At 37.1% G+C, this 72,089-nt stretch overlaps 1 protein-coding gene across 1 annotated transcript; it reads left to right on the plus strand.

Annotated features, from left to right (window-relative positions):
- The first annotated feature begins 15,121 nt into the window (after positions 1-15,121).
- Positions 15,122-38,183, plus strand: TENT5D (terminal nucleotidyltransferase 5D). The gene is given in 3 exon segments (NM_001194232.1): positions 15,122-15,242; positions 33,102-33,221; positions 36,996-38,183. A coding segment is annotated over 1 exon segment (1,170 nt). The 5' UTR covers positions 15,122-15,242; positions 33,102-33,221; positions 36,996-37,013.
- Positions 38,184-72,089: the final 33,906 nt, after the last annotated feature.

Below are 72,089 nucleotides of genomic sequence, written 5' to 3' on the forward strand. Positions count from 1 at the left end.
AGGCCATTTTACACAATAAAATTGCAATTCAGTGATTCTCTGCTTTCACAGCACCAATAATGATTAGCTTTTAAACTTTTTTTTTTTCACCATTAAGTAGCCTTATACACTTATTACAGCCTTTTTGTGAGGAAACAATTTCACAGATCTCTTCCATTGTGTTGTAGGGAATACAGTAAGAAGAAATTATATTTGACTTCCCAAACACCAAATCTGTATTAGTCAGGGCTCTCCAGAGAGACAGAAGCAATAAGATATGCATATAGATATTTGGGAGGGAATATATTAGGGGAATTGGCTCAGATGATTAAGGTGGCCAAGGTATCCCATGACAGGCCTTCTGCAAGCTGGACATCCTGGGATGCAGGTAATATGACTCAGTCCAAGTCTGAAGGCTCCAGAACCAGGGAAGCTAGCTGCTGGTGTAACTCTCAGTCCAGAGCCAAAAACCTCAGGACCCAGAGGGATATTACTGTTAAGTCCTGTACTCCAAAGGCCAGTGAAGCTAGAGTTCTGATGTCCAAGGCAGCAGAAGAAAAGTCTCAGCTATCAAAGAGAGACCAATTTGCCTTCTGAATGTGTTCTTTATGGGTCTCTGGCCTATTGAATTGTGCCCACCAACACTGAGGACAGATCTTCACTAAGGACAGACTCACATCCTAATTTCCTATGGAAACACCCTCATGGGTACACCCAAAATAACGCTTTACTGGGTTTCCAGGGATTTCTTAATCCAGTCAAGTTTACACCTAAAATGAAGCCCACAAATTCATCTCTTGTCAACTTGGCATCCACACACATCTCCTTCAACAATACTTAATTTCCAAATAATGACAGTAACCGGGTTATAGTTCTGCCTAACACGATGCAGTGAATATGATGCGAATACCCTATAGGAGACTGAAAACGCACTAATCTGTTCTCCCGAATTTGACTTTCAGGATTTCAGCATTCAGAATTTTAATGTTTTGTGATTGTGATTTTCTGGATTTGATGTTAGAGATTTTTAGACTCTAGGGATTTAGACTTTAGGGATTATCATTTTTCATGGTTTCAGTTCAGGATTTCGACATTCGGGATTATGGCATTCGGAATTGTGTCTTTCAGAATTATGATAGGCACCTTGTAGTATAGTTTGAAATCAAGTAGTATGATGTCTCCATCTTTGTTCCTTTTGCTCACGATTGCCTTGGCTATTTGGGTTTTATGTTTTGGTGCTCCATATTAATTTTTGGATTATTTTTTCTATATGTTTGAAAAGTGACATTGGAATTTTTATAGTGATTGCATTGAATCTGTAGATCACTTTGAATAGTATGGACATTATAACAATATTATGTTTTTAAATCCACGAATGTAGGCTATCTTTCCATTTATTTGTGTCTTCTTCAGTCTCTTTTGATAACACTTTATAGTTTTCATTATAAAAGTCTTTCACATTTTTGGTTAAATTTATTTTTAACTATATATATTTTTGTAGCTATCATAAACAGGATTATTCTTGATATCTTTTTTGGAAAGTATGTTGTTAATGTAGAGAAATGCTACCAATTTTTGCATATTAACTTTGCATTCTGTAACTTTACTGAATTCATTTATCAGTTTTAACAGATTTCTGCTAAGGTGTTTAGGGTATTCTATATATAAGATCGTGTCATCAGCAAACAGCAAAAGTTTCACCTCTTTTCCTGTTTAGATGCCTTTTATTTCTTTCTTTTGCCTTGTTGTTCTGGCAAGGATGTGCACTACTATGTTGAATAGATGTGGTAAAGTAGGTATCCTTATCTTGTTCATGATCTTAAAGAAAAAGGTTCTACTTTTTTACCTTTAAGTATAATGTTAGTAGTGGGCCTATTATTTGTGACTTTTTTGTGTTGAAGTACATTCTTCCTATACCTACTTTTTTAGTGTGTTTACTATAAAAGGATGGTGAATTTTGTCATTTTTTTCTGCATTTAATGAGATGATCATATGGTTTATGTCTTTCATTCTGTTAATGTGATGTCTCACATTTATTAATGTGTGAATGTTGAACTATCTTTGCATCTAGGGATAAATCCACTTGATCATGGTGAATGATCCTTCTAATATGTTGTTGAATTTAGCTTGCTCGTATTTTGTTGAGGATTTTTAAACTATGTTAATCAAGAATACTGGCCTGTAGGTTTCTTTTCTTGTGACATTCTTGGTCTGGCTTTGGTATCAGGATAATTCTGGCCTCATATAACGAGTTTGGAAGTATTCTCTCTGAAATGTTTTGATAAAGTTTGTGGAGAATTGGTATTAGCTCTTCTTTAAATGTTTAGTAAAATTCAACAGTGAAACCATCAGCACTTGGGCTTTTCTTTGATGAGAGACTTTCTGTTACTGATTCAGTCTTCTCACTTGTTATTGATCTGTTAAGATTTTCTGTATTTTTCAGGATTCAATCTTGGTAGGGGTTGTATGTGTCTAGAAATTTATCTGTTTTTTTCCTAGGTTATCTAATTTTTGGCATATAATTGTTGATAGTAGTCTGCTAGGATCCATTGTATTTCTGTGGTGTCAGTTGTAATGTCTCTTATTTTATTTCTGATTTTATTTATTTGAGTTCCTTCTCTTTTGTTCTTGGTTAGACTAGTTAAGGGTTTGCCAATTTTGTTTGTCTTTTCAATAAACTAACTCAGTTTTGTAGATTTCTTGTACTGTTTTTCTAGTTGTGGTTCCATTTATTTCTTCTCTGATATTTATTATTTTTTCCTTCTGCTAACTTTGGTCTTAGTTTGTTATTTTTTCTATTTCATTAACAGCACATTAACTTGTTTATCTGCAGTCTTCTTTTTTGTTATAAGTATTTATTGCTAAAGACTTTCCTTTTAGAACTGCTTTTGCTGCAGCCCATAAATTTGATATATTGTATTTCTGTTTCCATTTGTCTCCAGAAATATTTAAGTCTCCCTTTTCTTAATTGGCCCATTGTTTTTTTCAGGAGTGTATTTACTATAAAAGGATGGTGAATTTTGTCATTTTTTTCTGCATTTAATGAGATGATCATATGATTTATGTCTTTCATTCTGTTAGACATGTTTAATTTTCATGTATTTGTGAATTTTATATAATTTCTCCTGTTACTCATTTTTGGTCTCATACTATTGTGGCTGGAAAAGTTACTTGATATAATATCAGTGTTCTTAAACTTTCTAAGACTTGTCTCATAGGCTAACATGATCCATTCTGTAGAATGTTGTGTGTGTACTTAAGAAAATGTGTATTCTGTTGCCATTAGATAGAATGTTCAGTATATGGCTGTTAGGTCCATTTGGCCTAAAGTATTTTTGCATCCATGTTTGCTTATTAATTTTATGTCTGGATGATCTTTCCATTATTGAAAGTGGGGTGCTGAAGCCCCCTACTATTATTGCATTGCAATCTATCTCTCCCTATGGTGTAAAATTATTTATTTTTAATGTCCATATGATGCATGCACAGTGAGAGCAAAGTGCTCCAGAGAGTGGTTCTTCAAATGTTGGTGCTGGTAGGATTAAAGGTAATTTGTTTTGCTCATATTTGTATTTTTTACTGTTGCTCAAATATTTTCAAGTGAACATGTATCAATGATATTAAAATACACTCTTATAAACAAATGCATTTCAAGTAAAAATTAAAAATAGTCTGATTTTTTCTTAAAGTTTAAAAAATTGAATCTTACACAAAAATTAGCCCAATGACAAGGTAAAATACCCTTAAGACATTGTTATTTACCTGATAACATGCTATTATTTTCTCTTCTTAAACCAGCATTTTCTCGCAGTTTTTACAAAATGATACCTGATGGTTTTAGAGACCTTGGCATCTTTTACTAGCAATACATCTCATCGAATCTGAGTATATATCAGTGTTTTCTAATAACACTGGGTTTCTCAACCTCAGCACTGTTGACATTTAGGCTAGATAATTCTTTCTTGTGGCAAGCTTCCCTGTGCTTTATAAGATGTTTAGAGTATCCCTAGCTTCTATCCACTAGATGGCCAGTAGCAGTCCTCTTGCCCCTAGTGGTGCCAACCACAAATGCCTCCAGACATTGCCAGATATCTGCTTGGGTGGAATTTGTAGATTACTTTGGGCGGTTTGACCCTTGTAACAATTGTGAGCCCCAAATATCTGAGACATGTCTCAGTCAATTTAGAAAGTTTATTTTGCCAAGGTTAAGAACACACCCCTGAGGAAGTCCTGAGACATGTACCCAAGGTGGTCAGGAGTACAGTTTGCTTTTATACATTTTAGCAAGACATGAGACATCAATCAATATATGTGTGATGTACATTGGTTTGGTCCGGTAAGGTGGGACAACTTGAAGTAGGGGCTTGCAGGTTAGAAATAGATAAGAGACAAAAAGACTGCATTCGTTTGAGTTCTTGACCAGCCTTCCACTGAATACACAATTTAGTCTGGTTCAGTTAATCTGCATTTAATAACATTAATAAAATAACATTTATAAAAAGTTTAAAACCATATCATCAGAATAGGATCACGGGTCATTGTAAAATAAGTCATTCATTTAGCCAAAGTGATAACTCAGAGATTTCAAAAAAAAGACACCTTTATTCTTTGAGAGAGGAGACTTAATTTCTGAAACAATATGACTTAATAAAGATAGCACAAGACCAGTTAAATCTGTCTCTCAAAATCTTGTAAACAATCTATAAAATTTTAAGAATCTTGACCATAAGATATAATTTCCATAAACTTGCTTGTAACCTTTATAATTTTGTATTAAGGAGTGTGTTAATGCTCCGAGAAAACCTTGTTTATCTGACACAGGGGCCCACATACTGGTTTTGTATCAGTGTGCCTTTGATATTAATGGTTAATTTCTATAGAAACTGAACTAATATTATCTCTTAAAATCAGCCCTTACAATCTCATGCACTCACCTCTTCCACAATACTTTCTGGGCCTTGAGGAGTAAATAAAACAATAAAAAACAGTAAAAAAAAAAAAAAAAAAAAAAAAAAAAAACAATAAAAACTATTGTTTTAATTTCTAGCCCTGTGTTTCACAAATGCAGTTTATTTTTACTGGCATCTTCTACCAGGCCTGAAGATGTGGCTTTAATTGCTGTCAGTGTTTAAAATTTAGCAGGACCTGGTGTCCTTTTTAGACACAGGAGTCAAAGCCCTGTAACTCAATGGCACAAGGACTTCTAAAGCACATAAGAAAGTTACATGGATGTAATAACCTTAATTTAAAGAATTTTTATAATCCCGAGTTTTTTTTCTAAGCAAACCAAAACTTAATAATACTGAAATAGGAATTATTTCAATAAAACATAAATCTGTTAGGCCAGGAAAAGGCAAAAGAAAAGACCTTCTGTGGTACACAGAATATTATGTTGGAAGGAAACACTTCCTTTAGACCTTTAAGAAAACATCTTTAGCATCAGGCCACAAGAAACAGAACCCGAGGGGGAAGAAAATTATATGAACTGAAAATGAGTTGCAGGAGAGCGTTATTATTTTGCACCCTTTAAAAGAGGAGAGAAAACTGAAAACAGTGAGACACAATAAAAGTTGAACTTCGAGTTTATAAAGAATTAAAATCTCTTATAATTTATTAAGAGTAAATCAATCCGTTAAGAAAATTTCAGTGTTCTAATCAAGACTTTAGTGTATAAGTGGTTTTCTTAACGTCAAAACCCAATCTCTAGAAAGACTATTGTAATTTCTCTTTAATTATAGACAAATTGATACAAATCATTTACTACATGCTTGAACTTCCTGTTTTATCCTAGACATTCCTCTTTCTTAACCAGTCATTTTATTCTGGGACAAAAATTTACTGTACAAGATTTTTTCTCATATAAAATTATTTTTCTTTTAACCTTTCTTGCCAAAAATTCCTCTTTATGTTTATAACTTTCTTTACATTGTTCTTGTTTACTGACGACATTTACATCATTTTTAAAATAACTTTTAAATAACTTTTGAATTAGATAAAAAGTGTTTTTTAATAAGAGCACGTTTATTTTTTTCAGAAAAAAATGTTTTCTTGTAATAAAAAAATTGGAAATGATCCAGACATTTAATAACTATCTATTATTTAGCTTAATATGACTTTAGATTTTAAATTATATGACAAGACTATCCACAAGCATTTATTTCATTACATTTAGCTAATTAATTATTAATTTACTTTGAGAGTCTATGGCTTTTCGAGGCACACAGTGCAAACTGCCAGGGGATCTACCATTCTGGGATCTGGAGGATGGTGGCCATCTTCTCACAGCTCCACTAGGCAGTGCCCTAGTAAGGACTCTGTGTGGGTGCTCCAACCCCACATTTCCCTTCCACACTGCCCTAACAGAGGGGCCCCAGCCCTGCAGCAAACTTTTGCCTGGGCATCCAGGCATTTCCGTACATATTCTAAAATCTAGGCAGAGGTTCCCAAACCTCAATTCTTGACTTCTGTGCACCTGCAGGCTCAATGCCACATGGAAGCTGCCAAGAATTGGGGCTTCCACCTTCTGGAGTCACAACTCGAGCTGTATGTTGGCCCCTTTCAGCCATAGTTGGAGTGGCTGGGACACAGGACACCAAGTCCCTAAGCTGCACACAGCAGGAGGACCCTGGACCTGGCCTACGAAACCACATTTTCCTCCTGGGCCCCAGGGCCTGTGACAGGAGAGGCTGCCATGAAGGTCTCTGACATGGCCTGGAGACATTTTCCCCATGGTCTTGGGGATTAACATTAGGCTCCTTGCTACTTATGCAAATTTCTGCAGCTGGCTTGAATTTCTCTTCAAAAAATTTGTTTTTCTTTTCCACTGCATTGTCAAGCTGCATGTTTTCTGAACTTTTTGCTCTGTTTTCCTTTTAAAATGGAATGCTTTTAACAGCACACAAGTCACCTTTTGAATGCTTTGCTGCTTAGCAATTTCTTCTGCCAGATACGCTAAATCATCTCTCTCAAGTTCAAAGTTCCACAAATCTCTGGGGCAGGGGCAAAATGCTGCCAGTCACTTTGCTAAAACATAATAAGAATCACCTTTGCTCTAGTTCCTAACAAGTTCCTCATCTCCGTCTGAGACCACCTCAGCCTAGACCTTATTGTTCATGTCACTATCAGCATTTTTGTCATAATTAATTATCATTTTTTAATAGTTTACCCAGATTACTTATGAAAACTATGATAGTTATTTAAAGTTTAAAGTTTTCTTGTTAAACATTTTTATAACCTATGGATTCCAGGTTTTCCTAAGTAAGAACATTATGATTAGATAAATGTGAGTTTTTTGTTTTGATGTTATTTGTTTTGTTTGTTTGTTTGCCAATAAGTCAAGATTTAGTTGTTTTCATTAACCAACCAATATTAAATGCCTTATTTATTACATTTTATGTAAACAAAGATAATTCTTTTGAGCCGCATTTACGGATTTGTAACCCTCATACCAAATTTTGACATCTAGCAGACATAAATAATGTATGTTGACAATTTTGAAGCCATTTCTAATTCTTTTTCACCAAATTTTAAAAACCAGATTATTTATTAAAGATTTAGTTAAGCCATGTGAACTTGAAAAAGCATTTGTCTTAAAGTCTGTATTTTTCTGGTTAAGTATTTGATTTAAGCACCTTTTTAAAAAGCCGATTAGAGTACTTTTATGCATTTTTAATAGTGAAACATCATATACTTGATGCATAAATACATAGACGTATTCGACATGTAGTTAGGAGCAGACCTTATAGATTCATAAGACATGGTTTTGAAATGTGAGGAGATGAGATTTGGAGAGGCCAGGGGCGAAATAATATGGTTTGGTTTTGTCCCCACCCAAATCTCAACTTGAATTGTGTCTCCCAGAATTCCTATATTTTGGGGCAGGGACCCAATGAGAGGTAATTGAATCATGGGGGCTGGTCTTTCCCATGCTATTCTTGTGATAGTGAATAAGTCTTCCAAGATCCGATGGGTTTATCAGGGTTTTCTGCTTGTGCTTCTTCCTCATTTTTCTCTTGCCTCCACCACATCAGAAGTGCTTTTCACCCCCATCATGATTCTGAGACCTCCTCAGCCATGTGAAACTGTAAGGCCAATTAAACCTCATTTTGTTCCCAGTTTCAGGTATGTCTTTATCAGCAGCATGAAAATGAAGTAATACACACATAATATGGAGCTTTCCTTTGGATTTGATCAAATCAGATAGAGTTGGTCAAACCCAATGGGAAAAAGACCAAAACAACAACAAAAACAGAAACAAGCAAACAACAAAAAAATAGTTAAGCAACGCAAACAATTGCACAATTTATGTGATTACTGAGCACTCCAGTGGTAAGGAGAAATGAAGACCAGCTGGTTCTTAATCTTAACTTTAGTGAAAACAAAATCCCAATTTAGGTATTTACCTAGGGATGGGTCTGAAGCTGTTCTCTGTCATCCTAGAAATAGGAAAAAGCTCAAACTCTCCTTCCCTTTTGGAAGCAGACTCAAACTCCAGGAAGGAGTTACCTGCCTTCCATCATGAAAGCAGGAAGACTTGCCTTTGTTGTTGGAAGCAAGTAAAACATCAAAAACAAGGAGTTGTACAGTGAAATAAACTTTAGATCTTGACTAAAGCTTGGGAGGTCAGGGATTCTCTGGAGGGGGAGCTTCCAGGCCTCAGAAAATTGTCCTATTGGTTTGAACCATAAAGATAGCTCAAGCTGGTACCTATAAGAGATTTGTCAAAGATCAGGGGCACCTCCACTCAGAATCCCTTCATGGCCACCAGAATGTGAACCCCAAATACCTGCCACAGGTCTCAGTCAATTTAGGTTTATTTTGCCAAGGTTAAGGACCTGCCCACAACAGCCTCAGGAAGCCCTGAGACATCTGCCCAAGGTGGTCAGAGGTACAGTTTGTTTTTATGCACTTTATGGAGACATAAGACAGGTCTTACAGTCAGTATGTGTAAGACTTACATTGGTTCAGTCTTGTAAGGTGGGACAACTCAAAGTAGGTATTTCCAAATTAGAAGTAGGTAAGAGACAAAAGGTTGCATTACTGTGAGTCCTTGATCAGCCTTCTCCTGAATACATAATTTAATCTGACTCAGTGAATCTGCATTTTTACATAAGGAATAGGGGAGAGGAAGCAATGAGATATGGATTTGTCTCAAGTGAGCCTCAGAGGGATGACTTTGAATAGTATAGGAAGCAGGTTTGCCTTAAGCTGTTCCCAGCTTGACTTTTCCCTTTAACTTAGTGATTTGGGGGTCCCAAGATTTATTTTCCTTTCTCACAATATTGATTTTTCCTATATATAAGCATGAAATGCTTTTCCTTTTTTTGTATTATCTGTGATATTTTTATCAGTGTTTTGTAATTCTCATTGTAGCAATCTTTTACCTCCCTGCTTAGATGTATTCCCAGGTATTTTATCCCTTTTGTGGCTATTTTGAATGGTATTGCATTCTTCATTTGGCTCTCAGCTTAGATGTTGTTGGTGTAGAGAAATTCTACTGATTTTCATACATTAGTTTATCCTGATTTGACGAAGTTGTTTATCAGATAAAGGATCTTTTGGGCAGAGCCTATAGGGTTTTCTAGGTATAGAATATTATAATCTACAATCAGTGATAGTTTGACTTCCTGTCTTCCTATTTGGATACCCTGTATTTATTTTTTTGTTTGTTTGGTTGTTTTACCTGATTTTTCTAGCTAGGACTGCCAGTACTATGTTGAATAGGAGTCTTGAGAATGGGCATACCTGTCTTGTTATGGTTTTCAAGGGAAATGCTTCCAGCTTTTGCCCATTAAGTATGATGTTTCGCTTTGGGTTTGACATATATGGCTGTTACTATTTTGAGATATGTTCCTTCAATACCTAGTTTATTAAGATTTTTTAACATAAATGGATGTTAAATTTTATCAAAAGGCTTTTCTGCATCTATTGAGATGATCATGTTGTTGTTGTTTTTAGTTCTGTTTATGTGAACATTTAATGATTTGCATATGTTGAACCAACCTTACATCCCAAGGATAAAGCCTACTTGATCATGATGGATTCGCTTTGTAATGTGTTGCTTGATACGGTTTGCTGATGTTTTCATGAGGATTTTTGCATCCATGTTTATTAAGGATATTGGCCTGAAGTTTTCTTTTTTGTTTTGACTCTGCCATTTTGTGGTTATCAAGATGTTGCTGGCCTCATAGAATGAGTCAGGGAAGAGTACCTCCTTCTCAGTTTTTGGGACTGGTTTCAATAGGAATGGCACCAGCTCTTCCTTATACATTTGATAAAATTCAGTGTGAATCTGTCTGGTCTTGGTACTTTCTGATTTTTAGGCTTTTTATTACTGATTTGATTTTAGAACTCATTATTGGTTTGTTCAGGGATTGAGTTTATTCCTGATTCAATCTTGGTTGGTTGTATGTTTACAGGAATTTATCCACTTATTCTAGGTTTTCTAGTTTGTGTGCATAGAGGTACTCAGGTTTTGTTTTTTTACTTTTGGGTCAGTGGTAATGTCCCTGTAGTCATTTCTGATTTTGTTTATTTGGATATTCTCTCTTTTTTCTTTACTAATCTAGGTAGTTGTTTTTTTTATTATTATTATACTTTAAGTTCTAGGATACATGTGCACAACGTGCAGGTTTGTTACATATGTATACATGTGACATCTTGGTATGCTGCACCCATTAACTCGTCATTTACATTACGTATATCTCCTAATGCTATCCCTTCCCCCTCCCCCCTCCCTCCTCACCACAATAGGCCCCAGTGTGTGATGTTCCCCTTCATGTGTCCAAGTGATCTCATTGGTCAGTTCCCACCTATGAGTGAGAACATGCGGTGTTTGGTTTTCTGTTCTTGCGATAGTTTGCTGAGAATGATGGTTTCCAGCTGCATCCATGTCCCTACAAAGGACATGAACTCATCCTTTTTTATGGCTGCATAGTATTCCATTCTGTATATTTATTCTTTCAAAGAACCAACTCCTGCCTTCATTGATATTTTGAATGGTGTTTTTTGTTTTTGTTTTTTTTTCATCTGAATTTCCTTCAGTTCAGCTGTGATTATGGTATTATCTTCTGCTGATTTGGAGGCTTATTTGCTCTTATTTTTCCTCTATAATGTTAGTTTGTTAATTTGAGATCTTGCTAATGTTTTGATGTCATCATTTAGTGCTATAAACTTCCCTTTTAACACTGCTTTAGCTGTGTCCCAGGGATTCTGGTATGTTGTCCCTTTTTCTTATTAATTTCAAAGAATGTCTTGATTTCTGCCTTAATTTCCTTGTTGACCCCAAAGTCATCCAGGCACAGGTTGTTGAATTTCATGTAACTGTATGGTTTTGAGCAATTTTCTTAGCATTGATGTCTGTTTGGGGTGGGGAAGTGGGGCTGTGGTCTGAACATGTGGTTGGTATGATTTTTTTTCTTTCTTTCTTTCTGGAATTTGCTGAGGATTGTTTTTTGGCTGATTGTGTGGTCAGTTTTAAAGTATGTGCCATGTGCAGCTGTGAATTTATATCCTCTTGTTTTTCAGAGGAGAGTTCTGTAGATGTCTATTAGGTCAATTTGGTCAGGTGTTGAATTCAGCTCCTGAATACCTTTGTTAGTTTTCTGCCTCAGTGATTTTTCTTATACTGTGAGTGGGGGGTTAAAGTCTCCTGCTATTATTGTGTGGTCATCTAAGTATCTTTATAGGTTTTTAAGAACTTGTCTTATGAATCTGGGTGCTCCTGTGTTGGGTGCATATATATTTAGAATAGTTAGGTCTTCTTGTTGAATTGAACCCTTTACCACTGTATCATTTCCTGATTTCTCCTTTTTGACTTTTGTTGCTTTAAAATCTGTTCTGTCTGTAATTAGTATAGCAATCCCTGCTTTTTTTCTATTTTCCATTTGTATGAAAGATTTTTCTTCATCCCTTTTCTTTGAGTCTGAGTGTCATTATATGTGAAATTGGTCTCTTGAGGACAGCATACCATTGGATCTTGTTTCTTTATCCAACTTTCCAATTTGTACCTTGTAATTGAGGCATTTAAACCTTTATGTTCAAGGTGAGTATTGATATGTGCAGATTTCATTCTGTCATCATGTTATAAGCTACTCATTATGCAGATTTGTTTGTGTGGTTGCTTTATTGTATCAGTCATCTGTGTGCTTAAGTATGTATTTGTGGTGGCTGGTAATAGTTTGTTGTTGTTGTAGTTGTTGTTGTTGTTTTTCCACTTTTAGCCCTATCTTCAGGACCTCTTATAAGGCAGGTGTGGTGGTAATAAATTCCTTTAGCATTAGCTTTTCTGAAAAGAATCTTATTTTTCCTTTGCTTATGAAGCTTAGTTTGACTGGCTATGAAATTCTTACTTTGAATTTCTTTACTTTAAGTATGCTGAATACAAGCCCCTAATGTCTTTTGGCTTTTAGGGTTTCTGCGGAAAGGTCTATTATCAGCCTAATGGAATTCCCTTTGTAGGTGACCTGCTCCATTTTCTCTAGCTTCCTTTAACATTTTTTCTTTCATTTCAACCTTGGAAAATCTGATGACTTTGTGTCTTGGGTATGGTCATCATGTATATTATCTTGCACGGATTCTCTGCATTTCCTGAATTTAGATGTTAGTCTTCTTAGTGAGGTTGGGAAATGTTCACGAACAATATCCTGAAATAGGTTTTCCAAGTTGTTTGCTTTCAGCGGTGCCAATCAGATGTAGTCTTGGTCGCTTTATGTAATCCTATATTTCTTGGAGGTTTTATTCATTCTTCTTTAATCTTTTTTAAATTTTTTTTCTGACTGAGTTATTTCAGAGAACCAGTCTTTGAGCTCTGAGAGTATTTCTGCATTTTTGCCCTAAAATGCCACAATTCACTCAGTAACATAAAAATCATTCTTACTTGAAAAGGGATCTTTAATGATTTTTTTTTTTTTTTTTAGTCAGATTCACACTCTGTTGCCCAGGCTGGAGTGCAATGGGGCAGTCATGGCTCACTGCAGACTCAAACTCCTGAGCTCAAGCGATAATCCTACCTCAGCCTCCCAAATAGATAGGATTACTGGTGCATGCCACCATGCCCAACTAATATTTTTAATTTTTTTTTCAAAGACAGGGTCTCGCTATGTTGCCCACACTGGTCTCAGACTCCTGGCCTCAACAGATCCTCTTGCCTCAGCCTCCCAAAACTCTGGTTGATTTAAAAAGTATATATATCCAAAATGAGTCAAAAGAGAATGACACTATTGGTCAAATTGGGAATTATGGCCTTTGGAATGAATGGGGATGAAACCAGAATATTTGGATTGCTAAACAGCTATTTAGCAGTAGTTGTCTTTTGACTTCTGTTTCGTCTTCTTCTTCTCCCAAAACTCCTTCTTCCCATCTTCTTTCTCACTGATACTTATACTATCTTTGTTATTATATTGTTTTGACTTTTTATCTTGGTAAAAGACATATTTTTAAATCTTTATAAAAAGATAATTGAGAATTTGACCTATATCTGATATATGTATTTTATTTTAAACATGTAGTACTTTACAGAATTCATTATTGCTGATTAATGAAACTGCCTTATGACATTTTCAGATTTCTTTCCAATACCCCTTGGTTGTATATTAAATGGCACCCTACAAAATATCTGATTGCTTATTCTACTTAAAACCCCTCCTCCAACCCCTGCCTAGCTAGCTAGCTCTTTGTACATCATGTCCATTTTATCTGTTACTCTTTTCATTAATTTCTTTGCATAATTTATTTTTTTTCAACAGAATCATAGACCCTTCCACTATACTTTGCATTCTTTTGAATGAGAATTGAGTTAATTAAAGCACTTAATACCTGACACATTATAAGCATCATATAATTTTTAGTTATTGTTGCCATTTAATTATGTTTAAAAATTCTACACTCAAAAGTGTAAAATTAAAAATGTATATTCAGTATTATATATAATGTAATGTAATTTTCATGTTTTTAAGAAACTGTACACATATATTTTTCTTTAAAATTAAACTCCAATGTAACATTCTTTATATACAAGGATTATAGTTTTAAATGTTACTAAAATTATGTATTTATTTGTCATATATTATAATGCCAGGAAAACATTGAGCAGGTATCTTGTTTTACCTTTGGCCCCTCCAAAATGTATTTAGTCTTTTCTATGTTTTACTGGAAAATGCTATAAATTATCTATCATAAAAATATCACATGGATCACTGACTTAGCCAAATAATTTTTTCCTATATCTACCTACTTGCCTATCTTTGTAATTTTGATATTCTTATTAAAACAGTTATGTGTTAGTTTCTATAAATTGGACATACTCTAACAAAACATTATGTTGGGAAGAACTCTGTCTTTTAAGTGTTCTTTTTGGAAATTAGTTATTGGCACTCAAAACAATAATACTTATCAACCATAATACTTTTTTAACTGTTTCTTTTTGAGACAAAGCCTTGCTCTGTTTCTCAGGCTGGAGTGCAGTGGCGTGATCATGGCTTACTTCAGCCTTGACCTTCTGGGCTCAAACAATCTTCCTACCTCAGCCTCTTGAGTAGCTGGGACAACAGATATGCATCCCCACACCGAGCTAATTGCTTTTTAAATTTTTTATAGAGTCAGAGTCTCTCTATATTGCCCAGGCTGGTCTTGAACTCCTGGGCTCAAAGTAATCTTCCAGCCTCAGCCTTCCAAATTGCTTGGGATTACAGGCATGAGCCCCCATGACTAGCCTCTTTTTAATTGTTTAAGGATTTAAAAAAAAAAAAAGTACGTTCCCTTGGGGGTAAGAATTAAATAGAAAATATTTCCCCAAATTCTGTATTTCAGAAATTGCAACTTAATTTTGAAGTCACATGTAGGCAGTTACAATACTTACAAAACAAAAACGTTTGCCTATCTATGCGAATCTACATGGTTTAACTGGTTATTTTCACTATTTTTTTTCTCCTTCTTCCCTCTTCATTATTTTTAACTTAAGTTCAAGTATCTTGAGGAACTTGTTTTTAATCTTTAATATATCCAATATAACATTGTCCTTTTTGAGATTTGGGACTCAGAATTGCCCCATTTAAATTTTTTTTTGAAAATTCCCCCATCTATAAGAGCATTAATGATGCGATAATAATATTCCTTGTCTCTTGGCAACAGTAACCCTGGTATTGCAGCAAGTGAGGTATAGAGAATGTGGGGAGATCAGGTGATGCAGAACTCTGGAAAAGGACGTTAGTCTTCAAAGTAGGACTGTTTGTTAAATTCGGCAAAGTCTGCTATCAGAAGACACGGTGAGAAATCTTGTAGAAAGGGAGTTTTTCTTTTAGTTTTAACTCTGAGCACACATCAAAATTGATGTTCATATTTTGTCCAGAAACTTACTTGATTCAACTAAAATATCTTTGAAAATTATCTCTTTCATTAATAACTGTGCCTAAAATCATGGCTGTGGTAAAATTGAACTCAGTTAATATGTTTAAAAGGGCATCAATAATTGTTTTAATATTTTATTTTCTGAACTAGCTCAAGAGTAAGAGATAAAAGACATAATATAACTGATATATTGATATAGTATTAAGAATTACTATGTTTTTTTGGAACTCCAGAGTAAGAGAGTTACAAAACTCCCTACATCCTACATTGATTGACACATTGACATCTCAATAAATAGCCTGATGGTGGATTATTTTCAAAATTTAATTTGTTTCTGAAGTGAAGTATTTAAAGTAAAAGACTACACCTAATTCTTTTTTAGATATCAAATGTTTTTAATTACTACAGTAATTAGTTCCAGTTATTATCAGGTAACCAAGCATGTTTACATATCTGTGTATTTTTTTATATAGTCCTGAACTTCCTTTTCAGATTATTTTTTTTCCTTTAAAGCACTCATGACTTATCTCATTTGTATAGTTTTTGTTTGTTTGTTTGTTTGTTTGTTTAGATGGAGTCTTGCTCTGTCGCCAGGCTGGAGTGCAGTGGCATGATCTTGGCTCATTGCAATCTCTGCCTCCCAGGTTCAAGCGATTCTCCTGCCTCGGCCTCCCGAGTAACTGGGACTATAGGCATGCACCACCATGCCTGGCTAATATTTTTGTATTTTAGTAGAGACGGGGTTTCACCATGTTGGTCAGGATGGCCTTTATCTCCTGACCTCATTACAGGCATGAGCCACTGCACCTGACCTCACTTGTATAGCTTTTAAGCACTTTAAGAGTGAAGTTACCTTATTTTCCTCTAGTAGAACAATTTAATGCAAGTAAAGTTTAGAAAAATAATCAAATTAATCATAAACTTAGTGGATTTTATTAAGCCAATTGTATTGTAAAATATCAAAGACTGCATTTTGAAATTGTTTCTTTAAAGAATGTCATTATCATTCACGCTTTTTCTCCTATGAAAATTAACTGCAGATGCGAGAGGAAACATGAGGACTTAAATTTTATCTGTAGCCAAACCAAGAGCAGAAGGTGTTGAAATGAGGGAGGGGACTTCCCCATGATAAGGAGAATTAACAAAAAAACTGAGTAGAAAAAAATGCCACTTCTTTCAGCAAAACTGCCTTCTGAGCATGAACTTAAATTTGTATTTGTGTTGGAAATACTTGAAGAAATGTGAGGAGAAGGAGGAGTTATTTGTGTGTTGGGGAATGGGAGAAAAAGTGGAGGTTACAGAGTCGGAAGTTGGAAATTCATTATTTATAAGAAAAAAAGGGAAAGGCATTATTTATAAGAAAAAAATGGAAAATAGTTTTTGGTGTAGGAAAGGAGAAAGGTCGTATTATCCCACAGGAGAAAGTTCAGCAATGAAGGAGAATGGAAGGTAATAAGAGATCACCCCACCTGGGGTAGGTAGACTCCATATGATTTACTTCTTTCTTTATTTCTCTCCCTTTAAAAAATGCATTTCATGGCTGGACGCGGTGGCTCATGCCTGTAATCCCAGCACTTTGGGGGGCCAAGGTGGGTGGATCACGAGGTCAGGAGTTCAAGACCATCCTGGTCAACATGGTGAAACCCCGTCTCTACCAAGAATACAAAAATTAGCTAGGCATGGCAGTGCATGCCTGTAATCTCAGCTACTCAGGAGACTGAGGCAGGAGAATCGCTTGAACCTGGTAGGCAGACATTGCAGTGAGCTGAGATCGCGCCACTGCACTCCAGCCTGGTGACAGAGCTAGACTCCATCTCAAAAAAAAAAAAAAAATGCATTTCATTTTATCTTTCTTTAATGGCCCCTTCTTTTGCTTGCTTACTAGCAGGCTCCCTCCTGAGCCTCATGCTAGCACCACACCCCTGTAGTTTCTCCTTGATGGGATGGGTTTGAGGAGAGCAGCAGTTGGTGAGGTAAGTTTTAATGTCTGAGAGGGTGTGGTGAGTAGACAGAGAGCTGTGAACAGAATTTTTTTTTTTTAAAAAAAAGCTTTTTCTAGAAACATTGCAGTGAGTTGCTACTTTCCTCCTTCCTCAGACAGTGTTCAAGAGGGATGTGAAAGTTGTATATGGTGTTGGCTATAATTCTGGAGTCCCCTTCAGTGTTGACAGGGTTATCCACAGAGGGGTTAGTGATTTGGAATGATATGGAAAAAGCTTATGAGGTTACTGGGTTTACTGTGAGTGTCATGGTGAGTTGCACAGCATCCAGTGCAGAGAGAATGGCATTTTGGTCTCACTAGGTGGCTGTAGCTCCCAGCTTGCTTGAAAGCCCATTGTACTCTAGAGTATTATCAGCCAGTCCCTTCAAAAGGGGCTGGAGATTTCTCTGGCCAGCTTGCTTCTCTGAAATTGGTGGCAGTTTGGAGAGGCAGCAACTCTGCGTCATGTACATCAGAAGCAAGAGAAGCTCACTTGGTGGCTGTTGAATTCACATAGCTATAAATCTCTACCAGCTACAGCCACTGGAAGGGGTAGAGGAACAGTAGCAAGGGGAGGTAGTGCTACAGTTGTAGTTTTCCCAATGCAGCAAAATATGTAACAGTATTTTGTTGTTTGAGATAGTATCCAGAGTTTTTTTGTTTTATATTTAAGAGAATTAAGGAGCGTGGACACAAGGGTGAGTTTCAAGTGAAAGTTTAATAAAAAAGAGAAGAAAGCTTTCTGCAGCAGAGTGGGGCCCAAATGGGTTCCCCACTGTGAGGCTGGGGTTCGGGGTTTTTATGGACTGGTAAGGGAAGGAATGTGCATAGTTTGCAGGCTGTTTTGGAGAAAGTGTGATTTAGCTTGGTCTGGGACCAATCAGCAGCTGAAGTGATGATTTATAGGGGCTACCTAGCTTGGTCCAGGACCTAGTAGAAGCTGAAGTGAAAGCTTGGCCAAAGATCTTGGCCCTGGGATGAATTAGAAGCTGAAGCAATGATTTATAGAGGCCAAGATTATGGTTTAAAGCATGTTTAGAAAAGGGAAAAAAAAGTGCCCACCAGAACCTACTGGAACACCCCATGTATATGCCCACAAAAGGAGAAGAGATTATTTCCTGGAAGCCTGCTGCTGCTTATACAAAGGACAAAGACATTTCTATGCAGAGTCTTGTTCTCTTATTACAGTGGCTGCAGGCATGTCTTAGGCACAAAGAACAAAGGTGTTTCTATGTTGGATCTTGTTTCTTTATCTGAGTGGGCCAGAGGTTTGTACAAGTTTTCTTATCTGTGCCTGCAGCCTGATATTTCAGGCTGTTTCTCTGATTTCAGGAGTTTTACCAAGAACCCACCCTAACTGCCTACCGTTTCTCTCTTATTCTCCCCATCATGAGTGGAGACCCTAACTGCTGTTAGGGAGATTAGGCGCTGATTTTTTTAGCTACTTTTTGCTGGAGAGGGGTGTTGTGTGGGGAACAGCAACTAGAGTTTCTTTTGTGGCTGGCTTAAGGGTCCTTGGAAGAAAGGCATGTTTATGCATGGTTCCTTTTGCATTGCCATTTGTAGCTTGATAGCCTTTAGATGAGAAGAAACAATGTGGTTTATTAGAGTACATGTATTACAATGAAACAAGGGTGGAGGTAAAGACGGCTTAAAAATTCCAAGGCTAAGTGATGGCTAGTTATGACTGTTAAGATTTGGATTCAAGGGGCTGGGCTTCGGTTAGCTTTCTTGGTTTTACTTTTTAAACAAAGAAACTTGTGACTTATAGGCACTTTATTTACTTTTATTACCTGGCAGGACTTGTGGGATAATTCTCCAGAACTAGAATATTGTTTTTGATTTCTACATTACCCATTCCCTTTTGTTTCCTTTGAGCAGTAGCTGGAGATTGCTGGTCGATTTACAGGAATAGGGTTAGTTTAAAATGTAGGTAGGCAAAAACTTGAAAACAACTACTGAGACTAGAAATTAATGACAGCTGTATAAGTTTTGAAACAATTTTTTTCTCCAGTCCTCATTTTTGTTAAAAACAAATTATGATAAGACTGTGTTGTTTGTAAAATTGACTTCAGTCTCATACTTGGACTGATTATTTCATAAACTGCAGCAAGAATAATTACCTTTACATAGACCTTTTAGATGGGCTTTGATGGAACTTTGTTTTACAAGGAATCTTAGATAGGACTTTTTAAAGCTGAGCCCAGCCATGGGTTTGCACCCTTAAATGCCTATGAGTTGGGTAAACTCCTTTTTTCCTGAGATTTCAAGAGCATGGTGTTCTGGGCCTGTTAGAAAGTGACTTTTTTACTCACCACAGATTAGGAACCCTGTACAGGGACTGTGTAGACAAAATATGAGGCCAATTTTTCCAAGGGGCTTTTATTGGCTTTTCAAGTTAAGCTGGACTTCTTACAGGGAAACACATTCTTTTAGTTAAACCCTTGGCAAAACACCAGTTTTTAAATTGTTCTGTTGCAAAAGAAAATGCATTCTTATTGCACTGATGCAAACAATATATTGTTAGAAGTTAAGAATGCTTACAACTAGTGTCTGAATTTTAGAGGAACCAGGCAGAGAGAAACAAACATGTTTTACATTTTGTTTACAGAAGTATACCTTACTTAATTGTTAAAGGCTGTATCTAGTTTAAAATAAGTTTTATTGACTGAAAAACAAAACAAGGATTAGCAATATCTTGAGCAAAAGTTAAAAAGATTATTTTAGCTTTTTATTAGTTCAGTCCATTCAGTTAACTCTTGTTCTGCTTGATATTTATAAACATTTCAGCTTTTTATTAATCCTGTATGCTTTTCCATTATTAGAAACCTGCATTTCAGAGCACCTGTTAAAGTTTTACAGCTGAGTATAAACCTTTTATGAAGAGGATTAAAGCAGACAATTGTCTTAAATGACAAAATGATCAGGGTGTTTACAATTAGAAACACGATTGTCAAAGAAATTTGGTTATTTTTGTGGTTTACAACAGTTTAAGATAATTTCAATTATAATTGATAGCATATATTTAAACATTAGAACCTTAGACATCCCATATGGTTTTATAACATATGTTAATAATATTTACTGAAGGCTGGGTGTGGTGACTCATGCCTGTAATCCCAGTACTTTGGGAAGCTGAGGTGGGTAGATCTTGAGGTCAGGAGTCTGAGAACAGCCTGGCCAATATGATGAAACCCCATCTCTACTAAAAATACAAAAATTAGCTCGGTGTGGTGGCGGGCACCTGTAATTCCAGCTACTCAGGAGGCTGAGGCAGGAGAATTGCTTGAATCCGGGAGGTGGAGGTTGCAGTGAACCGAGATTGCGCCACTGCACTCCAGCCTTGGCAACAGAGTGAGACTATTTCTCAAAATAAATTAATTAATTAATAATAATAATATTTACTGAAATATGACCTGAAGAAGATTAAACATTACTTTGGCAATTCCATGTATTTAAACATGTTAAATAATTCTGTTTACCTGTTTTCTGGACATTCCAGAGACCCTCTGTAGCATCCGAAAGCTAGATGTCAGGAAAGACAATTGATTTTGGGAAGCCTGTTAAATATGTTATTGATCTAAAACACTTGATGTTATGAATGGAGTTTTAGATTACCATAAGTTATTTGTTTTTCTAAAATGATGACTTAAAAATTTGAAAACTCAAAAACCTTTTATTAGCCTTTAGTATTACATGAAAATCCTGTTCAAGAGAAAGAACCAAATTTTACCCTTGCATTAGTTAACTATTAATGTTAACCCCAATTTTAATGAAACCTTATGGACAATTATATTTAATTTTAACCAGTTTGATCATGATGTGAGACTTTTACAAACATTTTATAACCCTTTACACATTTTGCTGAAAAGAGTACCTTGTTGTGCTTTTATTTTAATGCTGAACTTAAAGAAAAATATATGTAATACTCTTTTGAATTTAGTTAATATGTGTGTACAGAGTTTTCATGGTAAGATTAATTCATACAGTTTTTTTCCATAGTTTGCTTAAATCTTCTGCTTTATTTGAGAAAATTCTTTATCCCTAGGCAAAATGTACATTTCCATGCCTTCTTACAATTTTTTTAGTAAAAACACATTTTACTTTTTTCACACACTTTGCATGTAAATCCATTTGCAGTAGTTGATATGGTTTGGCTTTGTCCCCACCCAAATTTCAACTTTAATTGTATCTCCAAGAATTCCCACATGTTGTGAGAGTGACCCAGGGAGAGAGAACTGAATCCTGGGGATTGGTCTTTCCTGTGCTATTCTCATGATAGTGAATGAGTCTCACGAGATCTGATGGGTTTATCAGGGCTTTCCACTTTTGCTTCTCCCTCATTTTCTCTTGCTGCCACCATATAAGAAGTGCCTTTCACCTTCCACCATGATCCTCAGGCCTCCCTAGCCAAGTGGAACTGTAAGTCCAATTAAACCTCTTTTTTTTTCTCAGTCTCAGGTATGCCTTTATCAGAAGCATGAAAATAGACTAATACAGTAGACTTAATTACATGTTATAATGGTAACTCTTAGCAATTTTTAACTTTAATGTAAAACTTGGTAAGTTGTTTTAATTATATAGTAGGTGCAGATAAAGTTTGACTTTTTTCAGCATTATTAGGGGCATGGTTACTTTCGTATGTCCCCAGACCTTACCCATTGTGAAACAGGCAAGTTGAACAGTTTTTAAACGCCAAAGAAGCAGTTTAAAACGTTAAAATATTTAGCAAAACTAGTATGTGACTTGCATAATTTAGACTACCTATTTATATTTTGAAGATATTTGCATTTTACCAGTAATCTTTAAGGCTGTTTTTAGTTTTTAAAGATTAAAGTCATATGAACTGAAAGGTACCAGAGCTTTTATTTTTCCCTTTAAAAAATATTTGATCCAAGTGCTTATCCTTTTTTTTTTTTTTTTTTTTTTATTATACTTTAAGTTCTAGGGTACATGTGCATAACGTGCAGGTTTGTTACATAGTATACTTGTGCCATGTTGGTGTGCTGCACCCATCAACTTGTCAGCACCCATCAACTCATCATTTACATCAGGTATAACTCCCAGTGCAATCCCTCCCCCCTCCCCCCTCCCCGTGATAGGCCCCGGTGTGTGATGTTCCTTTTTCAAGTTAATTAAATAGAGCTCTTTTTAAATAGACATTACACGCGCAACACATGTATAACTACACAGCCAGGCAGAAGAAAATCCAGCAGCTTAGGGTGGAACCATTTAAGAATAGGGCTCAGAAAGTATGTAGTTTCTGCGGCCTGATAAACAGGTATACCTGGAAGGTGAAAACAGATTTTGAGAGGTATTTATTTGCCTCTAATTTCAGGGGTTTAATGAGGAAAACAGATATTTTTCCCAAGATGGGATTTGTGGTGACTTTTCTGTTTTCTCAAGGAGTCCTGGGTTACCAGAAGTTATCCTAGGGCCTTTTATGCATGCACCAAGAGTGGCAATACAGAGTGGAGAAAAATAAATCAGTTGACTGAGAAAAAGCTTTTTCCAGAAAAACAACATTTATGAAGAGGAAAAAACATAAAGGCCTTTAAAAATATACCTATAACTTAGATATCCACTTTTAATTAAGCTGAGAACTTTTTAAGAAAATTATTTTTATTAAAACTACAGAGAATATAAACAGTGATTTTTATTATTTCTTTTATCGGTTTATACCACTATCTGTTCACAGTAATGTTTAGGTTTTCTAGTTTTCTCTGGAAGAAAGTGACTGCATTCAGACAAGGGGGGGGGGGGGTTAGGTTGACTGCAGATCACTCTAGCAGCAAAGCTTGATATTTGAGGAGGTAATTGTCTGTTAGCCAGAGACATTCCCTAGAGGACAGCAGTCCTGCTATATTGTGTGGGGTATAAACAGTTAAGTTATTCCCCATGGTTAACCTGTTGGCTTCTGGCACCTGCAAAACCACCACTGCAACTTCTTAGAGGCAGGCTGGCTATCCTTTAGCCATTAAGTTAAATTCCTTGCTTAGATAGCCCACTGATTGTTGAGCTGCATCTTGAGCCTTAGTTAAAATTTCCAGGGTTATCACCTTCCTTTCTGATACATAGAGATTAAATGCCTTCCCTATGGGAAGACTGAAGAAGGCTGCTGCTTTCAAGCAAGGCTTGCTTTAACTGGTTAAAAGCTTTTGAGTTTTATATTCTTAAGTTAAGGAGTGAGTTTTATCTGCTCGAGTTTCTTTCATGAGGTGGTATATGAGCTATTCCACTGTACCCAGGTACCCACAGTCTGCAAAATTCATTAATGCCTAAGAATCCTCTTTAACTGTTAAAGGAAATGGGCTTAATCCTTTTCTCACCTGGTGCTCTCATCCCTTTTGATAAGGCTGACCCACGTACTTTACTGAAGTCTGACAGAGCTGAGCTTTAGATTTTGAGGCCCTATATTCCCTTTTAGCTAAGAAATTATGAAGAGCTTTTAGTGCAAAGCCCTTCACGATTGTGCAATAGGAGGAAGGGAGGCCTGGATTAGGGAGGAGAACAGAAAGACCAGCTTCGGTGTTTAGAAGGAAGTTTACCTTCCTCCCTTTTACCTCCAGAATTACCCAGGGTCCCTGTGTCATAATGGCAGTCTGAGTTGATGGAGCCAGGGTGTTGAGCCTCAGGACCCATTAGTCCTACTGGATCATTTGTGAGACAGGCCCTGGACCTGGTGACTTGCACCTCTGGGGACAGTCTGCCTTCTAGTGGTCCCTACCACAAGCTGGACAGAGTTGAGGTAGCTTTTTTATTGCCTGGGCACTCCCTTTTGAAGTGTTCTGGTTTGCCATACTGATAGCAATTAGCAGGTGCACCAGGGGACTCTGGATTTTTTGTTGTTGTTGTTTGTTTTTTGAGACAGAATCTTGCTCTGTTGCCCAGGCTGAAATGCAGTGGCACACTGAAACCTCCACGTCCTGAGTTCAAGCAGTTCTCCTGTCTCAGCCTCCCAAGTAGCTGGGATTACAGGTCCCCACCACCACACCCAGCTAATTTTTGTATTTTTTTTTTTTTCACCATGTTGGTCAGACTGGTCTCGAACTCCTGACCTCAAGTGATCTTCCCGCCTCGGCCTCCCAAAATGCTGGGATTACAGGCATGAGCCACTGCACCTAGCCAGGACTCTGGATTTTATAGACCTGTGAAGTGGCCACTACTGCTTCTGTTCTTTTCTTGTGTTTCCCCTCTTTTTCCTGGGCCTCCTCCTGGTTTCTGTTGTAAAAGACCGAGGAGGCTGCCTTCAGGAGGTTTTTATAAGGTACTCTTTGGTCCCATAGCCTGCTTTTGTAGTTTCCTTTTGATATCAGGGGCTTCCTGGGTAATAAATTTGTCTTTTAAGATTATCTGTCCCTCAATTGAATTATGAGATAGGGAGGTGTGTTTCACTAAAGTTTCTCTCAGCCATCTGGTTTTTTATTTAACAAAGACAGTTTACAGTAATTAAGATGTTTGGTTCTGGTTCTCTGCATTCTATTGGGAATGAGGATCCTGCTTTTTTTTTTTTTTTTCCTTCTTCACCGTCTTTTCCCTTTTGACTGGATTTCTCTGTTGACTGGCTATAGGAGACATGGTGTTTGTCTCTGAATCTCTCTGCTGCCTGTAGGGCTGCCTGTTTTTTGGCAGCCATTAGGGTTTGGCTAGGAGTAACAAAACATTTCCCCATGCAAGATTAAACACTTGGGTTAGATTTTGGAAGGCCTTTATATACTTATTGGGGTCATTAGAAAACTTGCCTAGGACCCCCTTTGTTTGTTTAAGGTTCTGCAATGAGAAGGGAACTTGAACCCCAATAGTACCATGTCCATTGGTCATTTCCTGCAGAAACAGCAGCGAAATTGGGGGTTTCTTGGGTGTTACAGCCAGAGGAGCTGATGATATGACTGCTGGGGGCCCTGGATAAGGGGGAAAGGTAGGGCATTTAAAAGTTGCATTTGAGAGTTACCCAGGGGTTTGTTTTTCTGACTTTGGGGAGTTATTTTTTGTAGGCTTGGCTGATATGACTGCCAAGAGGGCAGGATTAATTTTACAGTGCTTACAAAGATCTGGGTTATCTTGCAAGGCAAAGAAAGCTTGTATGTAGGGAACCTCAGACCATTTGCCCTACGGTCTGCAGAAAAGATTTAGTCGTTGGATAGTGTTGAAATTAACACTTCCCTGAGGAGGCCAGGCCTTCTCTCCCTCCTGCAGTTGGTAAGACGGCCACGTGCTTGTACAATAGAATATATGCCGTTTTTGTTTCTTTAAAGTCCTAGGGTCAAAGGAGTTTCCTAGAGTCCTAGGGTCAAAGGAGTTTTAGAATGCACTCAAGAGGAGTACAGACTGCAGATGGTTTGTTACCCAACTAGAAAAGAGGAGGGGGGAAGGTGTCTCCTTTCTCTTTTCTGAGTGACCCAGAGTGACCCTAGCCCTCCATCTTGCTGGTTTCCTAGACCCACTTGGCCCATGAGGCTCCCAAGGTACCCTAGTGGCCTGAGAGAGATTATGTAGTAGTTGGATTTGGGCAAGACTCTTTAACGGAGGGATTGTTTTAATACTAGCTCTGGTTTCCCTTCCTATGGCCCCAGTGAAACATTAGAATTCCAGAGAATGGCACCAATTGACTTCCAAACATAAAATCCCATTTTTGTTTAAATGCCAGTGTAGTTATATGCACAGCATGTGCCTTAAAAGAACACAAAGACTGAATGGCTGTTTTGCCTTTGATGGGGGCAGCATCAAGGCTGGAATCTGTCTTACCAGGATGGCTTCCTCCTGGCTATTGAAAGTGGAGTTTTTCTGACTACAAATAGGGTACAGGGCCTGATGACTGATAGAGGGATGTAAGAGAGAGAAAAATTGGGGAACTAGAAATTTGGGGCAAAGAGCTGACAAGGCTCCCTAAGGAGAAAAATTCCATCCCACTAGATGGTGCTGTAAGGTCTGAATTGTTAGATAAAAACTTTGACAAAAGAGAGTTTTAGGGCTTGATAGGCTGTCTTAAAGTATGTCTCCCAGCAGAAGAAAATTAACTTGTGTATTAGTCCGTTTTCATGCTGCTGATAAAGACATACCTGAGACTGGACAGTTTACAAAAGAAAGAGATTTAATTGGACTTACAGTTCCACATGTCTGGGTATGCCTGACCATCATGTTGGAAGGCAAAGAGGAGCAAGTCACGTCTTACATGGATGGCAGCAGGCAAAGAGAGAGAACTTGTGCAGGGAAACACTCTTTTTAAAACCATCAGATCTCATGAGACTCACTATCATGAGGACAGCACAGGAAAGACTTCCCCCATGAATCAATTACCTCCCACCATGTCCCTCCCACAACCCATGGGAATTCAAGATGAAGTCTGAGTGGAGACATAGCCAAACCATATCAACTTGTTTCATAGAAAAGTATTTTAGTTCTGCTGGGCAGTGCTGGCTTCTCACATGGGAAAAGGAACAGCTTAAATGAAGTGGGGGGATAGTTGCTTGGGGAGAAATAGCTTCCTGTTTAACTCCATTGAGTGCTATTGTTGGGAGATAAATAGGTTTTCAGATTCAGGTCTCGGAATCCCCCATTTTAAGGAAACCACAGAGACAATAATTTGTTGAATTACATTCCTAAGGCTCCAGCTGACTTTGCCCAATAAGACTATATCCCCAGGTTGCAGAAACATCTACAACATTGCATACAAAGCAGGGATAGGAAACATGATAGTTGCAAAAAGAAAGAAGGAAAATGTGATAGAAAAAGCCTGGAAGTCCCTGTGCCAATTCCCTAATGGGCTGTTGGTGACAGGAGTTAGTCCAAGGGCTTCCAGGTAACACTGAAGTGTAGCCTCAGCCAGATGCCTTCAGTTGCCCCGAGGACCTCCTTCTGGCCTCACATGACATTAGGTCCTTTGTGAAAGGAAACTGGATTGGAACAGAGTCAACATTTTCAACATGTGAGGGCAAAGGGAGATTTAAAAATTTCTCTCCAGCAAGCCTTTCCCCTGAGTCTTAAGGCTGGCAGCCACACTATTCATTTTTAACTGGCTGAAAGGGACCCACTGTTTTTGTTTGCTCTTGAGAGAAAAAATACTTAGGATAAGAAGCCTTGGAAATGAAAGTAAAGAGTTAATGGTCTGCTCTTATCCTTTAGCTGAATCCCTTTCTTCCCAGCCAATGCAGTAAAATATGTTGTATTTTTGCCAGTGCACCAAAATACGTAGCAGTACTTCATTGTCTGAGATAGTACCTGGAGTTCTTTGTCTCATGTCCAAGAGAATTAAGGAGCGCAGAAACAAGGGTGAGATTGGAGCGAAAGTTTAATAAGTGAAAGAAGAAAGCTCTCTGCAGCAGAGAGTGGTGCCAGAATTGGTTGCCCACCATGAGGTTGGGGTCCAGGGTTTTTATGGACTGGGAAGGGAAGGAATATACTTAATCTGTAGGCTTGCTTAGAGAAAGTGTGATTTAGTTTGGCCTGGGACCAATCAGGAGCTGAAGTGATGATTCATAGGGGCTACTTAGCTTAGCCTGGACCTATCAGGAGCTGAAGTGAAAGCTTGGCCCTGGGACCAATCAGGAGCTGAAGTGATGATTCATAGAGACTGGGCTCACAGTCCAAAGCTTGTCCAGAAAAGGAAATGAAAGTGACCACCAGAACCCACCAGAACACACCATGTATATGCCCACAAAAGGAGAAGAGACTATTTCCTTGAAGCCTGCTGGTTATACAAAGGACAAAAGCTTTTCTATGCTGAGCCTTGTTCCCTTGTTAAAGTGGCTGTGGGCATATCTTAGGCACAAAGAATAAAGGCATTTCTATGTTGGGCCTTGTTCGTTTATCTGAGTGGGCCAGAGGTTTGTGCAAGTTTTCTTATCTGTGCCTGCAGCCTGATTTTTCAGGCTGTTTCTCTGCTTAAAGGAGTTTTACCAAGGACCCACCCTAACTGCCTAACTTTTCTCTCTTGCTGCCACACTACAAGGGAATGGTGCTAAACCTGAAAGAAACCAGGCAATCATTTACTTATAACAGTGTACACTTTTATCCTTAGAAGCAATAGATAACAGCCATAGCAATACAAACAAGTGAACACAGCAAGAATTGTATTTATCTGGGTTAGGGCAGAGTGAGAAGAATGTGGTAAGATTTCTCTGGGATTAGGGGCAGAAGTTTAGCCTGGGGAAAGCTTCTGCGCACCAAGCTCTTAAATTGAGAACTGTTCCTTTTTGGGACCTGTATGCTATTTTCTCTTCATGTTTATAGATGCCTAGCATGTTTATTTTAATTATTCCAATGAATCTTTCACCTAAGCCTCTTAAGTCAAGGATCTTGTAGTATGGTTCCACCTACATGTAAGAATTTCAAGAAGTTATTTCTCTATACATCAAATGACAGGAAACTTGGAATTTGTGTAAATCTCTGTCAGTAAGAACACTTTGACTCTTAAAATGGGAAATGGAGGCCAGGCATGGTGGCTCATGCCTCTAATCACAGCACTTTGGGAGGCTGAGGCAGATGGATCACTTGAGGTCAGGAGTTTGAGATCAGCCTGGCCAACATGGTGAAACCCCATCTCTACTAAAAATAAAAAAGCTAGCCAGGCATGATGGCAGGCACCTGTAATCCCAGCTACCCAGGAGGCTGAGGCAGGAGAATCTCTTGAACCTAGGAGGTGGAGGTTGCAGTGAGCCGATATCGCGCCACTGCACTCCAGCCTGGGCAATGGAGTAAGACTCTGTCTCAAAAAACAAAACAAACAAACAAACAAAAGAAGGGAAATGGAGCTAAGCATAGTATTTTAAAAGAGATGATCATAAAGTTAAAAAGAAATGACAGAGCAGGATATAAATAGCACTAACATGGAAAGTATATGCCTGCCTTCTCATAGGTCTGAATAGAAACTAAAATCTTTAACACTCCCATCATCTTTTGGTACAAGATAAATTGAAGCTCTCCTCCTCCTAGCATGGGTCAACCCTGAAAAACATTGCCTACATACATCTCCGAGCATTACCCCATATATAGTAGTTAAAAGTGTGTGAAATAACTTCATTTTAAATATAATTAAAGACATTTTTAATTAAGAATTAAAAATAAACATCTCTTTTTCAAGCTTCACAATTATCTGAGGTACGTTTGTGAGTGGCTATGAATTTTGGAAATGAACACATTCGTTAGTAGAGTCCTGGACAAGTGAATTTTTGCAAGTATTGTTTTGGTATATGAACCTTATTGCAACTAAAATAAGTTTGTGAATTGACCCAAATTGGAGTTGTTTTAGCATTATCTATAGTAATGTGAGTCATTTTTTGGAATGAAATTTGAAAATGACTAATACTATATAAGTGAACAGTTATTGGGAACTCCGTTCTGAAACTTTGAATGCTATAGACTCAGCACATCAACAGTGTTAACATCCACAATGTATTATAGCATAAATGATACAGTATTTTGTGATGTAAGTATTCTTGTGCAATTCAAGTATTGTGGTCAATCATATAAAAATTATAATTACACAATAATAAAAGTTTAATATATGCATGCAAATAGCTTAGTCTTACTATGACTTCCTCATACTTATTTAAATTTGTTGTGTTTGGCTATTACAATATCACACATCTAGATTACAATTCCAAATTCAACAATACAGAGATAAACTAAATATTATACTTTTTACCTAGATAAAAACATTGGAAACATGTAAAACAGTTTTTCATTTAAATTGTTATACTTTTTGATTTAAAACTTTCATCCTTTGCCAGATTTTAACCTGAAATATGTTTCAAGATTGCTTTATAATTATTTTTAATGTAATGCATTAATACAGAAGTCCTCAAAGAGGGACAGACTAACATATTATTAAAATCAATCAACAAATTTTACTCAAGATATATATTTTGAACAGATGATAAAGTAGCTGTCTATTTAGAACAACTGATGAACATATTCTGATTATGGTATTTATAAAAGGATCTTCATATATTGTCTACAGAGCTTAATGTTAATGCTATCTTTTATTGAGAACAAAGTTCCTTTAAATATTTTGAATCTACAATTGGACTCTAAACACAGATTTAGTTCTTTCTTTTGTAAGCAAAACTTATCCAGATGTTAGTGGAACAAAAAACTAATGAACCTAATTGAAAATAAAAACTGGCTCTTTTCAACTTCTTAATTTCCATTTTATTTTAAACACATTTTAAAGCCTTAGCTATTACAGGAATAAATTAGTGTTACAACCATAGATAAAGTATCTGCCTTAAGGTGTTGCAACTAGGAATCTTAATTTAAAGATGGGGTGGACAACATGGGGTCAACTTTAAGTATATGTACCTCTATTTTTTTACACCCTACTGCTAGTTTTCCATAGCCTATAATCTAAATTATTCTATGGAATAATATCTCCCTTTAAAGGGGCATATATTCTAATTTGGTGGCTATTCTAAGAATTACTTCAAAGTTATATGGGTATCTATTAAATAGAATATCTGAATGTCTACTAAATATAGTAGACATTCAGAAAAGAAAATATGTACAATTATTGTAGATTCAAGATATCTGGAAAAATTAGAGAAATCTTTGATGTATAGAGAAAACTGCAAAATATCAATGACTTTTTCAAGGCAAAGTATATTAAAAGTACATTTGTTTTCAATCTCATTCTTTTTTATTATTATTATAATTTAAGTTCTGGGATACATGTGCAGGACGTGCAGGTTTGTTACATAGGTATACACATGCCATGGTGGTTTGCTGCACCCATCAAACCGTAATCTACATTAGGTATTTCTCCTAATGCTATTCCTCCCCTAGCCCCCCACCCCCCAATAGGTCCCAGTGTATGATGTTCCCCTTCCTGTGTCCATGTGTTCTCATTGTTCAACTCCCACTTATGAGTGAGAACCTGCGTTGTTTGGTTTTCCTGTTCCTGTGTTAGTTTGCTGAGAATGATGGTCTCCAGCTTCATCCATGTCACTGCAAAGGACATGAACTCATCCTTTTTAATGGCTGCATCGTATTCCATGGTGTATATGTGCCACATTTTCTTTATCAGTCTCATTCTTATTGATACAATAAGGACTATTGGAAACACATTTCTGCTTTTAATTAGCTTTCTCTATAATTAGGCAATTAAAGCTCTAGAGCTCTCTGTTGGTACAGAGATCACTTTTGAACCATTTAAAACAACTCACTTGCTTTGCCTTTTACTATCTTTGGTATCCTTTTGCTTTGGATTAGCACAATAAACAAGCACAAAAGATATCTGCAGTGTTGATAGTTGAAAAGAAAATCAAATTTCACTGTTAAGATAATTTGGTTAAAAGGGTTTCTCTTATTGCTACATAGCTATTTTAATGCTTTATTCCTTTTACAGCTCCCTCTGTATTTCCCAACAATTATTAAAAGTATATGATTTGAGCATCCAACTAGTTAACTGATATCACAACTTTATTTTTGAAGAGCAAAATGACAAAACAGTAGACATCTTACATTTTTCATCATGGAGCCAGACACAAAGTTAATGACTGGGTGAGGGCTCTGTCTGACCTTACCTGGCTTATTGGTTCACAAGTATCAAAATCAGTATTTTATTTACTGTTGTTCCTTTCAGTATTGAATGAGTAAAATACCAATGGTAGTTTTCTTTTAGGTTAAAGTAATAATATAAGTTTTACTTTTGACAGAGTGAAAACAATGCAAGAGACTTCTGTGAGATGATTAACACTTTATTTTATAGTTTTTTTATTGCAGTATACTATTCAGGGTATTCTACAATCTTATTGAACACAGCATGGAAACATCAAATTGATATTATTTGATATGTATCATCTTTTCTTCTTGATATAAGAAAATACTATTTTTTCTGAAATAGGTATCTGTATTTTAAAGGGATAATGGTTGATTATGAGTAAATAATTGTTTAATTAAATACTGAACCATTATTTCTCACAGACATTAATATCTTCTCTTGGAAACAAAGGCAATATGTCAAATAAAATATCTAATACCTCTTTCCCATAGTCAAATCATGTTTAATACTTCTTTATACTGGTGAAATATAATACATTCTGACCAAAATCTTGTTGTTTGTCTATAGGTAGGTATATATGGATATATAACTTGAAAGTTTCTAAAGTACAAGAATTCATTTTTGTATACAATCATTTATTATAGGTAAGAGAACTAATTAGATTTAGGACCACAATACGTACAAGCTTTAGAAAGACTTTCTACTAGCCTTAATGTCCAGCTCACAAAACAATATTGCACTGTTAAAATGTTTTCAAAAGTTTATGGTTTAAAAGCGCATTCACTTTGATTAGAATTTTCTGTATTATTTAATGTAATGTTTTAAATTTAGTAGAAATAGCCAAAATATGAGGGACTAGGCACTGCTATTGAGACTACTTTTCCTTTACCATTTCTTCTCAGTTTTCTTTAGTGTAGCAGTTCTTAATGTGTCATTCCCTGACCAGTAGCATCAGCATCATCTTGGAAGTTATTAGAAATGCAGATATTCTGGCCCCACATCTGACCTGCTAAATTAGAAACTCTAGAGGTGGGACCCAGAAATCTGTGTATTTACACACAGATAAAATGATTGCTCTAAAATAGTGGTTGTCAAATTTTAACATGCATTAGGCATGTTAAAATTTGACAACCACTATTTTAGAGCAATCATTTTATCATTTCTTCTGTGTATATGTATGTGTGTGTGTATGCATGTATGTATGTATATATATAATTTGCAGGACTTGGCTGTGGGACATCATTATATTTTTTGTATATAATACCTATTAACTTTATTTTTGCTTGTATTATCTTGCAGTTTTTCTGATTGGTTTATGACTTTATTCAGTGATAATACGAAAATTCCTATCTTCACTGAAGGATCTGAATAATCATTTTAACTCAACTATATTGCATTCTTGAAAGTAATCCTTTCAATGTAAGTATGACATCTTTTCTCATTCTCTTTGAAAATATAGTTCTAAGATTAATATAGACAGGTAAAGAGTGGCTAACTTCCTATTTTTCCCATGGTCAGAGGGAACATAGGGTTGTAATAGGGAGAACAATTACATTTTATTTGTTATACAAATATCCATTCACAGTCTTTTGTGATATCTTGGCAAATTGCTTGCTTTGCTTTGCATTCCCAGATGAATTTAACCAGTTGAATAATGGAAACCACAATGTATTGATTTGGGCATTTACTATAGTCAGATACATTACAGGCATACTAATAGGTTAGGCTAGATGGGAAAAATGTTAGCTTAAAGGATAAGTAAATTGGGAGAAGACAGGGAGCCAAAAGAAGTTTTAAATATTCTGCAATGTGAACTGCTGATCTCCACATTTTGAAAACGATAATTAGAAATTTCATGTTTTGTGCTTCTGTTGAGGTTTATGTGGAAAGTTATTGAAGAGTTTCTACCTTGAATTTGGAATTTTAACTCATGAAAATGTAGCTTTATAATTCACTCAGTAAACACACTTTCAGTAACTAAGAGTTGGATTGTATTCAAGACAGTATTATAAGCAATGTGGGTGGCTTTGTTGCAGTTTTTCCACCTTTACCATGACATTCATCCAAAGTTTCTATTTAGCCATACTTTTGATTGAGAAAATTCAAATTAAGTTTCCCAACAAGTTTTCTAATGTGCTGTTTTTGATACATGGGTGATTGACTCTACTATATGTGATTAAATATGGAGCCATAATCTACACATTAAGATAAGTCCTATTACTTTAATGCCATATTTGAAATTTGTACTAATAACACATTGATATTGTACATTATGTGAAAATGAACAGTAGCTGTGCCAAACGGAGCATAACATTATTGTCAAATCTTGATTATTCATGTTAATAGAGGTCAGCCTTGTTGGAGGCATGTATAGATTCCAGATCAGTACAAATCACTTATATTTACTCCATTGTGACATGTATTTTATTATATTTTGTGCTTATATATGTCTATATGTATATGTATGTTTGAGTGTATATGTATCACAAATTTTTATCATAATTATACTTTTTTCTAGGGCTAATTTAAAAAATTTATAATTTTCATTTTCTTATATAACAGTAAAGGTAGTTAGTGATATGGTAACTCAGAATTTGTCAGTTAGTAATGATATGTCAATAAAATAGACTTGATTTTAAAAACAAGCTTTCATATTTATGGCTAGAGAAAAGTTAAAAAAAACTAACTGATTATTAAAGCCTTGATTTAGACAGTTGAAAAATGTGTTGCTCATGCAGGGACACCATTTCTCCACATCCTAGCAAGTTGTCTTCACTGTTTCTGTAATTATTAAGAAATGCTAGGCCTTAACTATTTTATATGTGTGCTTTTAAAGCTTGTAGATAATTGAAAAGACTAGAACGTTTGGAAATCACTAGCATAGATAACTAAGTGGCTATTGGAAAGTTGCACACTGATGGACAGTTTTTCTACACCACTTTCCTGGTGTAAAGTGAGGTTGAATTTTGGGCCACTTTCTTATCTTTGCAAGATCTTACTGTGATTCTGTTTGGGAAACAAAATCCTATCTTCTCCCTTCTCTGGTATCTAGGAACAGATCCAAGATGTTAAGTAGGGCTTCGTATTTCTTGGTTTGAAGGATATCTTTTGATCAAGGAATTCTGCATTTTGGCAATGATTTATTTTAGTTATGTCTCTGAATGGTTTTATTTGTATATAAAGGTCCTGTCAACTTTTGTTTGGGAAAGAATTTGGTAATTTCAGTAATGTCAATATAGCAACATAAGTGTTTTCCTTTATTTTCAGATCATAGATGATTTACATGAAGACTGTAGGCCTAGGATTAGAACATTGAATTTTTTTAAATTTTTACTGATATTGACAATGGAAATTTGCCATTAAGGAAAGGAAAATGTATATTTGCAAAACAAATTTGCACATGAAGAAGGAATTTTAGAACTTTTGCTGTATGATCAATTAAAATCTTATAGTTTATATGTGATATTTTAAAAATGTGTATTAGGTAAATTGTTTTTCTTCCTAAAACCTTTACATGAAGCCATCCAGTATTATGAACTATTTTTTTCTAGATTGAGAATTTGAGTATAACAAACTGTTAGCTTGTAATAATTCAGTGATAATTTCAGGAGAAGGAATTAGAAAATAAGATTACCAGTTCTCATTGCATGTTGTATCACTTCATGTAGCATCTTGCTCTTTCCAGTGTCCTAAAGATGCTATATAGATCATTTCATTGGATAGATAAGTTATCAAATTCTGAAAGCCTGATATGTAGTCAGTTTGATCCATCCGTCTTTAAGGATTGATTTGGATATTCACGTGGCTGATAAAACTGTATAGACAGTCATTAAAGTGGCTTAAAACAAGCATCCTATTTCATGGGTCATTTCATCATATAATAAAAATAAATATTCAGTCTGTAGTTCGTATTTCTAAGGATTTCATACAGAGAAACAGAATAGGTTTAATTTTTCCTTCTCACTAACACAGATATGCTGTTGCTTAATTGGCCTTTTGCAAAATGCATGTACTATCAAACTAGTCCATGTAGATGTCAAATAAGATGATTCCGTTTACTGTAGTTCTACTAGGGAAGTACATAATACTAAATTTCAAATATTTATATTCTGTTTTGATAGCTCCTTAGATAGGTGAAATATGAATACTTTCTACACAAATCTATCTTAAGCTTCCTATTGTTTTTTATTTCTGGAAGTCAGGAACAAATGCCTAACCCCAAAACTATATCCGTGCTGAATGTTACTTACTTTCCTAGATTTATTTGTTTAGACAGCTTATTAATGTACTTGAAGATCCATGTAATCACTGTGATTGTACATAATTACATGATTATATCTACTTGCATTTATAGTGTTACTATACATTATAAAATGTTAACTTCCTAAAATTCCCTAAACTATAAAATTATCTGAGCATATTATATTGCAAATCTACAGTGAACATTTTTTAAAGCTTAGGAATCTTATGGGTTTATATATTCTTATTCTCATTTCAGGTACAAATTTAGTAATCTCATCTGTTTTTCATTTTAAATTGACATTCCTTCAACTAACATTTTTTAAAGGGCTACTGGGCACATAGAAGAGGTGTTAAATTTGGTACTTTCCTTATTAAGGAATTAAAGGAGCTCATACTCTAACAGAAGACTTCAGTAATATTGTTTAAAGTAAGAGTAGTTATATGTATGAAACTGAAAAGTATATGAGAGAGTGATCTGATGCTTATGGGATTGAAGATTATGTATATTGTTTGTAAACACTATGCTATTGAGTCCATTGGTTCTAACACAGAGACATGTTACCTGATCTCACTTTAAAATCATGATAATTAATCTCAATGATACATCATGGTTATCCCATGAGCAAAATTTATATCTCCAAAGAAATACCATCATCATAGGATTTACATGAAGAAAGATTGAAAAAGGCCACCATTTTGTATCAACAGTCACTCCAGCAAATTCCTGAGAAATCTGTTTGCATTCATCAATGTATCTAACATCTTTGACATAATAATTGTGGCTTTTATTTCACTTTTATATTTAAATATGATTAAATATATTGGTAGTTTCCTTCCTAGTATTATCATGATTTATGTTGAGGGTAAGTCTATTTTTAACTTTTTTATATGCTTTAGCATTGATTTTAAGGTGCTAACATATTTCTTCCCAATATTTTGCTTGCTGTCTAGTGATCTACTGACTTCACAATGTCTGAAATCAGATTCACCAATCTCACTTGGGATCAAGTTATAACACTGGATCAAGTGTTAGATGAAGTAATTCCAATTCATGGAAAGGGGAATTTCCCCACAATGGAGGTAAAACCAAAAGACATCATTCATGTTGTGAAAGATCAACTCATAGGGCAAGGAATTATTGTTAAAGATGCCAGATTGAATGGTTCCATAGCAAGTTACATACTTGCAAGCCATAATGGAATCAGCTATAAGGATCTGGACATTATTTTTGGTGTTGAGCTTCCAAGTAACGAAGAATTTCAGGTTGTTAAGGATGCAGTTCTAGGTTGTCTACTTGACTTTTTACCAAAAGGGGTAAAGAAGGAAAAGATCTCCCCAGATATCATGAAAGAGGCTTACGTACAGAAATTCGTCAAGGTTTGCAATGGACATGATTGTTGGAGTCTTATCTCCCTTTCAAATAACACTGGAAAGAATTTAGAACTAAAATTTGTGAGTTCACTCAGACGGCAGTTTGAATTTAGTGTAGATTCCTTTCAAATTGTTTTGGATCCCATGTTAGACTTCTACAGTGACAAAAATGCCAAGCTAACCAAAGAGTCCTATCCTGTTGTGGTAGCTGAAAGCATGTATGGAGACTTCCAGGAAGCAATGACGCATTTGCAACACAAGCTCATATCTACCAGGAAACCTGAAGAGATTAGAGGTGGTGGCCTTCTGAAGTACTGCAACTTGCTGGTTCATGGCTTCAAACCAGCCTGTATGTCAGAAATCAAAAACCTAGAACGTTACATGTGCTCTAGATTCTTTATTGATTTTCCTCATATAGAAGAACAACAAAAGAAAATTGAATCATACCTCCACAACCATTTCATAGGTGAAGGAATGACCAAGTATGACTACCTTATGACCTTGCGTGGAGTTGTGAATGAAAGCACCGTTTGTCTCATGAGTCATGAAAGAAGACAGATTCTCCACCTGATCACCATGATGGCTTTGAAAGTACTTGGAGAACTGAATATTCTACCTAATACAGAAAAGGTAACTTGCTTTTATCAGCCTGCTCCGTACTTTGTGGCTGAGGCAGGGTACCCTACTTATGTAACATCTGAGCCACCCCCCATTATCTTCCAGCCATACTACCCACTGCACTTTCATGGGTCAAATGGTATGGGTTAAAAAATACACATGCAACAATAGAAACTTTGCTTTAATTAAACACCACTTAAAAGCAAGTTTCCAAATATAAAATTCAAGATCTATTCTTATTTTTGTAAAGTTACCAATTATTTTCAATTACAGTTGATGGAATAGCAGTTACCAATAATTTTTTATCAATTAAGCCATCATATTAAATACAATATCTATAAACCAACCACTTTAAATGTTTTTCAAATGTTGACTAGCTATAATAACTTTCAAATGTTGTATTCCTCTTGAAATGATTTTCAAATCTTTTGACTACTTGTGACTTTCAAATTTACTGTGACAAGCATATCAGAGATGCCTGCATCTTTGACTAAAATATAAAAGGACAGATTCGTGTTTTAAAATTACGATGTACAGTGACATACCAAATTTTTTATATTCAGTCAGTTCCTTTGTTACATTTAGTTATTTTTTCTATTGAATAATATCATCAATACATTTTCAGTACTTAACAGAAATGCCTAATTTCAAAAGCAACAGATTCAGAAGACATTAAAACCCTGGACTTTTCAAGCAATTTTTGACAATTAAATTGGGTCGGATACAAAAATCCTTCTATAGTTTAAAGGAATGCTGGAAAAAAATGGTTCTGGAAAGCCCTGGACATTAGTAATTTGTCATCTACATAATAAAACATTTAGTTAATTTGTGGATTTGAATAACAATACCATGCAGCTGTGCAACTACTACTGAGATCAGATACCGGGTTTTTTGCCCCTCAAAATAAGTTAAAACAAATGAAAATGACCAGCTCTGAATGTGAAAGCTTTCTATCATCATTTACTACTACAAAGAGACTGTAAATGGCAAACAGGAAAAAACAGGCAGAGGTTTATAGCCATAGCATTTACCATTTTGTGGCCTATTTGAAAAACATCTTTTATGTTGAGAAACATTCCATTTCAGTAAGTTAATATATTTTCATTGTAACTAAATGAAACAGGTTTTTCATTTTGCCTTTACCAAAGATCATTTTCTAACATGCCACTCAAGTGCCTCCTTGTGTGAATTTTTGCATAACACTATAATTTATTCAACAACTGTGTATATTTACAATATATCTAAATATATACTTACTACATCAAGTATGCTGCTAGAAAAATCTACCAGTGGGATTAAAAATGTATTTTCTTCCCATAATGAAAATAATCCATGACCAATATTATCTGAAGTGTCAGAAGGGGAGCTGTCTTGAATTAATATGGATCAGGCCATTGGAAAACTTCAATATTTCCACTTGGTTATGATTTTTTCTGAGTTTCCATTTCAGTTTTTATTGACCATCACATATTTTTTATCACAACGTGACCTGACAGTTGTATCCTGATAATTTGCCAGTTATAGACTGTGCTTAACCTGTCTTCACTGTACTACAATATTGGACAGAAGTACACCAAATATGGCATTTTCAAATAACCAATATTTTTGAGATGTGTTATACCACAGCACGAGTGGCCATCAGTATATTTTTAAAGAATTATATATCACAGAACCCTGAAGCTTTAAAACACTATGGACTTACCACTTTCTTGACAAATAAATAATTTATAAATACAATAAAATATTTAGAAATGAAAGGACTATTATTGTGATGTCATGGGTATGGGTTCAATATTTTCCAGAGTAGCATTTGATACTGAGTAGCAGAATTCTGAAGCTATTTGGAATATCTCATACCCCATGTGCTCCCATAACTTTCTTTGATCCCATTGAGAATTTAAACTCCTTCTTTCCTAAAAAGCGAAATATTTATGGTATTCTCCTGAAGCTTTAAGTCCTGATGGAAGAATGGCCTGAAAGCTAGATACATTCTCCTAACATTTTAAGCATGTATTTCCCTTGTGAAAGGAAAGCTCTCAGAACTGCTATCTATGACTTTCTCAAGAGAACGAATTTAAACTTCTTGAATGGGGATGGTATCACTGAAGAAAAAGCTGTAGCTTTATTTTTCATGGCTTTCTTTCTATAGATACCATTACCAAGCTAGTACTTTGCTCCCAACTAACCAGAAAAATACCAGTTTTCAATAGTGTATGAATATCTCTCCAGGATTAGGCTAGTTCCCTTGAGAAGGAGTATTATTTCATTCTCCTCATTAGGGTAGTAAATGGAAAAGTTTTTCTATAAATTAATGAATGCTAGCTGCTTTGCCAAAAGGAGTTAATAGAAGTTAGTTTTCAAAAACCCTACTCTAAAGCATGTGATATCCCATTACCAGAGAGAAACAGTATTATCTTTGCCTGTTTAATATGTAGTCATTTTATTTTGTACAAATGCAATACTGAGTCTTGGTTTAGGACGTTTTTCTTTTTCAGGAACCTAACTAAAACCAAAAAAGAAAGCAATTTTTAATATAATTCTAACATTCATATCTGTGAGACAAATTTTGTCAGCTGCAGGTACGTATTTTTTAAACCAGAATATTCTTGTATTTCAAAAATATCCACACATTATCAAAGCTCTATAAGTAGGGTATTTATAACTTTTAAAATTTTATATATTCTTCTAATAGTGACTCATGCCCAGTTTAGTTGAACAAAATTGAAAGAGAAGGATTAACTAGTTGATTTAATTTAGAGAAAACCCAGCTAAATTCAAGACAAAAATATCAGAGCTAGAACTGTCAACTTCCCCTCAAAACTGGGAAAGCCTTCTGTGCCCAAATTCCATCTTCTTACATCAGCAAAGATCTATTAAAACACATTCAAGTTAAAGAGTTTAAACTTTGTCTTTAAAGTCACAGGTTATGCATTGATAAAAAGATGAAAAATGCCTCAGATACAATTAAAAATCCTTTTTATTCAGTGCATCTATTACCTGGAAGTAGTCGTTCAACTTTAAAAATATGGGAAGTTAAAGTATATAATTGAGAACATTGTTGAAGTTTTAAAGTTTCCAATACTTTTCAAAATTCCATTGATTTAAGAGTGCATCTGTCTCACTCATTGAAGATTTTCAAAAATATAATTTACATTATAAATTAACATTAAAACAGGATTGAGAGATATGTAGAACTACCATTGAGTAAATATTTTCATGAAGGCCATTTTGATAAGGTATCAAGCCCAACATTTTAACCTAATCTGGGATTTATTTCCTTTGCCATTTGTAAAATAAAATGCATTTAATGTTTTGTTTTTAGTTGTGCTCTCCATTTGGTGGTTATATTCTGTAAGTTATAATGTTAAAATTTATGTAATAAGCATTTGGAAATTGTGTTGCTGAGCCACTGCTCCATTTAATGAATATTTCTTCAGCACATATAACTGAAAGTAGCAAACCTGTTGGGATTTCAGTGTTTTACTCTTAAGTGCTTCATTAAGGAAATAGTTTTTCTTGAATTTTACAAGTTTTAGCAAACAATGTAGTATTTAGAATATATGCTATTTGGAAGCCAATTTAGTATGTAACTCGTGATCTTTGAGCGTAACACATAATTTCTTTTGCTTTTTTATGGGGGATGTAAGGTGATTTTTTTCAAAATTTTCATGTTTAAGGCAGTACTACATGGATGTATTTGTTTGAAACAACAACAAAAGCACACTTTTTGTCTATATATAATTCTTGAAAGAGCAGAAGATAGACAATAGATGAGCAGCTGAATTTTATGTGCGTGTGTTTTTTATGACCCTTCAAATAAACCAAGCCTCCCTGTCCTAGAAAAATAGTATCATATAGGTATACATTTTAGTAGCTCAGAGCAAAATAGCCCCTGTAAATGCATAAAATGACCTTTCTAAGAAAGAAATGTCTTCAGAGGGCCCTCTTTTAAAATATTTTTCTTCTTAATTTCCAAATTAAAATTGATGAGTCAAATAACCCAACCCAAGTAATATCATGGTAATTTTTTTTGACAATTCACATGTTACATATTTTAGATGGTAGAATTTGAACCACTCTCTAAAATGCTAATAAGCAGTTCACCTTATGTTATGAATAGACATGGTTCAGTCATACATGGTCCTTTGGCTCAACTAAGAACCCAGAAACATGGGATTGAATTATTGTTTCAGTATTTGTATAACTCCAATATCAGTGGGGGAGGTTGGTCTTCATGAAAATGACAGTAGAAATAGTATGAGTGTTCACACTAATATTCTATTCAGTAATTCCACTTTTATTATAGGAGGACAACATAAATAAAACTTGTCTATATAACAGGTGACTTTAATCCCAAAAGGAAAAATAATGCAGGCATTGTCATATTTTTAACTTGTAAAATCAGAGTTAAAAAGGACATTCTTCTATTATGTGTAGTAGTAACTTCCAATATTTTTAAAATAAAAATTGATATTAGATAGCCATTACATTTATATTTGTTTTAAAAGTTATTACAAATGTTCACTTCTCAGTAAAATTAAAGATTCAACACAAACATATGTTTGCAGATATTTGAACAAACAGAATTGTAAATAATTTTCTCTAAGCTTTACATGTAACCTTTTTGAACACAAAATACTTCTACATAAATTATTTTCTTTATGGTTTTGAGAGTTTTATAAGGTAGTTTTGGACATTGGGAATTAAATGCCTTCAAAAACCAATGGTTATTAAGGCAGTGAACTTCAAATAATTATTGCCTTATCGCAAGATTTGCTATCAGGTAAAATGCATTTAATAATGTCAGCAAGTAAAAAGTGTAAATTTTAACAGTTTTAAGGTTAAAAATAGACTTCCTTTAAAAGCACCTAAATACATATTTCAAGTGAAAGGCATTGTATTCTTCTAGATAAATAATATATGTACCAAAACAGAAACCATGCCAGGAAAGTTATCCGATTTCGAAATGTAGAGGACTATATTCAATATGCTGTGAATAGATTTCTATGAAATTCAGCAACTATTTACTAAGTTAGGGAAAGTACCTCTATAGAAGAGATATATAAATTCTGGTAATCCTGACAGTTTCCAAAAAGGGAGCATGTATTCCATTTTCCTGAGGACCAAGTTTTTAATTCCTCCAGTTTTGCTTCCTCATTTTCTTCATTTAGTGAAATGATAAGAGTGCTCACAATGATAAGATGCAAAAAAATGACATCTGGGAGCAATTTGTTACTATTTATATTACTGAAAGACAAAATGATACTATGCCAAGTTTAATTACTAGTGAGGGAGAGTCTGGAAATGTCATGATTGTTAGTCAGGTAGAATTGTGTTTGTGGATGGTCCCATTCTAGAGGAGAAAGCTTCCATGTGTGCATTATAGAGAGTCCAATTTTAGGAGTTCTAATATTTCAAGATTTCCCTTAACTACATACACTAACAACACTTTAATTCAGAAGCCATGATTCTAGAGGTAAAAATTCACTTCTCAGTTCTTGCAGAACCCAGGAATTCTAGGCAGCTAAATGTGAAGAAATTACTTAATTGGCTTACTGTATCATTTAAAGCTCAGACTGGTATAAATTATAAAATACCTTTCTTTAGTAAGAAGTAGTTAAAATTATTTTAAGCATCATTACATGATACTGTGTAATTCCTGGGAATTTTTAAAAGATAAGTCGCATTTCAGTTTAGATTTGAATATATAAAAATTATAATTAAAAACATTTAAACTTTTAAGAAATGAAAACCACATGACAACTTAGATTTCATACATAAATTATGTCAAATCATACAAACTTACACATTTTAAATTCCTACAGATTTTAAATTCCTATAGACTAAATAGTGCATTACGATGTAAAACTTTTCCTAGATGATTCACTTTCATAAAGTATAATGCAATATCTATTTACTGAATAAAGTTCAGTATATTCTATGTATTTTATTCAAAAAGCTTAAATATTTTTTAATAAAGATTGGAAATAACCCAATGGATTATCTGCATTTTCCAGATCTCAACTCATTGTAATTGGATGATACTGTTACATGAATATGTTTTCAATTTGCTTTTAAGTTCTTTGACACAGTTTAGTTGTTTGATTTATAGATGGCTGACACTAAACTATAAGTTGACATAGCAAACTCTGACTTGATCTTTAAATAAAAAGTTCCAGTATTTTTAAAACAAATCCCGTATATCTCTGGAAACCCCTTTCACTTTATATCCATACACTGCCACTAGACTAAATTGAAAAGTAACATTCTCTTTGGCAGCTCTTGGCTAATTGTTTAATCTCACGTAGTCTCTGTTTAGATTGAGTGAAATCAGTGTTAGTAACTTTTCCATCTAGTTTGAAAGTAATAAGCAACTACAACATTTTTTTAGGAAATTTTTATTGTGGATATGTTTAAACATGCACAAAATTACAGAATGAGCCGCCTTCTGTACCCATGCCTCAGCTCAGGTTGTTGATATTTGCCAGTTCTGTTTTACTTATCCCAGCTCTTACACACACGCTCATTTGCATGCTTTTTTCCCCTCTGAAGTATTTTAAAGTAAATTTCAGACATTATGTAATTCCACTGTAAATTTATCAGCCATGTATCTCCAACTGATAAAGTTTAAAAGAAAAATAAGCACTTTACCATTATCACATCAAAGAAAATTATGAATACCGTTATATCACCTTATACCTCAATCATTGTTCAGATTTCCCCAAAAGGTCTCAGGAATGTAATTTCACCATTGAGTTTGTACAAATCAAGATCCAGCAAGGGCCACACATTGCCTTCAGTTTATGTGTCTCTCAAGCTTCTTTCAATCTTGTCAGTAGTTTTGTTGCCCTGCTTCCGCTATTTCTGTTGTGCCATTTGTTTTGGGAGGAGACCGACCGTCTGCTCTGTAGAGCTCCCCCGTTCTGAATATTTTTGCATCCTCTTGGTGTGCCGTAATACAACATTTTTAAAAATTCTTCTGGGCATAGAGTTAATGTCTCAACCTACAAAACAGAAAATTAAAAAGAATTAAGACACTTATCCAGATAATTCACATCAGTGACATGTCACTGTGTAATAAACAATGAAACAAATACCTAAGTTATGTATGATCCAAATCATTGAATAACTGTGTTTTCCCATATGAAGCAGACCAAAAATAACTACTACATATGGCACAAGTCCTACAATACTATTTCACGATGTGTAAAACAATTCATCTGATAAAGAATAAAGTGAGAAGAAGGTCTGACTTCAAATCTAAACCCACAAATTGGGTCCATAGGTATATATCTTAAAGTTGTGTCTGAAGTTTCAGTTCATTCTAATTCAATTGTTTAGCATTAAAGAAAATGTTAGTGAAAGGAATTATAGTCACTGAGTGGGAAATGAAACAAACATCTAAATGTATTTACCCAGAACCTAGAGAAATTGCTGAGATGATTTCCTACACTATTAAGAAGAAGTACAGTTTAAGTAATTCAACTTTTTAGGAAAATTTTGAATATAAATATAGATTTATAAAAATTTTGGATACCTTTTTAGCCTTCTAGTTTATATCACCAGTTCTAGTTTTTTAGTGCAAAAATATGTAAGTGTCCTGAAAAACTTACTGTGTTTCTGTAAATGAAAATTTTGAGCAGTATTTCACTAGTGGGGCATCTAAGAGATGACTGAAATTTCCAATGGTGAGTTAAATGTCAATCTTTGCTTTCATGTTGACTGTATGTTTGCTAAATCAGAATGGTTTCTTACCATGTTGTTATTCATTACATAGTTCTGAGATGTGTAGCTACTATTTTGGAAAATGTATTTTACTGTTAACAAAATAAGTATTGTTATAAGAGCAGTATGAGGTCTTTTTGGTGAAAATTTTTTTAAATAGATTATAATAACTGTAATAAGTGTAACTGTACTCTTTATTATTTATCTAATAGTTTTTATACCTGTTTTGTCTTGTGCTTTTGTACACTATAAGAAAAAACACTGTAGAAACTCTGTTATTAGATAAAAATGATTTTTAAAATAAAATAACCGCGAAACATACAGCAATGCGCCACCTCCAAAATGGGTAAATGCCTATTATTTCAAACATCACCAAATTGCCCACAGTGTCTTCAGAATAGTACGTACAAAGAAAATTTACCCTGGAATTTTCACAGAATCCCCAGTGATTTCATTAGTAGTTGTAAACATGGAGCATGCGAAGAGACTGATCTTCAGTATATTATGGCTCTATATAATTTACTTTCACCATGTACCAAAAAATAACACCATCCACGTAGCTTAAGATAATTATCATATTCTTATAGATTTCTAATGCCCAGGTAAATTCTAAAAAAGACCCAAACTCCTTTAGTTCACCTCATGTGAACAACCCTTGCCTTTAAAAAAAAAAAAAAAACACACACACACACATTTTTTCAAAACTCAGTGACGATTATCTCTGAAGAAATGATCTTCTTCACCTATAGCTTCATCATACAAATGATTTGTATTCATTCATTTCCCAAACATCATTTGATTTTACCTTGGTAAAGTTTACTTAACTTATTCTCCCTCTCAAATAATTGTTACCTACAGTATGTTGGATAAAAACATAATTGGTGATGAAATAAATAACATCATTAAGGGAAATCTGTCAAAATGTTATTACTTAGCATCGACTCCACCACCTACACACATTAGTATCACACATTTAGCACAGCCAGATAGTGTATCCAGTCAGGTCTGTATGTGCTGAGCACATATCCAAGCAGTTATCGTAAGTGATCACTCTAGTGAAAACATAGATTTGAATAGAGGCTTTATTAGAAGAATAAAGTACTATGGAAAAAGAAATTGTGAAGATAGCACAACGCTCAATATAGCTTTCTTGAAATTTAAACAGCTTCAGCAATAGCCTAGCAACTCTACAGAAGATTATCATATGTGAAATATGGAGCAATGTGTCTTTTTTTTTTTTTTTTTTAAGTTCTGGGATACATGTGCAGAACGTGCAGGTTTGTTACATGGGTATACGTGTGCCATGGTGGTTTGCTGCACCTATCAACCTGTCATCTAGGTTTTAAGCCCTGCATGCATTAGGTATTTGTCCTAATGCTCTCCCTCAGCTTGCCCCCTTCCCCCTGCCAGGCTCCGGTCTTTAGTGTAAATACTCTTACACTGAAAATGGTGCATTTTCTCTACATAATGTAAATTACCAGATGACTGAGGCTTGAAGTGAAAGATATGATTATAATAGAAAGCCCAAATGATCCACCAACACTATCAAGATGGTTTATCCTTTAATAGGCAAGGATAAGTTGTGCCTTGTCTGGCACTTCAAACTTTACCAGAAAGTACAGATACTGTCCACATTTACATAAAAATAGCCAACTTTAAATTTAGTGATAGTGGAAAATAACAAATGCAAGCCAAAAATATTCCTGTGTTTGTCCAATGATGTTTTGTTTGTAACATGCCAATGAAATCATGGGTAATATTTTTTAACCACCGTTTACTTATGTAGTATATTTTATCAAGTACTGTAACATAATTTTGTTATTGAGCATTAGTAGATAAGAGATTTGTTTACTTTGAAAACTATGACAATGATCCCACTAAGTTACTTGTATATTACCTAATTTCTGATTGGACTAGGTGATTGCTGCACTTTTCCCTTCCTGCACATTATTTCCAATGTCAAAACAAAGTAGAGGCACATTATTCCTATAATTATATTCTTTTTTCTGCCCGAAGTGGATATGGTCTCCATTAGGATTATCTAAAATTATCTACTTGCACCATGTCTTCAAAGGCACACTTTTTTAAAAAATGTGAACAATCGGCCAGGCGCGTTGCCTCACACCTGTAATCCCAGCCCTTTGGGAGGCCGAGACGGGCGGATCACGAGGTCAGGAGATCGAGACCATACTGGCTAACACGGTGAAACCCCGTCTCTACTAAAAAAATTACAAAAATTAGCTGGATGTGGTGGCGGGCGCCTGTAGTCCCAACCACTCGGGAGGCTGAGGCAGAAGAATGGCGTGAACCCGGGAAGCGGAGCTTGCAGTGAGCCGATATCCCGCCACTGCACTCCAGCCTGGGGGACAGAGCGAGACTTTGTCTCAAAACAAAATAAATAATAAAAGTGAACAATCTTTACACATATTTAAAAATAAAATTTTGTTTAAAGACATAAAAGATGAAGAGAAGCATACTATTCTCCATCATTCCTCATATTAAGTTCTATTACATAAAATGTTGCCCCCCTCAGTTGCTGCTATATTCCTCTCTTTATCCTGTGTTATTACAGAATTTTAATTTCTAAACTCAACAGTTAGTTGCCATGCAAAGAATTACAACATTAAAATAACAAGATTAAAACAACATATTGAGTCATCTTTAGAGTATGCATATACATAGGAAATGAATCCCACAATTTCTCAACACTGTAGTAGAGAGAGACTCTTTTCCCCCACATCCACATGCAAGCATTCATGGGTGTGGCAAGTACTTAATATACATGCAATGAAGGAAAATAACATTCCCAGTTTCAAAGGGAAACTGAAAAAATTGATATTCAAGAAAATTGTCAGGTTATAGCTAAAATATTTAGTAAAACTGTTCAGTTTTCTAGGCACATAAGATGGTAATAAGACAAGGACTTGAATTTGAATTGAGAGGAATTTTCAACTAACATTATAGAAAAGTTTCAGAAAATGAGTCTTCTGAGAGTAGTGTCCTAGGAAGATAATTATCATATTCTTATAGGTTTCTAATGCCTAGGTAGATTCTAAAAAAGACTCAAACTCCTTTAGTTCACCTATGTGAACAATTTTTGCCTATGAAAAAAAAAATGCTTTTTTTCAAAACTCACTCAGTGACCACTACCTCTGAAGAAGTGATTTTCTTCACCCACTCCAATGCCTAAATGAAGTAACTTTGAACAGCCCCAGTAGGGAAACCCTTAGGGAAATTGCTAAGTGTGGCATTGTTTACACTTTTCCAAGGACTCAGGCTCCCTGTGCATTGACTGTGCATCCTAGCACCACTACCACTTCGACCCCATCATTTTATTCAGCTCATACATGTGTATATCCTAATGTGATTCTCTTCCAGGGGCTGTACTGAGTAAATCCCTCCATGAAAATATTAACAGTGAATTCTGCTAATGGCTTTCTTTTCTTAGATCATGTGAAATATCCAGAGTGAAGTCAGTAAAACTGGTAAAGACTTCCAAAAAAATTTTTTATGAAAAGAACAAATGGAAAAAATGTTAGAATTAATATTTTCAAAACCTTGAAAATTATCCAGCCTTGCAACAACACAGAGAGAATATGGCTGAATTTCAGTTAGAACAGCAAGCTTTGTGGCATTTTCAGAGCAGCTGTAGGTTCACAGCAAAATCGAGCACAAAGTACAGATATACATGTATGTTCTCACATGTCCCTTTTCCCTCACACATCCAGCCTCCCCTGCTATCAAAATACCACACCAGAGTGGTATATTTGTTAAAATCAATGAGCCTACACTGACACAGCATTGCCCCAAATCCAAAGATTATATTAGGGTTAACACTAGGTGTCGTACATTCTATGGGTTTTAACAAATGTATAATTACATGTATCCATCATTAAAATATTACGCAGCTTCAGTGCCCTGAACTAACCCGTGTGTTCTGCCTCTTCATCCCTACCTGTCCCCTAACCCCTGGCAACCACTGATCTTACTGTAACCATAGTTTTGCCTTCCAGAATTTCATATAGTTGAAATAATACAGAATGTAGTCTCTTCAGATTAGTTTATTTCACTAATAATCATGTATTTATGTTTTCTTCATGTCTTTTCATGATCATGTAGCTCCTTTTAAGTAAAGAATAATATGTCTAGATGTACCACAGTTTATTTATCCATTCACTTACTGAAGGGCCTATTGGTTGCTTCCAAGTTTGGGCAGCTATGAGTAAAGCTGCTATAAACATCTGTGTGCATGTTATGATGTAGCCATAAATTTTCACCTCATTTGAGTAAATACTAAGGAGAATGATTCCTGGGTCCTATTATAAGAATATTTTTAAATTTTTAAGAAACTGCCAAACTGTCTTCCAAAGTGGCTGTACCATTTTGCATTCCCATTAACAATAAATGAGAGTTCCTGTTACTACACATCCTCACCTGAAATTGGAGTATTTGGATTTTTGCCATCCTAATAAGTGTGTAGTGATATTTTGTTATTGTATTAATTTACAGCCCAGGGACAAAGGAAACACCCAGCAGAAAACATTTACTTATCTTTAAGCCTACCACTCACACTGCATGTATGGGTCACCCTCATCATTGCTTGTGTCAAGCAAGTGGAAGGCAATTCAGTTCCAGTTTGAAGCATTCATCTTCCTATGCAAAGCTGCCACATGGATAATTCAGACTTGGTATTTTTCCTGAAAGCCACCTGCCACATATTTTCATGAGGTGACAATGATCATACGCTTCCAGACCACTTCCTCACTATGCCCCATTCAGGATGGATACTCACAGTGCTCATTCCTCATGGGACTCAACGGTTTTCCTTGTTTGACTCCTGAGTCCCCTTGATCAGGCAAAAATAACTCAAGCATTTCCATTGCTGGATTTTTGTGGGAGCATGAGGGACTATGCAACAAGTAAGGCTTCTTCACTCTGAAAATCACTGAGCCCACTTCAGTGTGGTACTGGGACTAACCAGTCTAATTATTGTGCATTGATTTTTCCCTATTTCTTGGGTTTTTTAATTTTCTACACATTTTCTTAAATGGCAGGTATTTTACCCCACCCTCAAGAAAATAAAATTTTTTAAAAATACTATACATTGGGAAAGACAAATAGAGCAACACTTCTACAAGTAAAAATAGGCTTGAGGAGCATGACAGTGTAAATGCTTACACAACCAGTCGCACTGAGTATTCTCAAGAGCGAAATATTATCACCAATTTGTTTTGCCTTTTTTAATCCTTAGAAATTAAATGCAATTTTTAACATAGAACACTTGATCAGTAATGAGTGTAACCTTATGTGTCAATACTGTTGTACAAATTGGAGGTGATGGCTTAGTTTAGAGCTAACCACCCTGACATTGATCCATAGCACCAAAGAGTAAATAAACTGTTTTCATATATGTTGTTAAGATTCTCGGCAGCAGGAAATTGTGAAATGACCCCTCCTTTTTCATTTACATCGCCAAGGGAAATACAGCAGGCTGCAGGAACCTAGTACAGCTGTAAAGAGGGCTGTGGCCTGGCATCCTGATGCCACCCACATTTCCCTTGCACATCCCAGGTCGTCTTAAGCACCACAAGATGATGCCCAGCATCACTGTTGCCAATTCCTTCCCAGGAATTTGATGGAGATGCCAAGAATAGCACACATGTCCTTTCTTAGATTGTACTCCCACTACCCATCCCCCATTCCTGGCAGAAGAAAGCACAAAACATCTTTTGACTTGAATATTTGCCCATTTCAGAAGCCACACCATCACCATATAAACTTCAATAAATAAATTAAATCAAAACATTGTGTTCAATGGGTTGACACCCAATCCATTTCAAGTGTTCTCTAAGCGTGTTTTTTTAAAACCAATGTATCATCCTTAAGAGACTTTCTTCCAACTGACCACTCTTCATGTGAATTATTTTAGCAGTGCCTTTATGACAGTGTTTTCGAAGCATCTTACAAGTTCCTAATTTCTATGAACTTTGCCGCCAAACTAGTGAAGAATAGGAAATGGGAAGGACAACTTGCTGACAGCTATTTGGAAATCAGTAACAGTGGGAAAGAGAAATATGTCACATAAAACTTTGAAGGACCGTGAAACCCCGTCTCTACTAAAAATACAAAAAACTAGCCGGGCGCGGTGGCGGGCGCCTGTAGTCCCAGCTACTCAGGAGGCTGAGGCAGGAGAATGGCGGGAACCCGGGAGGCGGAGCTTGCAGTGAGCCGAGATCGCGCCACTGCACTCCAGCCTGGGCGACAGAGCCAGACTCAATCTCAAAAAAAAAAAAAAAAAAAAAAAAACTTTGAAGGACCTAGAATAAAATGAGCTATCTGGAAACTTACCCTGGAGGGGTGAAGATTCCTAGAATGTTAGGCAAGATAAAGATTCAGCTTTTGTAATTACACAGATTTGTTCTAAGGTCTTGTAAAGGACTGAAATATCAAGCCTTCCCATTTCTACTGGCAAACTAGAAAAATGAAACCCCCTGCATACAGGGCCCTCCGGATGCTTGCCTGAAAAGAAAACCAGCTAAGAAACCCGGGATTCTCTCCTATGATGTGTCCTCCTAAAGCCCAACTCAATTGCGTGTTTGCAAATCTACACTTTTGAGAACGTAGGTCCAGCTATAGGCACTGGTAACAGTAGAGGAGTGAGATAGCTGAGTGCTGCAGAAGACGTGTCTCTTTTCGCAACTGTATGCGGTGATTACATCATGTCCTCTCTTGGACATCTTCCTTCCATTCCTGAGCAGGCTACACCACAGAGCTCTGTTCAATGTTGTGAGACTCAATGCAAGAAGAGTGTCAGAAAATCCAACTGATAGTGGGATGAGGATTAAAACCGTAATGGCTTATTAAGTAATGAGGTCTGCAATGCCATCCAAAGGACGTCCCATCTTGATGTTGATCTCTTTCCAGGAGACATGAAGGATTCACGATGTCCACATCTAATCCTAATGTGGCATCCACTTTTGAAGCTTGTAGGTTGTAAGCAACTTTTGGTACACAATGAACTAGAAGTTTAAAAAAAGGAAATCAAAACAACCAAATTGGGCTTCAATGGATTGTATAATGGCCAACAATATTAACAAAAAAAAAAAAAAAAAAAAAAAAAAGGATCTTCTTGATTCAGTGTACTTATACATATACTAAGTTTTTTCTGAATAACTCTCACAGACACACCCAGAAATAATGTTTTACCAGCTATCTGGGTATCTTTTAGCTCAGTCAAATTGACATAAAATTAATCATTACATACACATCCATACACTGTCTTATATTGTTTGCCCCAACATTTGAAAGTATGTTGCAGACTTTATAACAATTTACATCTAAATAATTCAGCATAACTTTTTAAGAATAAATATATTCTCCTACATAACCACATTATCTCATAAAAAGAAATAAATAAATCTCTTATGTAATCTAATATCCAGTCCATATAGCAATTTTCCTAATTGTCCTACAAACATATTTTTTAATATTTATTTATTTTTTATTATTATTATACTTTAAGTTCTAGGGTACATGTGAATAACGTGCAGGTTTGTTACATATGTATACTTGTACCATGTGGCTGTGCTGCACCCATCAACTCGTCAGCACCCATCAACTCGTCATTTACATCACGTATAACTCCCAATGCAATCCCTCCCCCCTCCCCCCTCCCCATGATAGGCGCCGGTGTGTGATGTTCCCCTTCCCGAGTCCAGGTGATCTCATTGTTCAGTTCCCGCCTATGACTGAGAACATGCGGTGTTTGGTTTTCTGTTCTTGTGATAGTTTGCTAAGAATGATGGTTTCCAGCTGTATCCATGTCCCTACAAAGGACACAAACTCATCCTTTTTGATGGCTGCATAGTATTCCATGGTGTATATGTGCCACATTTTCTTAATCCAGTCTGTCACTGATGGACATTTGGGTTGATTCCAAGTCTTTGCTATTGTGAATACTGCTGCAATAAACATACATGTGCATGTGTCTTTATAGCAGCATGATTTATAATCCTTTGGGTATATACCCAGTAATGGGATGGCTGGGTCATATGGTACCTGTAATTCTAGATCCTTGAGGAATCGCTATACTGTTTTCCATAATGGTTGAACTAGTTTAAAATCCCACCAACAGTATAAAAGTGTTCCTATTTCTCCATATCCTCTCCAGCACCTGTTGTTTCCTGACTTTTTAATGATCGCCATTCTAACTGGTGTGAGATGGTATCTCATTGTGGTTTTGATTTGCATTTCTCTGATGGCCAGTGATGATGAGCATTTTTTCATGTGTCTGTTGGCTGTATGAATGTCTTCTTTTGAGAAACGTCTGTTCATATCCTTTGCCCACTTTTTGATGGGGTTGTTTGTTTTTTTTCTTGTAAATCTGTTTGAGTTCTTTGTAGGTTCTGGATATTAGCCCTTTGTCAGATGAGTAGATTGCAAAAATGTTCTCCCATTCTATAGGTTGCCTGTTCACTCTGATGGTAGTTTCTTTTGCTGTGCAGAAGCTCTTTAGTTTAATGAGATCCCATTTGTCAATTTTGGCTTTTGCTGCCGTTGCTTTTGGTGTTTTAGACATGAAGTCTTTGCCCATGCCTATGTCCTGAATGGTACTACCTAGGTTTTCTTCTAGGATTGTTATGGTATTAGGTCTAACATTTAAGTCTCTAATCCATCTTGAATTAATTTTCGTATAAGGAGTAAGGAAAGGATCCAGTTTCAGCTTTCTACTTATGGCTAGCCAATTTTCCCAGCATCATTTATTAAATAGGGAATCCTTTCCCCATTTCTTGTTTTTGTCAGGTTTGTCAAAGATCAGATGGCTGTAGATGTGTGGTATTATTTCTGAGGACTCTGTTCTGTTCCATTGGTCTATATCTCTGTTTTGGTACCAGTACCATGCTGTTTTGGTTACTGTAGCCTTGTAGTATAGTTTGAAGTCAGGTAGCGTGATGCCTCCGGCTTTGTTCTTTTAACTTAGGATTGTCTTGGAGATGCGGGCTCTTTTTTGGTTCCATATGACCTGAAAGCAGTTTTTTCCAATTCTGTGAAGAAACTCATTGGTAGCTTGATGGGGATGGCATTGAATCTATAAATAACCTTGGGCAGTATGGCCATTTTCATGATATTGATTCTTCCTATCCATGAGCATGGTATGTTCTTCCATTTGTTTGTGTCCTCTTGTATTTCACTGAGCAGTGGTTTGTAGTTCTCCTTGAAGAGGTCCTTTACATCGCTTGTAAGTTGGATTCCTAGGTATTTTATTCTCTTTGAAGCAATTGTGAATGGAAGTTCATTCATGATTTGACTCTCTGTTTGTCTGTTACTGGTGTATAAGAATGCTTGTGATTTTTGCACATTAATTTTGTATCCTGAGACTTTGCTGAAGTTTCTTATCAGCTTAAGGAGATTTTGGGCTGAGACAATGGGGTTTTCTAAATATACAATCATGTCATCTGCAAAGAGGGACAATTTGACTTCTTCTTTTCCTAACTGAATACCCTTGATTTCTTTCTCTTGCCTGATAGCCCTAGCCAGAACTTCCAAAACTATGTTGAATAGAAATGGTGAGAGAGGCATCCCTGTCTTGTGCCAGTTTTCAAAGGGAATTTTTCCAGTTTTTGCCCATTCAGTATGATATTGGCTGTGGGTTTGTCATAAATAGCTCTTATTATTTTGAGGTACGTTCCATCAATACCGAATTTATTGAGGGTTTTTAGCATGAAGGGCTGTTGAATTTTGTCAAAGGCCTTTTCTGCATCTATTGAGATAATCATGTGGTTCTGTCTTTGGTTGTGTTTATATGCTGGATTATGTTTATTGATTTGCGAATGTTGAATCAGCCTTGCATCCCAGGGATGAAGCCCACTTGATCATGGTGGATAAGCTTTTTCATGTGCTGCTGAATCTGGTTTGCCAGTATTTTATTGAGGATTTTTGCATCGATGTTCATCAGGGATATTGGTCTAAAATTCTCTTTTATTGTTGTGTCTCTGCCAGGCTTTGGTATCAGGATGATGTTGGCCTCATAAAATGAGTTAGGGAGGATTCCCTCTTTTTCTATTGATTGGAATAGTTTCAGAAGGAATGGTACCAGCTCCACCTTGTACCTCTGGTAGAATTCAGCTGTGAATCCATCTGGTCCTGGACTTTTTTTGGTTGGTAGGCTATTAATTATTGCCTCAATTTCAGAGCCTGCTATTGGTCTATTCAGGGATTCAACTTCTTCCTGGTTTAGTCTTGGAAGAGTGTAAGTGTCCAGGAAATTATCCATTTCTCCTAGATTTTCTATTTTATTTGCGTGGAGGTGTTTATAGTATTCTCTGATGGTAGTTTGTATATCTGTGGGATCGGTGGTGATATCCCCTTTATCATTTTTTATTGCGTCTATTTGATTCTTCTCTCTTTTCTTCTTTATTAGTCTTACTAGCAGTCTGTCAATTTTGTTGATCTTTTCAACAACCCAGCTCCTGTATTTATTGATTTTTTTGGAGGGTTTTTGGTGTCTCTATCTCCTTCAGTTCTGCTCTGATCTTGGTTATTTCTTGCCTTCTGCTAGCTTTTGAATGTGTTTGCTCTTGCTTCTCTAGTTCTTTTAATTGTGATGTTAGAGTGTCAATTTTAGATCTTTCCTGCTTTCTCTTGTGGGCATTTAGTGCTATAAATTTCCCTCTACACACTGCTTTAAATGTGTCCCAGAGATTCTGGTATGTTTTGTCTTTGTTCTCATTGGTTTCAAAGAACATCTTTATTTCTGCCTTCATTTCGTTATGTACCCAGTAGTCATTCAGGAGCAGGTTGTTCAGTTTCCATGTAGTTGAGCGGTTTGGATTGAGTTTCTTAGTCCTGAGTTCTAGTTTGATGGCACTGTGGTCTGAGAGACAGTTTGTTATAATTTCTGTTCTTGTACATTTGCTGAGGAGTGCTTTACTTCCAATTACGTGGTCAGTTTTGGAGTAAGTACGATGTGGTGCTGAGAAGAATGTATATTCTGTTGATTTGGGGTGTAGAGTTCTATAGATGTCTATTAGGTCTGCTTGCTGCAGAGATGAGTTCAATTCCTGGATATCCTTGTTAACTTTCTGTCTCGTTGATCTGTCTAATGTTGACAGTGGAGTGTTGAAGTCTCCCATTACTATTGTATGGGAGTCTAAGTCTCTTTGTAAGTCTCTAAGGACTTGCTTTATGAATCTGGGTGCTCCTGTATTGGGTGCATATATATTTAGGATAATTAGTTCTTCGTGTTGAATTGATCCCTTTACCATTATGTAATGGCCTCCTTTGTCTCTTTTGATCTTTGATGGTTTAAAGTCTGTTTTATCAGAGACTAGGATTGCAATCCCTACTTTTTTTTGTTCTCCATTTGCTTGGTAAATCTTCCTCCATCCCTTTATTTTGAGCCTATGTATGTCTCTGCATGTGAGATGGGTCTCCTGAATACAGCAGACTGATGGGTCTTGACTCTTTATCCAGTTTGCCAGTCTGTGTCTTTTAATTGGAGCATTTAGTCCATTTACATTTAAGTTTAATGTTGTTATGTGTGAACTTGATCCTGCCATTATGATATTAACTGGTTATTTTGCTCGTTAGTTGATGCAGTTTCTTCCTAGCCTAAATGGTCTTTGCATTTTGGCATTGTTTTGCAATGGCTGGTACTGGTTGTTCCTTTCCATGTTTCGTGCTTCCTTCAGGGTCTCTTGTAAGGCAGGCCTGGTGGTGACAAAATCTCTAAGCATTTGCTTATCTGTAAAGGATTTTATTTCTCCTTCACTTATGAAGCTTAGTTTGGCTGGATATGAAATTCTGGGTTGAAAATTCTTTTCTTTAAGAATGTTGAATATTGGCCCCCACTCTCTTCTGGCTTGGAGAGTTTCTGCCAAGAGATCTGCTGTTAGTCTGATGGGCTTCCCTTTGTGGGTAACCCGACCTTTCTATCTGGCTGCCCTTAAGATTTTTCCTTCATTTCAACTTTGGTGAATCTGGCAATTATGTGTCTTGGAGTTGCTCTTCTCGAGGAGTATCTTTGTGGCGTTCTCTGTATTTCCTGGATTTGAATGTTGGCCTGCCCTACTAGGTTGGGGAAGTTCTCCTGGATGATATCCTGAAGAGTGTTTTCCAACTTGGTTCCATTTTCCCTCTCACTTTCAGGCACCCCAGTCAGACGTAGATTTGGTCTTTTCACATAATCCCATACTTCTTGCAGGCTTTGTTCATTTCTTTTTCTTCTTTTTTCTTTTGGTTTCTCTTCTCGCTTCATTTCTTTCATTTGATCCTCAATCGTTGATACTCTTTCTTCCAGTTGATCGATTTGGTTACTGAAGCTTGTGCATTTGTCACGTATTTCTCGTGTCATGGTTTTCATCTCTTTCATTTCGTTTATGACCTTCTCTGCATTAATTATTCTAGCCATCAATTCTTCCACTTTTTTTTCAAGATTTTTAGCTTCTTTGCACTGGGTACGTAATTCCTCCTTTAGCTCTGAGAAGTTTGATGGACTGCAGCCTTCTTCCCCCATCTCGTCATAGTCATTCTCCATCAAGCTTTGATCCGTTACTGGCGATGAGCTGCGCTCCTTTGCCGGGGGAGATGTGCTCTTATTTTTTGAATTTCCAGCTTTTCTGCTCTGCTTTTTCCCCATCTTTGTGGTTTTATCTGCCTCTGGTCTTTGATGATGATGGTGACATACTGATGGGGTTTTGGTGTAGGTGTCCTTCCTGTTTGATAGTTTTCCTTCTAACTGTCAGGACGCTCAGCTCTAGGTCTGTTGGAGATTGCCTGAGGTCCACTCCAGACCCTGTTTGCCTGGGTGTCAGCAGCAGAGGCTGCAGAAGATAGAATATTGCTGAACAGCGAGTGTACCTGTCTGATTCTTGCTTTGGCGGCTTCCTCTCAGGGGTGTACTCCACCCTGTGAGGTGTGGGGTGTCAGACTGCCCCTAGTGGGGGATGTCTCCCAGTTAGGCTACTCAGGGGTCAGGGACCCACTTGAGCAGGCAGTCTGTCCCTTCTCAGATCTCAACCTCCCTGTTGTGATTTCCACTGCTCTCTTCAAAGCTGTCAGAAAGAGTCGTTTGCGCCTGCAGGTGTTTCTGCTGCTTTTGTGGTTGTTTACTGTGCCCTGTTCCCAGAGGTTGAGTCTACAGAGACAGGCAGGTTTCCTTGAGCTGCTGTGAGCTCCACCCAGTTCGAGCTTCCCAGCGGCTTTGTTTACCTACTTAAGCCTCGACAATGGAGGGCACCCCTCCCCCATCCTGGCTGCTGCCTTGTCGCGAGATCGCAGACTACTGTGCTAGCAATGAGGGAGGCTCCATGGGCGTGGGACTCTCCCAGCCAGGTGTGGGATATAATCACCTGGTGTGCCTGTTTGCTTAAAGCGCAGTATTGGGGTGGGAGTTACCCGATTTTCCAGGTGTTGTGTGTCTCAGTTCCCCTGGCTAGGAAAAGGGATTCCCTTTCCCCTTGCGCTTCCCACGTGAGGCGATGCCTCGCCCTGCTTCAGCTCTCGCTGGTCGGGCTGCAGCAGCTGACCAGCACCGATTGTCCGGCACTCCCTAGTGAGATGAACCCAGTACCTCAGTTGAAAATGCAGAAATCACCGGTCTTCTGTGTCGCTGGCGCTGGGAGTTGGAGACTGGAGCTGTTCCTATTCGGCCATCTTGCTCCACCAGAAGCCTACAAACATTTTTAGAGATTCTTTTCTATACCTGAGTTTAACCAAATTTCACATGTGCTACATTTGTTTTTATAAACAATTTAATTTTGACTACCAATTTTTTCTACCTAAGACACATATACATGAACACATACAATAGTAACAGATAATATTTATTCGTCTACTAATACGGATACTCTTCTGGGTATTCCACAGATACATTTAATTTTTGCAGCAATTCTGGAAATAGACACTGTTATTATTGCAATTTTATAGATGAAGAAATTAGGGCACAGAAAGGTAAGTAACCTGTCTAAATCCTCACAGCTAGTAAGGAAGAAGAGTCAAAATTTAAAGTGTAATCTCAGATATCTGTTTTAGTAGTCCTGTTTTTGACCACTATATTATCCCATGCCTTATATATCTATATACATGCTTACATGCAGCACAGGTACAAAAATGCACATACACAAAATATATGCAGTGGTCGCTGTGGCTTGGTTATTGCATCATTCTCTGGATGAATTTGTGTCATAATTTCCTCACTTATAAAATAGAAATGATTATAGCTTCTACAACATAGGGTTATTTTGAAAGTTACCTTTTTAAAGTGTACAGAATACAGTCTAGCAGAGTAAGTGCTCTAAAAATTTAGCTCTTATTATCATTATCCTCAGACAGAATATGAGTTCCATTAACAATACTATTATTTCTATTTTTGTTACATTTGTATATATTATGTCACTGGATAAATTTTACACTGAGCATTAAATTACAGCATTGCCCAAACAGCATGAAATATGGCACAATTGTGAATGGCATAAACACTTTTTAAAATAAAGTTTCCAATTATTTCAATTATATTTATTTTTATAGTTCAGTCTTAAAGAGGCCTTACTCAAATTCCTTGATGGATTTGTAAAAAACATAGAATTTTCGTTACAATCTTGGGTTAAAATCTCATATCCACCTTACTTAAACTCTGAAAACCTGTGTCTTTGGATACATTATTTAATCTCTCAAAATGTTTTCTTCTTTTTGGCATGGTGAGAAAACTAGAAAAAAAACCCAGAACATTTCTGAGAGAACTACTCACTTTTGTTTTTAAAAAAGTATTACAAAATTTAGAAAAACTACTAGACATTCTGCTTTGGATGCAGTGCTGACTAAAAGAATAATAAGTAAACAAAAAATAAATATGACTTCTGAGAGAAATTGATCATGTTAGAGCCAGTGACAATGACAGGTCAATTATGTGTTCATTGGATTGCATTCAAAACAAATTTGAAAGCAGAATTTTGACCATTTATGTAAGATAATCACTTAGTTAACTTCAAAAAAAGAACACGTTTTCATTTAACTTTTTGTTGATGTCAACTCCACTTCCAGCAGCATTGTCTATGAAGGTAGTAGTGTTGTAGCTTCTGTATGCAACCAAAAATCTTTATTGGGTAATCTAATTGTATTATTTAGGATTCTCAAGAAAAAAAAAAAAGAATGATCTCACAGACTCTCTCTCTCTCTCTCTCTCTCTCTCTGTCTCTCTCTTACTCTTTCTCTGCATAGATCTTCTCTTGCATTCTGACTTGAACTGGAACTTACACCATTGTCTCTCCTACTTTTCAGACTTTTATATTGCAAATGTTGAGACTTCTCAGCCTCAACAATCACAAGAACCAATCTTCTTACATATTTTTTATATTCTACTGGATTTCTTTCTCTGGAGAACCCTCACACCGATTTTGGTACCAAAAGTGGTTCTAGAGAAACAGAATTATAAAAATTAGGTTTTTCTTTTTTCCTAACTTTTATTTTAGGTTCAGTTGGGCACATATGCAGGTATATTACATAGGTAAATTATGTATCATGAGGTTTGGTGCACAAATTATATTGTCACTCAGGTAACAAGCAGAGCACCCAAATATGTACTTTTTTGATACTCTCCCTCCTCTCACTTTCCACCATCAAGTAGGCCCTAGTGTCTCTTGTTTCCTTCTTTATGTCCATGTGTACTCAATGTTCAGCTCCCACTTATAAGTGAGAACATGCAGTATTTGGTTTTCTGTTCCTATGTTAATTATCTTAAGATAATAGCCTCATCGCAGCTGGCAAGATGGCAAAATAGGAAGAGTTCTGGTCTGCAGCTCCCAGCGAAATCAATGCAGAAGGTGGGTGATTTCTGCATTTCCAACTGAGATACCTGGCTCATCTCACTGGGACTGGTTAGACAGTAGGTGCAGCCCCTGGAGGGTGAGCACAAGCAGGGTGGAGAGTCACCTCCCTAGGAAGTGCAAGGGGTCAGGGAACTCCCTCCACTGACAAAGGGAAGCTGTGAGGGACTGTCTTGTGAGGAATGGTGCATTCTGGCCCAGATAATGTGCTTTTCCCGTGGTCTTTGCAACCTGCAGATCAGGAGATTCCCTCCTGTGCCTATGCCACCAGGGCCCTGGGTTTCAAGCACAAAACTGCGCGACCATTTGAGCAGACACCGAGCTAGCTTCAGGAGTTTCATTTCATACCCCAGTGGTGCCTGGAATGCCAGTGAGACAGAACCATTCACTCCCCTGGAAAGGGGGCTGTAGCTAGGGAGTCAAGTGATCTAGCACAGTAGATCCCACCCACACAGAGCCCAGCAAGCTAAGATCCACTAGCTTGAAATTCTTGCTGCCAGCGCAGCATTCTGAAGTCAACCTGGGATGCTCCAGCTTGGTGTGGGGAGGGTCATCTGCCATTACTGAGTCATGAGTAGGCAGTTTCCCCTCACAGCATAAACAAAGCTGCCTGGAAGTTCTAACTGATCAGAACCTACCACAGTTTGACAAAGCCACTGTAGCCAGACTGCCTCTCTAGATTCCTCCTCTCTGGGCAGGGCATCTCTGAAAGAAAGGCAGCAGCCCCAGTCAGGGGATTATACATAAAACTCCCATCTCCCTGGGAGAGAGCACCTGGGGGAAGGGATGGCTGTGGACACAGATTCAGCGGACTTAAATATTCCTGCCTGCCAGCTCTGAAGAGAGCAGCAGATCTCCCAGCACAGTGCTCAAGCACTGCTAAGGTACAGACTGCCTGCTCAAGTGGGTCCCTGACTTCCATGTCTCCTGACTGGGAGACACCTCCCAGCAGCAATTGACAGACACCTCATACAGGAGAGTTCTGGCTGGCATCTGGTGGGTGCCCCTCTGAGATGAAGCTTTGAGAGGAAGGAACAGGCAGTAATCTTTGCTATTCTACAGCCTCCACTGGTGATACCCAGGCAAACAGGGTCTGGAGTGGACCTCCAGGAAACTTCAGCAGACCAACAGCAGACAGGCCTGACTGTTAATAGGAAAGTAACAAACAGAAATGAATAGTATCAACATCAGCCAAAAGAATGTCCACACCAGTGGCACCAAGATGGCCAAATAGGAACAGGTCCAGTCTGCAGCTCCCAGCATGAATGATGCAGAAGACGAGTGATTTCTGCATTTCGAACTGAGGTACCGGGTTCATCTCACTGGGGCTTGCCAGACAAATGGGTGCAGCCCATGGAGCAGGGCAGGGCATCGCCTCACCTGGGAAGCACAAGGGGTCAGGGAATTCCCTTTCCTAGCAAAGGGAAGCCATGACAGAGTGCACCTGCAAAATCAGGACACTCCCACCCTAATACTGCACTTTTCCAAAGGCCTTAGCACATGGCACACCAGGAGATTATATCCTTCCCCTGGCTTGGAGGGACCCAGGCCCACGGAGCCCCCTTCACTGCTGGCACAGCAGTCTGAGATTCAACTGCAAGGCGGCAGCGAGGCTGGAGGAGGGACGTCCGCCATTGCTGAAGCTTGAGTAGGTAAACAAAGTGGCCAGGAAGCTCGAACTGGGTGGAGCCCATGGCAACTCAAGGAGGTCAGCCTGCCTCTGTAGACTCCATCTCTAGGAGAAGGGCATAGCTGAACAAAAGACAGCAGAAACTTCTGCAGACTTAAAACTCCCTGTCTGACAGCTTCTTCCAGTTTGAGATCTGAGAAGGGACAGACTGCCTCGTCAAGTGGGTCCCTGATCCCCGAGTAACCTAACTGGGAGGCACCTCCCAGTGGGTGGGGGGGGACTCACACCTCATAAGGCCGGGTGCCCCTCTGAGACGAAGCTTCCAGAAGAAGGATTAGGCAACAACATTTGCTGTTCTGAAGCGCTGCTGGTGATGCCCAGGAAAACTGTCTGGAGTGGACCTCCAGCAAACTGCAACAGACCTGCAGCTGAGGATCCTGACTGTTAGAAGGAAAACTAACAAAGAAAAAGGAATAGCATCAACACCAACAAAAAAGACATCCACACCAAAACCCCATCTGTCCATCACCATCACCAAAGATCAAACGTAGATAAAAACACAAAGATGGGGAGAAACCAGAGCAGAAAAGCTGAAAATTCTAAAAATCAGAGCGCCTCTTCTCCAAAGGAACGCAGCTCCTCACCAGCAACAGAACAAAGCTGAACGGAGAATGACTTTGACTAGTCCAGAAAAGATGGCTTCAGACAATCGGGAATAACAAACTTCTCCAAGCTAAAAGAGGATGTTCGAACCCATTGCAAAGAAGCTAAAAACCTTGAAAGAAGAGTAGACGAATGGCCAACTAGAATAAACAGTGTAGAGAAGTCCTTAAATGACCTGATGGAGCTGAAAACCATGGCATGAGAACTATGGGATGCATGCACAAGCTGCAGTAGCAGATTCGATCAAATGGAAGAAAGGGTATCAGTGATTGAAGAGCAAATTAATGAAATGAAGTGACAAGAGAAGTTTAGAGAAAAACGAGTAAAAAGAAACAAAGAAAGGCTCCAAGAAATATGGGACTATGTGAAAAGACTAAATCGCCGTCTGATTGGTGTACCTGAAAGTGACGGGGAGAATGGAACCAAGTTGGACAACACTCTTCAGTATTTCATCCAGGAGAACTTCCCCAACCTAGAGAGACAGGCCAACATTCAAATTCAGGAAATACAGAGAACTCCACAAAGATACTCCTTGAGAAGAGCAACTCCAAGACACATAATTGTCAGATTCACCAAAGTTGAAATGAAAGAAAAAATGTTAAGGGCAGCCAGAGAGAAAAGTGGGGTTACCCACAAAGGGAAGCCCATCAGACTAACAGCGGACCACTCTTCAGAAACTCTACGAGACAGAAGAGAGGGGGGGCCAATATTCAACATTCTTAAAGAAAAGAATTTTCAACCCAGAATTTCATATCCAACGAAACTAAGCTTCATAAGTGATGGAGAAACAAAATCCTTTACAGACAAGCAAATGCTGAGAGATTTTGTCACCACCAGGCCTGCCTTACAAGAGCTCCTGAAGGAAGCACTAAACATGGAAAGAAACAACCAGTACCAGCTACTGCAAAAACATGCCAAATTGTAAAGACCATCGATACTAGGAAGAAACTGCATCAACTAAAGAGCAAAATAACCAGCTAACATCATAATGACAGAATCAAATTCACACATAACAATATTAACCTTAAATGTAAATGGGCTAAATGCTACAATTAAAAGACACAGACTGGCAAATTGGATAAAGAGTCAAGACTCATCTCATGTGCAGAGACACATATAGGCTCAAAATAAAGGGATGGAGGAAGATCTACCTAACAAATGGAAAATAAAAATATCAGGGGTTGTAATCCTAGACTCTGAAAAAACAGACTTTCAACCAACAAAGATCAAAAGAGACAAAGAAGGCCATTACATAATGGTAAAGGGATCAATTCAACAAGAAGAGCTAACTATCCTAAATATATATGCAGCAATACAGGAGCACCCTGATTCATGAAGCAAGTCGTGAGAGACCTAAAAAGAGACTTACACTCCCACATAAAAATAATAGAAGACTAAAACCCCACTGTCAACATTAGACAGATCAACGAGACAGAAAGTTAACAAGGATATCCAGGAATTGACCTCAGTTCTGCACCAAGCGGACCTAATAGACAGCTGCAGAACTCTCAACCCCAAAACAATGGAATATACATTCTTTTCAGCACCACATCACACTTATTCCAAAATTGACCACATAGTTGGAAGTAAAACACTCGTCAGCAAATGTAAAAGAACAGAAATTATAACAAACTGTCTCTCAGATCATAGTGCAATCAAACTAGAACTCAGGATTAAGAAGCACACTCAAAACCACCCAACTACATGGAAACTGAACAACCTGCTCCTGAATCCACAGCCAATATCATAATGAATAGGCAAAAACTGAAAGCATTCTCTTTGAAAACTGGCACAAGACAGGGATGCCCTCTCTCACCACTCCTATTCAACGTAGTGTTGGAAGTTCTGGCCAGGGCAATCAGGAAAGATAAAGAAATAAAGGGTATTCAAGTAGGAAAAGAAGAAGTCAAATTGTCCCTCTTTGCAGATGACATGATTGTATATTTAGAAAATCCCATTGTCTCAGCCCAAAATCTCCTTAAGCTGATAAGAAACTTCAGCAAAGTCTCAGGATACAAAATTAATGTGCAAAAATCACAAGCATTCTTATACACCAGTAACAGACAAACAGAGAGCCAAATCATGAATGAACTTCCATTTACAATTGCTTCAAAGAGAATAAAATACCTAGGAATTCAACTGACAAGGGATGTAAAGGACCTCTTCAAGGAGAACTACAAACCACTGCTCAGTGAAATACAAGAGGACACAAACAAATGGAAGAACATACCATGCTCATGGATAGGAAGAATCAATATCGTGAAAAAGGCCATACTGCCCAAGTTATTTATAGATTCAATGCCATCCCCATCAAGCTACCAATGAGTTTCTTCACAGAATTGGAAAAAACTGCCTTAAAGTTCATATGGAAACAAAAAAGAGCCCGCATTGCCAAGACAATCCTAAGTCAAAAGAACAAAGCTGGAGGCATCACACTACCTGACTTCAAACTATACTACAAGGCTACAGTAACCAAAACAGCATGGTACTGGTACCAAAACAGAGATATTGACCAATGGAACAGAACAGAGGCCTCAGTAATAATACCACACATCTACAGCCATCTGATCTTTGACAAACCTGAGAGAAACAAGAAATGGGGAAAGGATTCCCTATTTAATAAATGGTGCTGGGAAAATTGGCTAGCCATAAGTAGAAAGCTGAAACTGGATCCTTTCCTTACTCCTTATACGAAAATTAATTCAAGATGGATTAGAGATTTAAATGTTAGACCTAATACCATAAAAACCCTAGAGGAAAACCTAGGTAGTACCATTCAGGACATAGGCATGGGCAAAGACTTCATGTCTAAAACACCAAAAGCAACAGCAGCAAAAGCCAAAATTGACAAATGGGATCTAATTAAACTAAAGAGCTTCTGCACAGCAAAAGAAACTACCATCAGAGTGAACAGGCAACCCACAGAATGAGAGAAAATTTTTGCAATCTACTCATCTGACAAAGGGCTAATATCCAGAACCTACAAAGAACTCAAACAAATTTACAAGAAAAAAAAAACAACCCCATCAAAAAGTGGGCAAAGTATATGAACAGACGTTTCTCAAAAGAAGACATTCATACAGCCAACAGACACATGAAAAAATGCTCATCATCACTGGCCATCAGAGAAATGCAAATCAAAACCACAATGAGATACCATCTCACACCAATTAGAATGGCGATCATTAAAAAGTCAGGAAACAACAGGTGCTGGAGAGGATGTGGAGAAATAGAAACACTTTTACACTGTTGGTGGGATTGTAAACTAGTTCAACCATTATGGGAAACAGTATGGCGATTCCTCAAGGATCTAGAACTAGAAGTACCATATGACCCAGCCATCCCATTACTGGGTATATACCCAAAGGATTATAAATCATGCTGCTATAAAGACACATGCACACGTATGTTTATTGCAGCACTATTCACAATAGCAAAGACTTGGAATCAACCCAAATGTCCATCAGTGACAGATTGGATTAAGAAAATGTGGCACATATATACCATGGAATACTATGCAGCCATCAAAAAGGATGAGTTTGTGTCCTTTGTAGGGACATGGCTGCAGCTGGAAACCATCATTCTTAGCAAACTTTCACAAACTATCATTTCAAACTTGGTGAATCTGATGATTATGTGTCTTCAGATTACTCTTCTCGAGGAATATTTTTGTGGTGTTCTTGTATTTCCTGAATTTGCATGTTGGCTTGTCTTGCTAGGTTGGGGAAGTTCTCCTGGATAATATCCTGAAGTGAGTTTTCCAACTTGGTTCCATTCTCCCCATCACTTTCAGGTACACCAATCAAACGTAGGTTTGGTCTTTTCACATTGTATCATAGTTCTTTGAGGCTTTGTTCGTCCCTTTTTATTCCTTTTTCTCTAATCTTGTCTTCACACTTTATTTCATTAAGTTGATATTCAATCTCTAATATCCTTTCTTCCACTTGACAGATTCAGCTACTGATACTTGTATATGCTTCACAAAGTTCTTGTTCCGCATTTTTCAGCTCCATCAGGTCATTTATGTTCTTCTCTAAACTGGTTATTCCAGTTACCAATTCCTCTAACATTTTTTCAAGGTTCTTAGCTTTTTTGCATTGGGTTAGAACATGCTCCTTAGCTCAAAGGAGTTTATTACTACCCACATTCTGAAGCCTATCTCTGTCAATTCATTAAAATCATTCTCCATCCAATTATGTTCCTTTGCTGGTGAGGAATTGTCATCCTTTGGAGGAGAAGAGGCATTCTGGTTTTTGGAATTTTCAGCATTTTTTGTGCTGATTTTTTTTTTTTCATCTTCGTGAATTCATCTACCTTTGGTTTTTGATGTTGGTGACCGTCAGATGGGGTTATTTCGTGGATGTCCTTTTGATGTTGATGCTATTCTTTTCTGTTTATTAGTTTTCTTTCTAACAATCAGGTCCCTCTGCTGCAGGTTTGCTGGAGTTTGCTGGAGGTCCACTCCAGACCCTGTTTATCTGGATTTATCACCAGCAGAGACTGCAGAACAGCAAAGGTTGCTGCCTGTTACTTCCTCTGGCAGCTTTGTCCCTGAAAGCCACCCGCCAGATGTCAGCTGGAGCTCTGCTGTATGAGGTGCCTGTCAACCATTGTTTGGAGGTGTCTCCCAGTCAGGAGGCATGGGGGTCAGTATCCCACTTGAGGAGGCATTCTGTCCGTTAGCAGAGCCCAAGCACTGTGCTGGGAGTTCTGCTCCTCTTTTCAGAGCTGGCAGGCAGGAATGTTTAAGTCTGCTGAAGCTGCGCCCATAGCCATCCCTTCCCCCAGGTGCTCTGTCCCAGGGAGATGGGAGTTTTATCTATAAGCCCCTGAATGGGGCACTTGCCTTTCTTTCAGAGATGCCCTGCCCAGAGAGGAGAATTCTAGATAGGCAGTCTGGCTATAGCGGCTTTGCAGAGCTGTGGTGGGCTCCACCTGTTTCAAACTTCCTGGCAGCTTTGTTTACACCATGAGGGGAAAACTGCGTACTCAAGCCTCAGTAATGGTGGACACCCCTTTCCCCACTAAGCTTTAGTGTCCCAGGTTGTATCAGACTGACTGCCGTGCTGGCAGTGAGAGTTTCAAGCCTTTGGATCTTAGCTTGCTGGGCTTCATGGGGGTGAGATTTGCTGAGCTAGACCACTTGGCTCCCTGGCTTTAGCCCTCTTTCCAGGGGAGTGAATGGTTCTGTCTTGCTGGTGTTCCAGACGCCACTGAGGTATGAAGAAAACTCCTGCAGCTAGCTCAGTGCCTGCCCAAATGACCTCCCAGTATTTGCTTGAAACCCAGGGCCCTGGTGGTGTAGGCATCTGAAGGAATCTCCTGGTCTGTGAGTTGTGAAGACTATGGGAAAAACATAGTATCTGGGCTGGAATGGACCATTCCTCACGACACAGTCCCTCATGGCTTCCTTCAGCTAGGGGAGGGAGTTCTCTGACCCCTTGTACTTCGCAGGTGAGGTGACACTGCACTCTCCTTCTGCTTGCCCTCTGTGGTCTGCATCCACTGTCTAACCAGTCCCAGTGAGATGACGCGGGTACCACAGTTGGAAATGCAGAAATCACCCATCTTCTGCATTGATCTCACTGGGAGCTGCAGACTGAAGCTGTTCCTATTTGGCCATCTTGCCCAAGTTCCCTATGTTTTTAAAATATCAACTCTTACTTTGTTTTGATCTTTTCTTTTTTTTTTTTTTTTTTTTTTTTTAGTTTTTAGTTTTTAGTTTAATTTATTTCTGCAATGATCTTCTTTGTTTTCTTTCTTCTATTAACTGGACTTAGTTTTGTTGTTGTTGTTGTTACTTGAGGTGTAATTTTAGATGATTTATTTGGGATCTTTCTTCTGTAGTATAGGTATTTATTTTTTGAACCTCCTTCTTAGAACTGATTTATCACATCCCATATATATACATATATATATATATACTATTGTCTCCAGATATTTTTAAATTTCCCATTTTATTTCTTTTTTGATTATTTATTGTTCTGGAGCATGTTGTTCCATGTCCATAGTTTGTAAATTTCCCAGAATCTTTTCTGCTGTTGATTTCTGCTTTTATAACATTGTGGTCACAAATACTACTTGTATTATAAATCTTAAATTTGATAAGACTTGTTTTTTGGCCTAACATATGGGCTGTCCTAGAGAATGTTTCATGTGTGCTAGAGAACATTGTGTATTCTGTTGTTTTTTGATGGAGAGTTTTTTACAAGTCTGTCTATTAGTCATGGTTTTCCAGAGTAATAGAACTGATAGGATAACTGTGTCTATATATTTGCCTATATAGGCAAGTATATAGATCTAGATACATTTAGATATAGATAGATATAGAGATAGATGTATGAGAGCAAATTTATTAGGGGAGTTGGTTCACATGATCATGGAGGCTGAGAAGCTCCACCATATGCTGTGTGCAAGTTGAAAAAACAGAAAAGCATGGTTCATTTCAAGTCTGAAGGCTTGAGAGCCAGTGGGGCTGATGGTGTAACTTTCAGTCTGAAGTTGAAGACCTCAGAGCTTGGATGACTACTGGCCCAAGTCACTAAGTCCAAAGGTTAGATAACTTGGAGTTTTGGTGTCCAAAGGCATGAGAAGACAGGTGCCCCAACTTCAGAAAAAAAAAAAAAAAAAGAATGAGTAAGTTTGTCTTTCTTTGGACCTTTCTTCTATTTGGGCCTTCAGCAGATTGAATGGTACCAACCACTTTGGGTAAAGACAAAGTCTCCATGCAACGCTGTTGATTGAAGTTGACATTGGCAAAAAACTGCAGAGAACCTCAGTTGCCACAGCTGTCTGTATCTGCAGTAGTGGTGAGGGTTGTTATTGTGTTCGACAGTGCTGAAAATTGCTGGGTTTTTTTTTTTTTTAATCTCTTTTTCTCCCACCTGGATGTTTTGGCTGAGGTGTTCTTTCTTGGTGCCAGCTTCTTCTTGCTGGTGTATTTATGGTGGTGATGGTACTGGTGTCTGATGTATAGTGTTCATGGCGCAGATGTATGAAGTATGGACATGTAGAAAAACCACAGCTCTGTAGGCCAATGTTCTGGTGCCACTAGTGCCAGGAGTGCTGGCACCACCACTGCTATGTCAGTAATAATGTGCAGGATGAAGGAACATACAGAGAACCTGAAGATCTGGACTCTGTAGCACAGGTTTATGAATAACTACTGCTGTTCCAGGGACCAGAGTGTGGACATGCCTGGTGTGGAAGTGACTTCACAGCAGTGGAGTTTCTCCAGTGTCTGATGTGCCCGTATTTATGGAGCAGCTGCTGACTTCAAGTCTAGAACTTAGACATTATTAGAGCAATAGTTGCTCTTGAGCCATGGGTGTGATCTAGCTAACTGTGATGGTGACTCCAATGTTGGAGACACGGCCGCTCACAAAGTAGTGGAAGACCCATGTTCTAGAGTGCAGTGCATGCACAGGGACTGTGGCTCTGGGGCCTAGGGTGGAGTTAGCCCAGGGGAAATTGTCATTGCTCCAGTTTCTGATGTGTTGGTGGATGTGGTTCACCTGTGGATCTATTGTCTGAAGCACAGGCTCATGAGGAGTGATAGTGTCTCTAGGGTTTGGGGCATATGTTGCCTCACTGTGGCGGTGGCTTAGAGAATCCCACCGCCTTTATGGAAAGGATGAGAGAGGCACTAATAAAACACACCTCTTTATCCCCTGGTTCAGTGGAGGGACAGCTCATTCAGAAGGACAAGTTTATTACACAGATTGCTCCCAATATTAGAAGAAAATTACAGAAGCAAGTTGTAGGACCAGATAGCAACCCAGAGAACCTCCTGAGAATAGCCACTTCAGTATTTTACAATAGGGATCAGGAGGAAGACCAAGAAAAGGAGAGTAAATACATGAACAGAGGCTCTAGTAGCAGCATTGCAAGCTTGCAAAGTTCGGGATCCCTGAGGTACATCCACTAGCTGTTATTGATGTGACAAGTCATGGCATTTTAACAAGGAAGGCCCAGGCAGCAAGACAAAGCCACCTCGACCCTGTCCAGCCTGTGGCAGAGACCACTGGAGAAGGGTCTGCCCCCAGAGATAGAGGTCACTGGCTTCAGAACCAGTCTCACAGATGGTTCAGCAGGACTGATGAGTCCTGGGGCTCAAACCACTGGCTCCAGCAACTCAGACTGTTACTACAGCATAGGAGCCCCAGGTGATTCTGGAAATTGAAGGAAAGAAGGTAGCTCACCTTCTGGATACTGGAG

Source organism: Macaca mulatta, chromosome X (assembly GCF_049350105.2).
Source record: "Macaca mulatta isolate MMU2019108-1 chromosome X, T2T-MMU8v2.0, whole genome shotgun sequence".
Lineage (NCBI taxonomy): Eukaryota > Metazoa > Chordata > Mammalia > Primates > Cercopithecidae > Macaca > Macaca mulatta.